The sequence below is a fragment of the Carcharodon carcharias genome, chromosome 10 (genome assembly GCF_017639515.1).
Source record: "Carcharodon carcharias isolate sCarCar2 chromosome 10, sCarCar2.pri, whole genome shotgun sequence".
Classification (NCBI taxonomy): domain Eukaryota; kingdom Metazoa; phylum Chordata; class Chondrichthyes; order Lamniformes; family Lamnidae; genus Carcharodon; species Carcharodon carcharias.
The window spans coordinates 157,880,446-157,942,111 of NC_054476.1; the positions used below are offsets into that span (position 1 = coordinate 157,880,446).

Consider the following 61,666-nt stretch of genomic DNA (forward strand, 5'->3'; position numbering starts at 1 on the left):
GAATGTGCTAATTAAGATTGGAGAGCAGGACGAGCAAGGTAGCTCTAGTTGGGATGGGGTGAAATAAACCATGGGTGGAATACATTTAAAAATAATTGAAATAGGTGGGAAAAGAAAAATCTGTATAAATTATTGGAAAAAACAAAAGGGAGGGGGAAGAAACGGAAAGGGGATGGGGATGGAGGAGGTAGTTCAAGATCTAAAGTTGTTGAACTCAATATTCAGTCCGGAAGGCTGTAAAGTGCCTAGTCGGAAGATGAGGTGCTGTTCCTCCAGTTTGCATTGAGCTTCACTGGAACAATGCAGCAAGCCAAGGACAGACATGTGGGCAAGAGAGCAGGGTGGAGTGTTAAAATGGCAAACGACAGGGAGGTTTGGGTCATTCTTGCAGACAGACTGAAGGTGTTCTGCAAAGCGATTGCCCAGTTTGCGTTTGGTCTCTCCAATGTAGAGGAAACCGCATTGGGAGCAATGAATGCAGTAGACTAAGTTGGGGGAAATGCAAGTGAAATGCTGCTTCACTTGATAGGAGTGTTTGGGCCCTTGGATGGTGAGGAAAGAGGAAGTGAAGGGGCAGGTGTTGCATCTTTTGCGTGGGCATGGGGAGGTGCCATAGGTGGGGCTTGAGGAGTAGGGGCTGATGGAGGAGTGGACCAGGGTGTCCCGGAGGGAGCAATCCCTACAGAATGCCGCCGGGGGGGGTGAAGGGAAGATGTGTTTGGTGGTGGCATCATGCTGGAGTTGGCGGAAATGGTGGAGGATATCCTTTGAATGCGGAGGCTGGTGGGGTGATAAGTGAGGACAAGGGGGACCCTATCATGTTTCTGGGAGGGAGGAGAAGGCGTGAGGGCGGATGCACGGGAAATGGGCCGGACACGGTTGAGGGCCCTGTCAACGACCGTGGGTGGAAAACCTCGGTTAAGGAAGAAGGAGGACATGTCAGAGGAACTGTTTTTGAAGGTAGCATCATCAGAACAGATGCAACGGAGGCGAAGGAACTGAGAGAATGGGATGGAGTCCTTACAGGAAGCGGGGTGTGAGGAGCTGTAGTCGAGGTAGCTGTGGGAGTCGGTGGGTTTGTAATGGATATTGGTGGACAGTCTATCACCAGAGATTGAGACAGAGAGGTCAAGGAAGGGAAACAATAACAGAGGCCTGGGGGCAGGGTTACCCTGTTAGAATGGATATAACACAATGCATGGAAGGGACCTCGAGAGGTTAAGAAAAAAATATAGTATGATATTTGAATGAACTGATAGACTTAACCCACTTTTCTAAATGTACGGAAAGAAACCAACTTTGTCTTATGGGAGTCAGCCTTGGCTGCGTTCTAGCCTCTGGATCAGGAGGTTGTGTGTTCAAAAGCCATTCCAGAGATTTGAGCACAAAATCCAAGCTGAAACTCCAGTACAAAACTAAGGGAGTGCTGCACTGTCATGTAGTTTGGATGAGACATTAAACTGAAGCCCTATTTACCCTCACAGTTGGGTATAAAAGGACCTATCACATTATTTGAAGAGCAGTGGAGTTCTCCCCGCTATCATGGCCAATACCTATCCCTCAAACCAACATCACTAACACAGATTGTGTGGTCATGATCTCATTACTATTTGTGGGGTCTTGCTGTGTCACGTTCCCTGTACGAGAACAATGACCTCACTTCAAAAGTATGTAATTGGCTGAAAAGTGCTTTGGAACTTACTGAGGTTGTAAAGGCACTATACAAATGCAATAATTCATAAATTTTAAACTTAAAGGTGCCTCCAATTTTCACCTCTCTTTTTCTGACATCTGGCGCTCTTGATGTATCTCAAGCCAACTGGCTGTCTTCAATGTTCGAACCTAAATTGTGAGTAGTGTCAGGTAATTCAACGCTGAATGCCATTACAAGTTGGGCTGGAAGCAACATACATACACTTAGCAGCAGGTGTAACCACAGAAAAATTGGGGTGGGAGACCCGACTGATTTCTCTCCCTCCCACTGCCTTTCACTAATCCAGGAATGCTAAGGTTTAGTGATAGCGCAAACCAGGATAAAACAAGCTAACCATACAGACTAGGGTTGGAATCCAAAATCTTCTAGTCTCCATGATTTGGTATGGCATTGGGTGGTATCTTCATTCAATAGGCCTTTGGAGGAACTATGTGTGATATATGTACAGCATTTAAACAATGAAAATGAAACTAAATTCTTATGCTAGTAATACTGAATGGTTAATATTAGTTTTTACATACAGGAACACAGTGGCAGTGATAGGATGGGTGTCAGAGAACCCGAGTCTGCTAAGGGCCCACAGAGCAGCCACAGAAAGGGCAATTAATGCAGTTAATACCAGGTCCATGATCCCAGATCCCTCCCTAACAGCACTGTGGGTGTGCCTACGCCACATGGACTGCAGCAAGAAGGCCGCTCACCACCAACTTCTCAAGAGCAATTAGCGATGGTCAATAAATGTTGGCCTAGCCAGCAATGCCCACATCCCATGGATTAATAATTTTTTTAAAAAGATCAATTTATCAACTGTTTCTATAATATCTATTGCAAACATGGCTCTCCATGATGCTACACATGCTGCTTTGACGCCGGAGGGAATATTTCATATGATTGTTTAGCAAAATGTAAGGACCCCCAAACTGTACCTTTGCATTGGGCATCCATAAGGCAAACATGCTCCTACAAAGCTCCATGGAAATAAATGTTTCAGAAAGGAATATTTCCTTTTGAAAAGATAAAGAAAATCCCAGACTAGACCCTTTCTACACCTTTGTGTTTATTTCTATTACATTCATCCTGTCTGGCTATTCCTATCAAGGGTTTGCCATATTTTGCCATGTTTACAGTCCAAGCTGCCCAGAGACATTAGAATAATTTGTAAAATTATGAATGGGTTGGGACGACTTAAATTCCTGAGAGGCTGCCATTGAATATTAAAATCTGTAAGAACTTGCGTGGCTGAAGTACACGACAGACATTTTACCTGAGAATTCTTGAAACGTGAATCATGCTGTGCAGAACAAGGAAGTGTGCATCCATATGTTTATAATGAACTTGCAGGTTATACTGCCCCCATATGTAGACACTCAGCATTCTGCAGTGCAAGTAAAAATGTAAGATTTCCATTTCTATGGTCTCAGATCGTGTCTCACAAATATCCCAAAGGTTGCATGGTCTTTAGTATAATGCCTTATCTCATCAGTGCTTAATGCACATGGTACTAAACTTATAACCTTGAGGTTGTGAATTCACTCCCGCCTTAGAAAGCTTTGATAATGGAATTCAATAAACTGGGTAATTTATGATCTGGCACAGGTAAATGACCTACTACATATTTTGCAAAAACTAAATAGTTTACTCATGTACTTCAGGCTAAGGGAAGCTGCCAGCGCTACCTGGGAACAAGAGGAAACTATTTTTAAAAACCAGTCTCAAACCCACAAGAAAACAATTTATACTTAAGATTGTGCGTTTTTACTTTGGCAGATCCCAAAGAGATAACTAAGTCAGGGCTAGTGTACTGGGATATATAGGGGATCTGTTACAGCCTGCGAGTATAGGACATAGGAGCAGATGATAGGCAATTTCATGTTTGATAGACAAGGTATGTTGGAGAAATTGTTGTTTCCATACAGGTCAAAATTTAGTCATTATTTCCATCTGCTCTTTGTGCTTCCTCGCGACTGCTACAATGACAGAGACAGAGATCTCTAAACAAGTGCTCTGTTCACTCTCAGTTGAGCACCGTGCACAGAACACTCCCCTCACATCCGCTTCCAAGACTCATAAATAATGAATGGCCATCCAGATGATGTGCTACACAACTCTGGTGCTCAAGGAACTGTACTTCAAAGAAAGAGCTTGCATGGTTTTAGCAGCTTTTGTGATCTCAAGATGTCCCAAAGCGCTTTGCAGTGAAGCACGTACTTATTTAAATCTGATGGCAGCCAATTTGCACACAGCAAAGTTCCACAAACAGCAATATGATAGCAATAACCTTTTTTCTAGGTGTTGGATGAGGGATAATTATTGGCCAGAACAACTCCCCTCCTCTTCAAAATAGTGCAATGGGATCTTTTACATCCACATCATCCCAAAGTTGGTACATCTGTCAGTGCAGTGCTCTCCCTCAATACTGCACTATAGCGTCAGCCTAGGTTTTGTGCTCAAGTCCCTGGGGTGGGAGTAATAACCCACACTCAGAGGCGTGAGTGTTCCCATTAAGCCCTAGGTGACACCTAAATGAAGAGAGAAGTATATTAACATCCCTGTTTAAAACATTGTGACGGGCTACACTGTACAGTAAAGTTATCAGTGATACATGTGCACCCAATTCAAGGAATGCACACACATACACAAAGCAGTTCCACCACTTGAAACAGTTTTGCTGACTCCACTTTATAGGAAAAGAACAAAAGGTACTTTCAATTGCAAAGTGATCTAACAACACCCTCGGGAGGAGCAGGAACATGAGGTCAAAAAGTTGCGACCAGGTTAGCAGTGCAGGGAACAGAAGCCAGGGACAAAAGAACAGAATGTGGAAACGCAGGAGTGAATAACTGGGCATGTTTCTTTGCTGAAAGATAATAGAGCTTACATCAGAACCACACTGTGATCTGAGAGCGACTGTCCTGTTAAATGGATTGGGTGTCACAGCGGGGAAGAGGTCACAAGTCCACTTAGTCAGGCTAATTGGCAATTATGTGCATATTAAGTATGATAGCCTAAGCAGGAATAATGCCATGAGAAGTGGTTGCTCTATTATTTTCCCTTTTGCATAGTTCAAAGAGGGGATGGTATATTAGAAAACTTGTGCCAATGGGTATCAACATGGCTCCTGAAAAGCAGTGAGATGCAGGGGTCAATGTGATTGATAGTTGAAGGGCTGGACTATCACTGCCTTGGGACCTGCAAATAGTACTGTAAAGTCCCCATTGTAAATCTTACAAACAGACAAGTGCTAACAAAAGCAATAAAAAGAGCTTTTAATTGTACGATTTGTTGGTTGCAAAATGGGCCAAATAAGATTCCTAATGATGGGTAATTAAAGTACAAAAGACAGGTTAATTAAATTAAATTAAATTATGATGACATATCTAAGACAAAATTTTCCTGGTAATTTACTACAGGCTGTTTTTTGATAAAATAGCCTTTATGACACAATCATTTATTCTTTTAGTGGCTGTCATCTCAAATCAAACCACCTAAGGTCAACACAGGGCTATGAAAAGGAGCACAGGATAGAAGAGAACCTCAGTAAAATGGGTTGGTACACAGTCCAGAGTTGAATCGTGGCTTTGAGCAGGTGACAGTGTTTGTTCTCAGAATCTGAGTGACATTTGTTCTCAGAATCTGAGTGACACTGCAATGTTGCTCTGAGAAGGTAGCCCTTCTTCTAACAACTGTTTGCGCGTGTGAAAGGCTTGCTAGGCAGGTTCGGAGTCAAGCACACAATTAGACACACCTTTACCAAAGCAAAATACTGCAAATTCCGGAAATCTAAAATAGAAACGGAAAATACTCAGCAATTGACCTGGAACATTAACTCTGTTTCTCTCTCCACAGATGCTGCCTGATCTGTTGAGTATTTCCAGCACTTTCTGTTTTTGCTTTAGAGTCATACAGAGGCCAGAACACAAGGGATAGCAGGTTCTCTTCCCTGGGGTCAAGTTGGATATTTGCAACACTGCCGCAGCCTTCGTGGCTTTTTTCTTGGATCATTTATTTGTCATAGCGGGATTCGAATTCACAATCTCCGGTTTGCTAGTCCAGTACCTTAATTGCATTACTACCATACGGGTGCTAAAACTGACTTTAGCACTTCTGGACTACAAAGTTGAGGGCGGTGGGGGTTGGGGGGGTGTGGCATGGTGGTGGTGAATCAGCCAGCAGTGCCACCCTTAGATGTTATCAAGTGATTACTTCTGGACATTGAATGCATTCATGACTGAACTTGGATGAGATGTGCCCCTGGGTGAACAGTCTGGTGGTCCTCACACGTGGTTCAATATGAAGAAATTTTTTTAATGTGTTCACGCGGTGTGGGCATCACTTTCTACGCCAGTGTTTGTTGCCCATCTCTAATTGCCTTTGAAAAGGTGTTGATGAGCCACCTTGTGAACCACCATAGTCCATGTGGTTTAGGTACACCCACTGTGCTGTTAGGAAGGGAGTTCCAGGATTTTGACCCAGCAACAGTGAATGATGGTAATATAATTCCAAGTCAGGATGCTGTGTGCCTTGGAGTGGAACTTACAGTTGGTGGTGTTCCCATGCATCTGCTGCCATAGTTCTCCCAGGTGATAAAGCTCGCGGTTTTGGAAGGTGCTGTCGAAAGAGCCTTGGATGTTGCTGCAGTGCATCTTGTGTATCTTACAAACAGCTGCCACAATGCATCGGTGGTGGAGGGAGTGAATGTTTAAGGTAGTAAATGGATTGCCATTCAAGAGGGCTGCTTTGTCCTGGATGGCATTGAGCTTCTTGAGAGTTGCTGGGGCTGGACTTATCCAGGCAAGTGGAGAGTAGTCCATCACAATCTTAACTTATGTCTTGTAGATTGTTACTAGGCTTTGGGAAGTCAGGAGGTGAGTTATCCTCCACAGAATTCCCAGTCTCTAATCTGCTATTGTAGCTATAGTATTTTTATAGCTAGTCCAGTTCAGTTTCTGGTCAAGGAGTTGATAGTGGGGGATTTAGCAGTGGTAATGCCATTGAATGTCAAGGGAAATTGGTTAGATTCTCTTTCGTTGGAGATGGTCATTGCCTAGCACTTATGTGGCATGATTGTTACTTGAAAACGGAATGCAGCTGACTAACTGAGTGAAGACTTGGAGTTTGAAGCCACATGCAAATTGGCATAGAACAAATAAGATTAGAGAAATGAATACAAGGCTCAAAGACTGGTGTGGGAGAAGTGGGTTCCGGTTTGTGGGGCACTGGCACCAGTACTGGGGAAAATGGGATCTGTACTGTTGAAACGGTGTACCTGAACCATGCTGGGGCTGGTGTCGTCACACGCCACCTAACTAAGGAAGTAGAGAGGGTTTTACACTGAATAGTGGGAGCAAGCGATCAAATTTGGGAAAATGATAAACCAAAGAGTAGAGAGAAGGGAGGGAGGAATTTGGGAAAATTACAGTCACCAGAGAAGTGGTATTGAGTAAATTTTTGGGGCTGTGGGCTGACAAATCCCCAGGTCTGGATGGACTTCACCCTAAGGTCTTGAAAGAAGTGGCTAGTGAGATGGTTGATGCACTGGTTTTAATTTTCCAAAATTACCTCGATTCAGGAAAGGTTCCAAATAGCAAATGTAACTCCTTTATTCAAAAAGGGGGACAGAAAGCAGGAAACTCGGTCAGTTACCCTAGACATGTCATAGGGAAAATGTTAGAAACTATTATTAAAGATGTTACAGCAGGGCACTTAGAAAAATTCAAGGCGATCAGGCAGAGTCAACATGATTTTGTAAAAGGGAAATCATGTTTAACCAATTTATTGGAGTTCTTTGAAGGACTCACATGTGCTGTGGATAAAGGGGAACCAGTGGATTTACTGTACTTAGATTTCCAGAAGGCATTTGATAAAGTGCCACATCAAAGGTTATTGCAGAAAATAAAAGCTCATGCTGTAGGGGGCATGGGTAGAAGATTGGTTAGCTAACAGGAAGCAGAGAGTTGGCATAAATGGATCTTTGTCTGGTTAGCAGGATCTGTCGAGTGGTGTGCCACAGGGATCAATGCTGTGGCCTCAACTTTTTACCAATTTACATAAATGACTTAGATGAAGGGACTGAAGGTACGGTTGCTAAATTTGCTAATGACACAAACACAGGTGGAAAGTAAATTGTGAAGAGGACAAAAGGAGGCTACAAATTGACGTAGATAGGTTAAGTGAATGGGCAAAGATCTGGAAAATGGATTTCAATGTGGGCAAATGTGAAATTGTTCGTTTTGGCAGGAAGATTAAAAAAGAGTAAAAACAAAAAACTGCGGATGCTGGAAATCCAAAACAAAAACAGATTATCTGGAAAAACTCAGCAGGTCTGGCAGCATCGGCGGAGAAGAAAAGAGTTGACATTTCGAGTCCTCATGACCCTTCAATAGAACTGAATATTAGGAGAGGGGTGAAATATAAGCTGGTTTAAGGTGGGACGGGGGGAGGGCGGGTGGGGGGAGAGAAGTTGGGGGGGTGTGGTTGTAGGGACAAGCAAGCAGTGATAGGAGCAGATAATCAAAAGATGTCACAGACAGAAGAACAAAGAGTTGTTGAAGGTGGTGATTATCTAAATGAATGTGCTAATTAAGAATGGATGGCAGGACACTCAAGGTACAGCTTTAGTGGGGGTGGGGTGGAAAGACTAAGAGGGCATAAAAGATATAGATTTAAAAATAATGGAAATAGGTGGGAAAAGAAAAATCTATATAAATTATTGGAAAAAACAAAAGGAAGGGGGAAGAAACGGAAAGGGGGTGGGGATGGAGGAGGGAGTTCAAGATCTAAAGTTGTTGAATTCAATATTCAGTCCGGAAGGCTGTAAAGTGCCTAGTCGGAAGATGAGGTTCTGTTCCTCCAGTTTACGTTGGGCTTCACTGGAACAATGCAGCAAGCCAAGGACAGACATGTGGGCAAGAGAGCAGGGTGGAATGTTAAAATAGCAAGCGACAGGGAAGTTTGGGTCTTTCTTGCGGACAGACCGCAGGTGTTCTGCAAAGTGGTCACCCAGTTTATGTTTGGTCTCTCCAATGTAGAGGATTAAAAAAGAAGCTTAATATCCAAGAGATCTGAGAAATTGGAGAGCTCTGAGATTCAGAGGGATCTGGGTGTCCTTGTGCATGAAGCACTAAAGGTTAGTATGCAGGTACAGCAGGTAAATAGGAAAGGTAATAGAATGTGAGTGGAATTTAATGTGAGGGGAATTGATACAAAAGTAGAGCATTGGTGAGTGTTGTGTACAGTATTGGTCTCCTTATTTAAAGAAAGATGTAAATGTGTTAGAAGCAGTTCAGAGAAGGCTTACTAGACTAATACCAGGGATGGGTGGGTTGCCTTATGAGGAAAGGCTGGACAGGTTAGGCTTGTATCAGCTGGAATTTCGAAGAGTAAGAGGTGACTTAATTGAAACCTTTAAGATCCTGAGGGGTCTTGACAGAGTGGATGTGGAGAAGGTGTTTCCTCTTATGGGAGAATCTGGAACTAGGGGGTCACTGTTTAAAAATAAGGGGTCATTCATTTAAGACAGAGATGAGGAGAATTTTTTTCTCTAAGGGTTGTGAGTCTTTGGAACACTCTTCCTCAAAAGGCAGTGGAAGCAGAGTCTTTAATTATTTTTAAGGCAGAGCTAGATAGATGCTTCATTAACAAGGGGGTGAAAGGTTATTGGGGGTAGGAAGGAATGTGGGTTTGAGGTTACACTCTGATCAGCCATGATCTTATTGAATGGCGGAGCAGGCTTGAGGAGCTCAGGGGCCTACTCCTGCTCCTAATTCGTACGTTCATATGTAACCCAAGCCAGAATGTTGTCCATATCTTCCTGCATTAGGGCATGGAGCTAAGTAGCTGAGGAGTCGTGAATGTTTTATTTTATTCATTGATTCGACATGGTCATCGCTGGCTAGGCTATCATTTATTGCCCAACCTTAATTGCCCTTGAGAAGGTGGTGGTGAGCTGCCTTCTTGAACCGCTGCAGTCCATATGGTGTAGGTACACCCACCGTGCTGTTAGGAAGGGAGTTCCAGAATTTTAACCCAATGAGACTGGAGGAACGGCGACATATTTCCAAGTCAGGATGGTAAGTGGCTTGGAGGGGAACTTCTAGGTGGTGGTGTTCCCATGTGTCCGCAGACCTTGTCCTTCTAGATGGTAGTGGTCATGGGTTTGGAAGGTGCTGTTTGAGGAGCCTTGGTGAGATCTTGCACATGGTACACACTGCTGCCACTGTGCGTTGGTGGTGGAGGAAGTGAATATTTGTGGATGGGATGCCAATCAAACGGGTTGCTTTGTACTGGATTGTGTCAAGCTTCTTGAGTGTTGTGGGAGCTACACTCATCCAGGTAAGTGGAGAATATTCCACTACAGTCCTGACTTGTGCCTTGTAGATGGGGGACAGGCTTTCAGGAGTCAGGAGGTCAGTTACTCACTGTAGGATTTCTAATCTCTGACCTGCTCTTATCGCCACAGTGTTTATATGGCTAGTTCAGTTCAGTTTCTGGTCAATGGTAACCCTCAGGATGTTGATAGTGGGGGATTCAGTAATAGTAATGCCATTGAACATTAAGGGGCAATGGTTAGATTCTCTCTTTTTGGAACTGGTCATTGCCTGGCACTTGTGTAGCACGAATGTTACTTGCCACTTGTCAGCCCAAGCCTGGATATTGTCCAGGTCTTGCTGTATTTGGACATGGACTGCTTCAGTATCTGAGGAGTCTCAAATGGTGCTGAACATTGTGCAATCATCAGTGAACATCGCCGCCTCTGACCTTATGATGGAAGGAAGGTCATTGATGAAGTAGTTGAAGATGGTTGGCCCGAGGTCATTACCCTGAGGAACTCCTGCAGTGATGTTCTGGAACTGAGATGACTGACCTCCAACAACCACAACCATCTTCCTTTGTGCTCGGTATGACTCCAACCAGTGTAGAGTTTTCCCCCTGATTCCCATTGACTACAGTTTTGCTAGGGTTCCTTGATGCCACATTCGGTCAAATGCAGGCTTGATGTCAAGGGCAGTCACTCTCACCTCACCTTTGGAGTTCAGCTCTTTTGTCCATGTTTGAACCAAGGCTGTAATGAGGTCAGAAGCTGAGTGGCATCAGTGAGCAGATTATAGCTAAGCAAGTGCCGCTCGATAGCACTGTTGATAGTCCCTGCCATCACTTTACTGATGATCAAGAATAAACTGATGGGGCGGTAATTGGCCGGGTTGGATTTGTCCTGCTTTTGTTACAGAACATACCTGGTACACAGCCACATTGCCAGCAATAACCCAGTTTACCTTCACCCACATCGAACACCCACACGTGATTTATACTTCTAAAACTAACTCATGCCCACATATGTGGAGACAGCCATAACATCTTCCCTCAGGCAGACATTTCAACTGACCCTTATTTCAAGAGTGGCATCCCACTTCGGCACAATAATGTGCACTCTTTAATGTACACTTTCTCCGCACTTATTTTGTTGGTAGATTTGATGTCAAAGTAAGTGAGTGGTGAGGTTGTGGCCACCCGACACTGTGGAGACTTAATTCAGCTTCTGAATCCTGAGCAAATCTGGCTACACTTCACTTCACTCCTTCACACACTTGGCTGAATCTTCACCTTCATATCAAACATAAATGTTCGATTGCAAGGTGTGCTTAAGAATTTTATGACAGGTACAGAGGCTAGTTTTCACCTCTTCTTTTCTATATTAAATTGGTAGCTAATCCACAGAATCAGCTGGGCCCCAGTATGGCCCCTGATCATCCGACATCCCCTCCCCCGCCCCCTGACCACCCGACACTCCCTCCCCCGACCACCTGACACCCCCTCCCGCTGACCACCCGACACCCCCTCCCCCTGACCACCTGACACCCTCTCCCGCTGACCACCCAACACCCCCTCCCCCTGACCACCTGACACCCTCTCCCGCTGACCACCCGACACCCCCTCCCCATGACCACCCGACACTCCCTCCTCATCCCCCGACCACCCGACACTCCCTCCCCCTGACCAACTGACACCCTCTCCTGCTGACCACCCGACACCCCCTCCCTATCCCCCTGACCACCCGACATCCCCTCCTGCTGACCACCCGACACCCCCTCCCCCTGACCACCTGACACCCCCTCCCGCTGACCACCTGACACCCCCTCCCCGACCACCCGACAACACCTCGCCATGACCACCCGACACCCCCACCCCCTGACCACCTGACACCCCCTCCCCCTAACCACCCGACAACCCCTCCCCATGACCACCCAACACCCCATCCCCATGATCACCCAACACCCCATCCCCATGACCATCCAACACCCCCTCCCCCTGGCCACCCGACACCCACTCCCCCTGACCACCTGACACCCCCTCCCCATGACCACCCGACACCCCCTCCCCCAACCACCTGACCACAATCACCTGACTCCGAGTGATTGTCTATCCACGGAAGCTCTGGCCCAACGATGATTGAGCGCAGCCTCAGCCCCGAGTACTGGTTCACTCCAAGTAACAAATATGGGACCACCTAATTGGGAGGGGACGGGATGTTGGGTGGTCGGAGGAAGGGGCTGTTGGGTGGTGAGGGGGAAAGGGATGTCGTGTGGGCAAGGGAGGGGGTGTCAGCTGCTCAGGGGAAGAGGATGTTGGGCGGTGAGGGGGAAAGGGGTGTCAGATGGTCAGAGGGGGAGGTGTTGTTGGGTGGTCAGGGGCTAGGGACTGTTGGGTGGTCAGGGGGTAGGGGCTGTTGGGTGGTCAGGGGAAGGGGTTGTCAGGTGGTCAGAGGGGGAGGTGTTGTTGGGTGGTCAGGGGGTAGGGGATGTCGGGTGGTCGGGGGGAAGGGGTCCGATGGCTGTGGGGGGGGTTGGTCGAATGGTTGGGGTGAGGGGTGTTGGGTAGTCAGGGTGGGTCGGGTGGGTAGTCAGGGTGGGGGCAGGAGTGTAGCTGGAGTTTGAGGGTGTAGTTGAGGGGGTAGAGAGGGTAGTTGGGGGGTTGTTGGATGGGGCTAGTCTGCATATTAACATCTGTATTGTTTGGAGTGAAACTGGGAGGGGAAGTGAGTGGGTGGACAGCCAATATCAAAAGCAGGGAACAAAGCAAGAAACAGGGAGATTGATTTTATGACTGATCTACAGGTTAAAACCTCAGCCTTGCAAACAGACTGTCGAGATATCACGGTAGATATTTACTGCCCTCTTGTGACTTAGAAGTACATGCAACAATGGATTGACAGGAGCCAGTTATTTGCCAGTGTTCTCTTGGTCTTTAATTTCGTTGGGTCAGTGTTCAGGACAAAATGAGTTTATGACATTTAGTTATCTTTTGCAAGGATTATAACGGGATAATAGCAAACTATCACCAGCTATTGCAGGACATGAACACGTTAGTTGTCGATGCTGAGTTAGCTGATCCCTGGTGAGGTGACCATACAGGTGTCACAACTGCTTCAATCAATGCCTTTGAGATCAGGTGGAGAAAACTGATCCGAGCCCCTTTTCCTGGTCGATATCCAATGAGTCTTATTAGATGCTGGGCAACAGGTGGGGGCAAAATTGGTTGAAAAGTCTATCGAATCTTAATCTAAAGCCTCAACCACAAAGAAATGGGCAATTTCATGGTAATAGAAAGCCAAACAGCCTCTGCACACTATATCCTTGCTAGAAGGCAAGTCCTTGAGATGAGTGTGTGGGGAGGGGACAGGAGGCTGGTGAGGGTGGGGTGGGTCATGGAAGGTGGGGAGAGAGTTGTGATGTAAAAGGGAATGTTTGTTTATGAAAAAAAAATTGGAGCAATATTCTGGGATGACAACTTGCAATGGTTTTCTCAATGAGTGCGCATGTAAAAAATATCTTCCTATAGTTAATGTTTTTAAAAATCTGAACATGTATTGGCTGTCCTCCCAATTAGGTGACCCTATAATTTGTTACTTGGAGGGAACTAGTACTGGGGGGCTGAGGCTGTGCTCAATCATCATTGGACCAGAGCTTCTGTGGAGTGACAATCACAGTCGGAGCAGGGTGATTGTGGTCGGGTGGTCAGGGGGAGGAGGTGTCAGGTGGTCATGGGGGAGTTGGGTGGTCAGGGCGAGGGGTGTTGGGTGGTCGGGTGGTCAGGGGAGGTCAGCTGGGTAGTCGGTGGGGAGGGTAGACGGGGGTTGAGGGTTTGGTTGGCGGGTAGGGAGGGTAATTAGGGTGTTGTTGGGTGGTTGGGAGGGTGGTCAGGGGATGGGGGCAGTCAGGGATATGGATGGAGGGTGGGGGTCTAGACGTCTAAGGGGGTGGCTGGTGTCAGTAGTATGTTAGCCAGGAGTTAGAAGTGGTTTTAGTCCTTCTAACTTTTCCTTGGTAAATATTCTGCTAAGAGAATCAGAACCATCTGAAGTCTCCAATTTAAATTGGAGTATCAAATTGTTCCCAGTGCAGGGTAATTGGTCACTGGAAGTTTAAACTTGCTGGGCAATTGCCGTGCAGTCCTTGAGTGGGGGCTTCTGTGATACCTCCTGGATATGACACACCGAGGTCAGAAGTTCTGAGCCAACATTGTTTCAATAACCAGCTTTGAAAACAGTGGGTACGCAACAACGATTTTCAATTAATTTCAAGAACATCAGCACCCCTGCTATCTTGCAAAAGTTTAATGGGTAGATGTGTGGGCCAAATTGTATTAAAGAAAGTCTTGCACTTATATAGCGGCTTTCATGACCATCAGACATCTCAAATCACTTTACAGCCAATGAAGCAATTTTGAAGTGTAGTCACTATTGTAATTTAGGAAAGTCAGTGGTCCATTTGCATTCAACAAATTCCAGTAAAGAGCAATATGATAATCTGTTTTTGTTTAAGGAATAAATATCGGCCAGGAACCCTGCATTAACTCCTGTGCTCTTTGAAATAATGCCATGGGCTCTTTTACAACCACCTGAGCAAGGGTAAAGGGTTTTAGATTAACATCTCATCTGAAAGGCAGTACCTCCAACACTGTACCTTAGTACAGCACTGCACTGGAGTATCAGTGTAGATTTTTGTTCTTAGGGCCTGAAGTGCAGGGACTTGAACATGAAACCTTGTGACTTAAGGGACAAGATGGCTAATGGGGCACAGTTAATACTGTGGGTGACCGCTTTGCAGAACACTTCCAGTCTACCTGCAGCATGACCCAGACCTTCCTGTCGCTTGCCATTTCAACACACCATCCTGCTCTCATGCCCACATTTCTGTCCCTGGCCTGCTGTGTTGTTCCAGTGAAGCCCAATGCAAACTGGAGGAACAGCACCTCATCTTCCGATTAGGCACCTTACAGCCTTTTGGACTTTACATTGTGTTCAACAACTTCAGACCATGAACTCTCTGCTCCATCCTCACCCCCTCTTTTAATCCCCTTTTTTCTACATTCATTTTTATTTTTCATCCACTTATTTTTATTCATTTATCCATGGTTTTATCCCCTTTTTTATGCCCCCTTTGATCCTATTTTCTATCCTGTTTTTAATTCCACACCCGGGTGGGTTGCACTGTTACTTTCAGACCCGGGTTGGGGAGGGAGGGGAATGCTATCACTTTAATTGCAGACCAGGGTAGGGTGCACTGTCACTTTAATTCCAGACCAGGGTGGGGTGCACTGTCACTTTAATTCCAGGCCAGGGTGGGGTGCACTGTCACTTTAATTCCAAACCCGGCAGGGTGCACTGTCACTTTAATTCCAGACCCAGGAGGGGTGCACTGTCACTTTAATTCCAGACCCTGGCGGGGTGCACTGTCACTTTAATTCCAGAGTCGGGTGGGGTGCACTGTCACTTTAATTCCAAACCCAGGTGGGGTGCACTGTCACTTTAATTCCAGACCCTGGCGGGGTGCACTGTCACTTTAATTCCAGAGTCGGGTGGGGTGCACTGTCACTTTAATTCCAAACCCAGGTGGGGTGCACTGTCACTTTAATTCCAAACCCAGGTGGGGTGCACTGTCACTTTAATTCCAAACCCAGGTGGGGTGCACTGTCACTTTAATTCCAAACCCAGGTGGGGTGCACTGTCACTTTAATTCCAGACCCTGGCGGGGTGCACTGTCACTTTAATTCCAGAGTCGGGTGGGGTGCACTGTCACTTTAATTCCAAACCCAGGTGGGGTGCACTGTCACTTTAATTCCAAACCCAGGTGGGGTGCACTGTCACTTTAATTCCAAACCCAGGTGGGGTGCACTGTCACTTTAATTCCAGACCCAGCAGGGGTGATAACGATCGCCGAGTAGTCGCTCGGCCGGCCTGTCTATCGATCTCTCGGTGCTCCGGCCTCCTCTCCATGGCGATGGAGCCGCTCGATTTGTTCCGTGCGCTGGGCGCTGGCGCCCGCTTCGACTGGAAGCGGTTCGGGCGGGACGCCGAGAGGCTGCGGGTGAGGAACGGGGGCCGAGGGCAACTTCCAGCCCGACCCCGGGTTACTGGTTTGGCGGCTTCACCGCTAGTTGGAGGCTGAGGCGCTAGGCCGCAGGCTGCAGACCAGCAACCCGAGCTTAAAGGGGAAGAGGATCAACTCCAAACGGGGAGGGGGGCAGGGGAGGGGGTAGGTAGAGGGGAGGGGGCCTGGGGAGGGGGTAGGTAGAGGGGAGGGGGCCTGGGGAGGGGGTAGGTAGAGGGGAGAGGGGCAGGGGAGGGGGTAGGTAGAGGGGAGGGGGGCTGGGGAGGGGGTAGGTAGAGGGGAGGGGGCCTGGGGAGGGGGGTAGGTAGAGGGGAGGGGGGCTGGGGAGGGGGTAGGTAGAGGGGAGGGGGGCTGGGGAGGGGGTAGGTAGAGGGGAGGGGGCCTGGGGAGGGGGTAGGTAGAGGGGAGGGGGGCTGGGGAGGGGGTAGGTAGAGGGGAGGGGGGCTGGGGAGGGGGTAGGTAGAGGGGAGGGGGCAGGGGAGGGGGTAGGTAGAGGGGAGGGGGGCTGGGGAGGGGGTAGGTAGAGGGGAGGGGGCAGGGGAGGGGGTAGGTAGAGGGGAGGGGGCAGGGGAGGGGGTAGGTAGAGGGGAGGGGGCAGGGGAGGGGGGTAGGTAGAGGGGAGGGGGGCTGGGGAGGGGGTAGGTAGAGGGGAGGGGGGCTGGGGAGGGGGTAGGTAGAGGGGAGGGGGGCTGGGGAGGGGGGTAGGTAGAGGGGAGGGGGCAGGGGAGGGGGTAGGTAGAGGGGAGGGGGGCTGGGGAGGGGGTAGGTAGAGGGGAGGGGGGGCTGGGGAGGGGGTAGGTAGAGGGGAGGGGGCAGGGGAGGGGGTAGGTAGAGGGGAGGGGGGCTGGGGAGGGGGTAGGTAGAGGGGAGGGGGGCTGGGGAGGGGGTAGGTAGAGGGGAGGGGGGCTGGGGAGGGGGTAGGTAGAGGGGAGGGGGCAGGGGAGGGGGGCTGGGGAGGGGGTAGGTAGAGGGGAGGGGGTAGGTAGAGGGGAGGGGGTAGGTAGAGGGGAGGGGGTAGGTAGAGGGGAGGGGGCAGGGGAGGGGGTAGGTAGAGGGGAGGGGGGCTGGGGAGGGGGTAGGTAGAGGGGAGGGGGGCTGGGGAGGGGGTAGGTAGAGGGGAGGGGGGCTGGGGAGGGGGTAGGTAGAGGGGAGGGGGGCTGGGGAGGGGGTAGGTAGAGGGGAGGGGGGCTGGGGAGGGGGTAGGTAGTGGGGAGGGGGTAGGTAGAGGGGAGGGGGGCTGGGGAGGGGGTAGGTAGAGGGGAGGGGGTAGGTAGAGGGGAGGGGGCAGGGGAGGGGGTAGGTAGAGGGGAGGGGGTAGGTAGAGGGGGTAGGCAGAGGAGAGGGGAGTGTGTAGGTGGAGTAGGGGTGGGGTAGGTGGAGGGGGGGAGGGTAGTGGGTAGGTGGAGGGGGGGAGGGTAGTGGGTAGGTGGAGGGGGGGAGGGTAGTGGGTAGGTGGAGGGGGGGAGGGTAGTGGGTAGGTGGAGGGGGGTAGGTGGAGGGGGGTAGGTGGAGGGGGGTAGGTGGAGGGGGGTAGGTGTAGGCGGTTGGGGCGGAGGGGATAGGTAGCGGGGGAGGGGGTAGGTGGGGGATAGGTAGGCGGGAGGGGGTAGTGGGAGGGAGGGGAGGGGTTAGGTGGACGGGGGAGGGGTAGGTAGACGGGGGAGGGGAGGGGGTAGGTAGACGGGGGGAGGGGAGGGGGTAGGTAGACGGGGGGAGGGGAGGGGGTAGGTAGACGGGGGGAGGGGAGGGGGTAGGTAGACGGGGGGAGGGGAGGGGGTAGGTAGACGGGGGGAGGGGAGGGGGTAGGTAGACGGTGGGAGGGGAGGGGGGAGGGGAGGGGGTAGGTAGAGAGGGGGAGGAGAGGGGGGAGGGGAGGGGGTAGGTAGAGAGGGGGAGGGGAGGGGGTAGGTGGAGGGGGTAGGTAGAGAGGGGGAGGGGAGGGGGTAGGTAGAGAGGGGGAGGGAGGGGGAGGGGAGGGGGTAGGTAGAGAGGGGGAGGGGAGGGGGTAGGTAGAGAGGGGGAGGGGGTGGTAGTTAGAGAGGGGGAGGGGGGGTAGTTAGAGAGGGGGAGGGGAGGGGGTAGTTAGAGAGGGGGAGGGGAGGGGGTAGGTAGAGAGGGGGAGGGGAGGGGGTAGGTAGAGAGGGGGAGGGGAGGGGGTAGGTAGAGAGGGGGAGGGGAGGGGGTAGTTGGAGAGGGGGAGGGGAGGGGGTAGGTAGAGGGGGGGAGGGGAGGGGGTAGGTAGAGGGGGGGGAGGGGGTAGGTAGAGGGGGGGAGGGGAGGGGGTAGGTAGAGGGGGGGAGGGGAGGGGGTAGGTAGAGGGGGGGAGGAGAGGGGGTAGGTAGAGGGGGGGAGGGGAGGGGGTAGGTAGAGGGGGGGAGGGGAGGGGGTAGGTAGAGGGGGGGAGGGGAGGGGGTAGGTAGAGGGGGGGAGGGGAGGGGGTAGGTAGAGGGGGGGAGGGGGTAGGCGGGGGGATAGGTGGAGGGAAGGGGGTAGGTAGAGGGGGTGTGGGGCGGGGGTAGGTAGAGGGGGTGTGGGGCGGGGGTAGGTAGAAGGGGGGTGGGGCGGGGGTAGGTAGAAGGGGGGTGGGGAGGGGGTAGGTAGAGGGGGGGAGGGGCTAGGTAGAGGGGGGGTGAGGAGGGGCTAGGTAGAGGGGAGGGTGAGGAGGGGCTAGGTAGGGGGGGAGGGGTTAGGTAGAGGGGGGGTGAGGAGGGGCTAGGTAGAGGGGGGTGAGGAGGGGCTAGGTAGAGGGGGGTGAGGAGGGGCTAGGTAGAGGGGGAGGGGCTAGGTAGAGGGGGGGTGAGGAGGGGCTAGGTAGAGGGGGAGGGGCTAGGTAGAGGGGGGGTGAGGAGGGGCTAGGTAGGGGGGGGGTGAGGAGGGGCTAGGTAGAGGGGGGGGTGAGGAGGGGCTTGGTAGAGGGGGGAGGGGAGGGGCTAGGTAGAGGGGGGAGGGGGTAGGCAGGGGGGTAGGTAGAGGGGGAGGAAGTAGGTAGAGGGGGAGGAAGTAGGTAGAGGGGGAGGAAGTAGGTAGAGGGGGAGGAAGTAGGTAGAGGGGGAGGAGGTAGGTAGAGGGGGAGAGGGTAGGTGGAGCGGGGTAGGTAGAGGGGGGAGGGGGTCGGTAGGGAGGGGGTGGGGGGTAGGTAGGGAGGGCTGTCTACCTGGGGCTTTGTCTGATCTGCTCAGCAGGATCCTCTTCTTCGGTTCAAACATTCAGTGGAAACTCTGGGCCTGTTTGCCCTGGGGCAGAGAAGAGAAACGCTGCCCCTTGGCACAAACTGGACCAGGACCACCCCTGGTGCCACTGGGAGCCTGACAGCAATTTCGTGCAAGCTGTTGGGAAGCATTGTGAAAGTATTGGACCTGGGTGAGGATCTGATCTAAAACCCAATTGCTTGTGTGTGCGTGCATGCTCTGTGCCCACCATGAGGCTGACCCCATGCCATCTGCTGTGGGCTCACAGTTGTGAAGCCCCAAGTCAACACTTAGGAGCAGAGAATCTTGCAGCATGGAGGGAGTAGGCATGCAGCCTCTGTCAGGCCAGCGCTGGCTTTTGAAAGATCTGGTTCAATTTAGTCCCAGACCCCCATCTTAACCCCGTTAGCCCTGTAAATGAGCCCTCAATTAAATTTCCAGTTGCCTTTTGAAAGTTCCTGTGGAATTTGATTCCACCAGTTTTTCAGATATCGTGTTCCAGATCTCACCAACATTGTATGGTGAGGGGTCGGGGGTGGAGAAAAGTCTTAATTTCTCCTCTAATGCTTTAAAGCTATGACCTCTAATCCACTTACCAGTAGAAACAGTTTCTCCCCACCTGATCTATCAGAACCCCTCGCAATTTTGAATATTTTATTAGGTTGCTCCTTAAATGTCTCTGCTCCAAGGAGAGCAATCTTAACTTCTCCAATCTCCCTCATCTCTGGTATCACCCTAGTAAATTTCTGTACCCTTTCCAAGGCCTTGACATCCTTCTCAAAGGCCAGCATCTTCTGGTCGGCGAGCGGGAGCCCGACATCACCCCTCGGATGCGTGCCCGCTGACCTGTCAATAGCCTATTAAGGCCATTAAAAAAAACCAGTTGAACTCATTAATGGACCTGCCCGTCCAACCTTAAGGCTGGCGGGCAGGCTGGGAGCCCAGGCGGGCTTGTGACAAAACATGAAACCTCATCCACTGGCGGGATGAGGTTTTATGAGTGATTTTAAAAATGCAGACTATTTTACAATTAAAGTTCTGGACATTTCCCAGCTGATGCGACAGCGTCACATGAGGGAGCGGGGCAGGGAAATTTTTTTTCTAATTTTTATTGAAAATTTTAAATCAGTGCCGATCTCCCTGAGGCAGCGCACAAAAGCACGCACTCCAGGCTGAGGGAATCTCCCCCCACCCCCCTCACCCGGCACGCACAGGGAGCACAAAGCACTCCCTGGTGCACGTCATGCTGGGCGGGCCCACGTAAAATGGCGGCACGCCCCCCCAATCAGGGGCGCCAATCGGAAGCGTGCCCACTCCCGCACTTCTCTTCTCTCTTTCCCCCCCCCCCCCACAATGGGGGGGAAATGTTGCCCAAAGTATTGTGCCAAATTTGCGCACTTCATCCAGCTGAGGCCTAATTTGTAATGGTTTTAGAAGGACTTCCTTTTTTTTAAATTCAATGTTCCTATTTACAAAACCAAGCATCCCAAAGCCTTTCATGGGTTTCTTCTTATCTTGTCCTGCCATCTTCAAATATTTGTGAATATCGACCCTCAGGTCTCTGCTTTTGCACCTGCCTCAAGCTAATACTGCTTAGATCATATTGACAGGCAAAGTGCTCTTAGTTTTAAAGAGGAACAATTAAAAGTTGTGGAATCACAGCCTACTCCAATATCTGTTGCTGAGAGGGCAAATCTGAATAAAATTACCCCTATAAACCCCTCCCCTGTATGGTTTGAGTGGATTAATGTCGGCTGGGCTCTGGTTCAAAGATATAGTGTTACTTTGTGGTTCTAGAAGGATCAATAAACTAATTTGGTTTAAGCCAATGATTTAGTTTGATGTTTGAATCTTTCGGTGATGTCTTACAATACACTTTGACCTACGCTGTAAAATTGTACACACCTTAAATCTTATATTCATGTAGGTAATGGTCATTTAATTCCAGATAACAAATTCAAGCAATGCCATCTTAAGTGGGAACGCCCCTGACCTCGACTTTTTTAACAGTCAGCACGCGAAAAGCTGCAAATCAGTGGTCAGCACCTTGAAAACCGATGGGGTGGAAGAGGATTCTGCCACAGAGTGTGAAGATGGCATATCTACATCCCTCAGAAAAAGAAGACTTGAGACAGGTGGATCAGAAAAGAGGAAAAGGAACAAAGGTACAGTAAACTGAGAAAAATAGAAATTACTCCGATCAGGCAGCATCCGAGGAGAGAGAAACTGTGTTAGTGTTTCAGCTCAATGACCTTTCCTCGGAATTGGAAAAAAAATTAGAGATCTTGCAGGTTAACTGAGGAAAACCCAGCTTGCTGAAGCAGCAGAGCAATTACGAAGTTGGTAATTCTGATTTCTAAATCTGAGGTGCAGTCATTTTTGTTTTTGGAGTGAATGATTTCTTCCCTTCTCTCCAGAAAGTGACATGGCCATTCTTGTGCAGTGATGATCATTTTTAACATGTCATTGATTTAATGGTTTACACACAGTAATAATAGAAGAATAATGAGATGAATCAAACACTTTCCCCTCCTCAGACCCAACCCCTCCATAATTGTTTTGGTCCCTTCTCACATAAAAGGACACAATCTGGTGTTTTGCTGAAGTGGCTGTTCTCTATGTTTGAGCCATGACCAGGTCAATAAGTTATTTGACTTTTGGGCAACACACCTCAACCTAGTCCTAATCCTTCTTTAATGTCTATGCATGCATGATTTTTAGTGGTGATCAGGAATCTTGACTGATGTTGCTTTCCCCTCCCTAGTAGGAAGCACTGAAGCCATTTGTAGACCCTTTGCCATAGTTGTGGTTATAATAAGTTAATTCAGCATCAAAGAGGAATTTTGTACTTCAGTGCCACAACAAGAGGTGCACTTCCCTGCTCTGCCACCTGCCACTACATTTATAAAGATTTTAATGCAAATTTTGTACACAGCAGCTTGTGACTGATAACATTTTCCCTTTTTAAAAATAACAAAACTTTGTACACATGCATTTATTTTTTTAAAAAGCATTTACAGTTTTTTTAAACCAATCGCTTGTTAGGTTGTCCACTTTTAATTTCCTTTAGTTTCTCTTCAGTAGACCCTTGCCAGGCTGGTGCACGAGAAGGCAGCTAGCCTTTTGAACCTCCTCCAAGGCTGTTGCTCATACAGTAGCTAGGATGGCCTTTTTTTTCTTCATTCTTTCATGGGATGTGGGTGGTGTTGACCAGGCCAACATTTGTTGCCCTCCCTAATTGCCTTTGAACTGAGTAGCTTGCCACGCTATTTCAGAGGGCACTTAGTCAACCATTTTGCTGTGGATCTAGAGTCACAGGTAGGCCTGAACAGGTAAGGATGGTAAATTTCCTTCCTGAAAGGACATTAGTGAACCAGATGTTTTTCATAAAGGCAATCAGTGGTGGTTCCATGGCCACCGTCACAGAGACTAGCTTTATACTCCGGATTAATTAATTGAATTCTGGTTCCACCAGCTGCCATGGTGGGATTTGAACTCCTGTCCCCAGAGCATATTAAATCCTAGAGCATTCGGTTCCACCTTGTCTCAAGTTTCCTGAGCTGCTGGCAATTGTGCTAACATTAGGAATCTAATGAAGCCAGAGATTAAACCCGCATCCCACAACTCAGAGGCACTTGTTGTTGTTTGAACATGGTGTACACCCTTGGGAAATATTTCAAAAATCAGTATGTCAATACTCCCACATAAGACTCAGTGGCAGACCACATGATTCCCAATTAGCTGCTTACTGAACTTGGTAGTACTGTTGACAAGGGCAGGCTTCATTACTTGACATGAGTACAAAGAATTAGATCAGCAGAGTCTGAATTATTTTTAGTGTTGACAGTGATTTTGGAGTATTTTGCCCAATGAACTGTTCACCCATGGAAACAGGAGAATATTGTAAATGTATAATAAAATAGAACTGAATCCACATGATTACTTTGGTGATAGAGGGAAAGGTTAAGAGTTTGCTTGTTACAACTTCCGAATGTGATTCATCTCTTTTCAACCCAGATTATATCCTATACTATGGGCCTTTACTGATATTTGGCAATAAATATGTTCCTAATTTCTCTTTCCCCATACCACCATCAGCAGAACTGGAAACAGTATGTGACATTTTTGCCAACACCAAAGATGAAGATGGCATAATGTTGATGTCCTCGCTGGAAAGGAAGATCAAGAGTAATACTGTCAGTAGGGGCACAGAACCCAGTGCTGAGAAACTGGAACATCAACAACGAGAAAAGGTTTGTATTTAGACCAAATCTTAAAAAATAAACCTACTTACTGCAAACTCTTCTGGGGGAAAATCAATTTAAAAGTTCCACTTTAGCATTTGCCTATGTGGAATTAAAATTCCTTTCTTCTTTCCAAGATAAATAAGTTCCGACGTAAGCATCGGATTTACGTGGATGGAACTGATATTCCTGAACCAGTTGCTACCTTTGAGCAGCTCCTACAAGAATATAAGGTGCACCCAAAAATTATCCAGCACATACAGGAAGCTGGGTTCCAAATACCCACCCCTATACAGATGCAAGCCATACCCATCATGCTACATGTAAGTATTTTTCAGTTGACTTGTTAAGATAGATGCTAAATTTGGGCCCTGTGGCACGTTAATACTGAACCGTGCAGACTAGGCAGTTGTCGGATTGTTAGCTGTGGCTCAGTCGGTAGCACTCTTGCCCCTGAGCCCAAATTTTTAATTCATCTCTAGTCACGGGAGAGGTGCCAGAGGACTGGAGAACAGCCAATGTGGTTCCGCTATTTGAGAAGGGTTGTAGAGATAAGCCAGGGAACTACAGGCCAGTGAGTCTCACGTCAGTGATAGGGGAAACTATTGGAGAAAATTCTGAAGGAGAGAATCTATCTCCACTTGGAGAGGCAAGGTTTGATCAGGGATAGTCAGCATGGCTTTGTCAGAAGGAGGTCATGCCTAACAAATCTGATTGAATTTTTTGAGGAGGTGACCAGGTCTGTAGATGAGGGTAGTACAATTGATGCAGTTTATATGGATTTCAGCAAAACCTTTGACAAGGTCCCACATGGGAGACTTATAAAGAAGGCAAATGCACATGGGATAAGGGTAATTTGATAAGGTGGATTCATAATTGGCTTAGTTGTAGGAGACAGAGGGTGATGACATCAGGATGTTTTGGTGACTGGAAGCCAGTGTCCAGTGGCATATCACAGGGAACTGTGCTGGGTCCCCTATTATTCGTCATTTATATAAACATAGATGACTATGTGGAGGATAGGACTAGTAAGTTTGCAGATGACACAAAGATTGGCTGGGTGGTTAACAGTGAGGATGAGTGTCTTGGGCTACAGGAAGATATAGATGGGATGGTCAAATAGGCAGATAAGTGGCAGATGGAATTTCACCCTGAAAAGTGTGAGGTGATACACTTTGGAAGGAGTAATTTGGCAAGGAAGCATTCAATGAATGGCATGACACTAGGAAGTTCTGAGGAAAAAAGGGACCTTGGCGTGTGTGCCCATAGATCTCTGAAAGTGGTGGGGCATGTTAGTGGGGTGGAGGAACTGAATAGGTACTTTGCGTCAGCCTTCACGGTGGAAGACATGATTACCATCCCCAAAGTTCAAGAGGGCAGAGGTGAGTATGGTGGCCATTACCAAGGAGAAGGTGCTAGGAAAACTGAAAGGTCTGAAGGTGGATAAATAACCTGGACCAGATGGATTACACCCCAGATAGCTGAAGAGATAGTGGAGGCGTTAGTGGTGATCTTTCAGGAATCACTCGAGTCAGGGAGGGTCCCAGAGGAATGGAAAATCGCTAATGTAACCCACCTGTTTAAGAAGGGAGTGAGGCAAAAGACGGGAAATTACAGGACGATTAGCCTGACCTCGGTCGTTGGTAAGATTTTAGAGTCCTTTATTAAGGATGAGATTTCAGAATACTTGGAAGTGCATGGTAAAATCGGGCAAAGTCAGCATGGTTTCATCAAGGGGAGGTCATGCCTGACAAATCTGTTAGAATTCTTTGAGGAGGTAACGAGTAGGTTAGACAAAGGAGAACCAATGGATGTTATCTACTTGGACTTCCAGAAGGCCTTTGACAAGGTGCCGCACAGGAGGCTGCTCAGTAAGATAAGAGCCCATGGTGTTAGAGGCAAGGTACTATCATGGATAGAAGATTGGCTTTCTGGCAGGAGGCAGAGAGTGGGGATAAGGGGGTCCTTCTCAGGATGGTGACCGGTGACTAGTGGAGTTCCGCAGGGGTCAGTGTTGGGACCACAACTTTTCACTTTATACCTTAATGATCTAGGTGAAGGAACTGAGGGCATCCTGGCTAAGTTTGCAGATGATACAAAGATAGGTGGAGGGACAGGTAGTATTGGGGAGGCTGCAGAAGGATTTGGACAAGTTAGGAGAATGGGCAAAGAAATGGCAGATGGAACATAACGTGGGCAAGTGTGAGGTCATGCACTTTGGTAGGAAGAATAGAGGCATAGACTATTTTCTAAATGGGGAGAGAATTCAGAAATCTGGAATTCAAAGGGACTTGGGAGTCCTAGTCCAGGATTCTCTTAAGGTTAACTTGCAGGTTGAGCCAGTAGTTAGGAAGGCAAATGCAATATTGGCATTTATTTCAAGAGGACTAGAATATAAAAGCGGGGATGTGCTGCAGAGGCTTTATAAGGCTCTGGTCAGACCACATTTAGAATATTGAGAGCAATTTTGGGCCCCGTATCTCAGGAAAGATGTTCTGGCCCTGGAGAGGGTCCAGAGGAGGTTCACGAGAACGATCCCAGGAATGAAAGGCATAACAAATGAGGAAAGTTTGAGGACTCTGGGTCTATACTCGATGGAGTTTAAAAGGGTGAGGGGGGATCTCATTGAAAGTTACAGAATACTGAAAGGCCTGTATAGAGTGGAAGTGGGGAAGATGTTTCCATTAGTAGGAGAGACTAGGACCTGAGGGCACAGCCTCAGAGTAAAGGGAAGACCTTTTAGAACAGAGATGAGGAGAAACTTCTTTAGCCAGAGAGTGGTAAATCTATGGAATTCTTTGCCAGAGAAGGCTGTGGAGGCCAGGTCATTGAGTGTATTTAAGACCGAGATAGATAGGTTCTTGATTGGTAAGGGGATCAAAGATTACGGGGAGAAGGCAGGAGAATGGGGTTGAGAAACTTATCAGCCATGATTGAATGGCGGAGCAGACTTGATGGGTCGAATAGCCTAATTTCTGCTTCTATGTCTTATGGTCTTATGAGTGGTGAAAAAGGCATATGGGACACTTGCCTTTATCAATCGAGGCATAGATTACAAAAGTGGGGGTATCATGTTGGAGTTGTATAGAACCTTGGTTGGAGTACTGTGTGCAGTTCTGGTCACCAAATTATAGGAAGGATGTGATTGCACTGGAGGAGATTCACCAGGATGTTGCCTGGGATGAAACATTTAATTTACGAAGAGAGGTTGGATAGTCTTGGGTTGTTTGCTTTGGAGCAGAGAAGACTGAGGGGCGACCTGATCGAGGTGCACAAGATTGAGGGGCATGGACAGGGCGGATAGGGAGCGGCTGTCCCCTTTAGTTGAAGGGTCAGTCACAAGGGGACATAAGTTCAATGTGAGGGGCAGGAGGTTTAGGGGGGATATGAGGAAATACTTCTTTACCCAGAGAGTGGTGATAGTCTGGTATGTGCTGCCTGGGAGGGTGGTGGAGGCAGGTTGCCTCACATCTTTTAATAAGTACCTGGACGAGCACTTGGCATGTCATAACATTCAAGGCTATGGGCCAAGTGTTGGTAAATGGGGTTAGGTAGATAGGTCAGGTGTTTCTCACGTGTCGGTGCAGACTCAATGGGCCGAAGGGCCTCTTCTGCACTGTGACTCTCAGAAGAGAGTCATGAGGTTCCAGGTTCAACTCCCATTCCAGGGCTTGAGTACAAAAATCAAGGCTGACATTCCAGTGCAGTACTGAGAAAATGCTGTTCTGTCTGAGATGCCATCTTTTGGATGAGCCGTTGATCCAAAGCCCCATCTGTCTGCTGGAGTTGATGTAGAAGACCTTATGGCACAATTTCAAAGAAAAGCAGGGGAGTTATCCCTGATGTCTTGGCCAATATTTATCCCTCACCTAGCATCATTAAATTGATTAACTGGTCATTATCATATTGATGCTTGTGGGAGTTTGCTGTGCGCAGATTGCACGCCATGTTTCCCATATTACAACAGTGACTCCACTTCAAAAAGTACTTCATTGGCTGTAGAGCACTTTGAAATGTCTGGTGGTCATGAAAAATGCTATAAAGATGCAAGTTTTTTTCCTCCTTTTTATCCCAAACCTATGCTAATAAAGTTATGTTGGCAAGAATAACAGACAATAGAAATCCCTTCCCAGTGTCCATGGACTAGACTTGAGTGGTGAATTCCTATTCCTGATTGCCATTCACCTGTGTTGGAAATGCCTGGAGCTTCATTGTTATGGTATTATCAGTTTGAATACTGGCTGCATGGTCAAGTTACTACAGGGCTGTTGCCATTGAATTTTATTAAACAGCAACTTCTCTAACTTTATACCGCAACAGTAAATTCTCAGAAGTTTGCTTTTTATTGACTGACCCCATGGTGAAGTACATTGGTTCACTAGCAGGTTTTGCTGTTTGGGTTTGCACCTTCAGTGTAAATTCTCAGCTGGGCTGAGTAAGAAAAGGGGTTTAGGAAATCGGAATATATTTCCTTAAGAAGGTTGGGACATCGTCAATGCGCCTCTTAAGTTGTACAGCTGCATAACAACCCAGAAGAACCTATGTGGCCCATGTAAAAGTCAGCCCCATAAGTTATCACCTAGGGAGCTGCACAGAAGAAATTTAAAGAGCTTGTGCACTTAAATGAATAGGCTTCATGCAGCAAAAAAAATAGAGGGAGTGTTAGATATCGCTGCCAATGACTTTCAGAATGACCACTCTGATGGTGTAGGCAGATGTCAAGTGGGTTATCACTTGCCTGTGTGACCAGAATAAACTGTGTTAACAGTGAAAGTTTTGGGAAAGGCACATCATTCACATTCTGGGCATTGAATTGAAAATTCATTCATGCTGTGGAAATAATTATGCATGCTGATTTTTGTATTATGAGGACTTATGGATGAGCATTGTGACCATTAAAGGAAGTGAACATGAGGCATTTCTCAAGAGCTATAATATCCTAATGACCTTTGCTTTAAATACATACCGTTATGTCAGAGTTAACTTCAAACTTTTTTTTATGTACCCTTCACAGAATCGTGAAATCCTGGCCTGTGCCCCAACTGGATCAGGAAAGACATTGGCTTTTTGCATTCCACTTTTGACTTGCCTAAAACAGCCAATGAACAAGGGTTTCAGGGCACTGATATTATCTCCTACTCGTGAGCTTGCCAGCCAGGTATGTTTTGTTACTATTAAACAGCAAGCCTGTTCGTTGCTGAAAGTTGCTGATGATTTTTTTTTTAAACTTAAGCAATACTTCATTTTGAACATATTAGCTTGTCTGAGACAGTTGACAAAAAGCTGGCTTTAACAGCATTGAGCCTGCGCCAGCATCAGAATACATTCAATGAATGAGTTGTGCTCTTGTTAGACATGCTTGTAATGTAGGAGAGTATAGCTTCTGAGGCATTGCATTGATTTTCTCAGTGTTACCACTTGTATTATTTTGTTGGTGCTGTACTGTCTTTGCAATTGCAGGAGCATCAGTTTAGAAATTGGCTGCATTAAGTCTATTTGTCTGCACTCTCAGCAACCAGAACAGCATAAGTGTTTTGAAAGTTAATTCTACTTTTTTGTAAAAGTTGAGAACAGCTCAAATTTAAAATTCCTATCTTTGTGTTTCACATTCCTCCATGGCCTTGTCCCCTTCCTTACCTCTGTAACCTCTAACAATCCTCTGCTTCCCTCAAATTCTGTGTGCTGCCAGATTTCACTACCACACCTTTGGTGGTTGTGCCTTCAGCTATCTGGGCCCTACGCTATTTAATTCCTCCATAAATGGCCCTGCCTGTCTTCTTTCCTCTCTTCCTTTAAGACACTCGTTAAAGCCTGTCTCTTTATCCAAGCTTTTGGTCTGGTAACGTTCCTATGAAGTGCCTTGGAAGATTTTACAATGTTTAAGATGCTATGTAAACACAAGTTATTCTATGTATATTTCCTTGTCTTCTGAAATCTGTATATGCATGGAGGGAGTTGTTTGGATTTTTTCTGCTTTCACAGGACATTTTTCAAACTGGGAGAAAAACATGATGATTGGTCAAAACTCTCAGATATTGATTGAACTTGAGTCAACCTGATTGTTCCTCTATTTCCAGACTCATCGGGAACTAGTAAAACTCTCTGAAGGTGTTGGGTTCAGAATTCACATGATCAACAAAGCAGCTGAGGCTGCCAAAAAGTTTGGCCCTAAGACATCAAATAAATTTGGTGAGTGATTTTGTATATTTCCACCTGAAAAGAAAATAATTTTAAATTGGCTGGGAAGGAATTGGCCTAACATCAGGACTGAGCTCTGGCCTTGAGTTCTCCTTGAGCCTCAGTCTTGAATGTTGATCAGATATTGTGTAGGGGTTTTTACTTGGTTGCTCGGACAGAGGATTGTGTGTATGCAGAGGATAAATTGGCTAAAAAAAACCCAGCTTTGACCATCTTGATCAGGTGGTGCTTGTAACTGTGAAGAGGTCTACATTTTACTCTCAATTGATGGATAAAGAATGGCAGTGGGCAGAAACACTAAAGAATGTAAAATATATGGATATATTGTATTAAATTGAGGTGTTTTATTTCTAAGTGCCAAAAAAGGAGACATGTTGAAGCTTTTCCTCTTGCGCTATTCAGGAAACTTTGCAAGAATACCAGTATAAAGGGAAAACAACAATTTATACTGTATGAGAAGGGAGTGTGGATTGGTTGGCAAATGGACTCTGATTGGTGACTGACAGTAAACTGCCAAGTATTGTTTGAAATTGAAGCCAGGCAGCTTGACCCTGATTGGTCAAGGCATTGCTCTGAGGACTGAGTCAATGAATGGCTGTCACTTATTTTGTTTAGCTGAAACAGGTGCAATGTGTGTGCAAGTTCTTTCTGTCTGCAAAGAAGAGGGCCCTGTGGATTAACATATGTCGCTTCCAAGACACACATGTGCCACACAGCGAGCCTGACTGACCATCTTAAATTGGTTGCCAGCGTAATTCTTAGCATACTGAGGATTATTCAGCAAATGCTGTCTAACCACAGAATCACATCTAATGTTGGACAGTGTGTTTTGAGTTTTGCAAGCATGGGCTGGTTGAGTACAGTCTGTATCCTGCCCATTGTGAACAGCGGCTAGGACATGCTGTTTGATGCAATCCACCAGTCTTTGAGAGGTACCGCCTACATACCTAGCATCACACTGGCACTGAAATTCATGCACCATATTACTCATTTGTGTGACAGGTAGAATGTCTTTTTGGCTTGACAGCAGTATCCTGTTAGTGGCAAATACCACTCTTGTTGCTACTGCATAATAGTCACCATCTGTCAGTCATCATCAGTTGGTGCATTCTCCATGGCAGCACCTCCACCAATCAGAGTCCACTTGCCAACCAATCAGCGCACGCTTTTCAAGCAGTATTAATTGTTGTTTTCCCCTTATATTGGTATTTTTGCAAAGTGTCCTGATGAGTGCAAGATAAAAAGCTTTGACATGTCTCCTTTTTTTCAGTGATGCTCAAGTTCTGTACTACCAAACAACTATATTGGCCCAGTTTTCTCAAGTACCTGATTTTAACAACAATAGTAGTTGAAACATTTTTCCTTTGTCTTCAGATATTTTGGTGACTACTCCAAACAGACTGATTTATTTGTTAAAACAGGACCCCCCTGCTCTGGACCTCAGCAGGTATCAATACTTTCTCTTTTGCAGAAATATGTGTTACATGAAAACTGTAGTTGATAAAGTGCTTTGATGTCTGTTTATGCCTTTTGGGGTCAAAGTGTGATCATCTGGTGGAAAGTGATTCTATTACATGTTGCTGCGTATGAATACTGTGAAATTGATTTATGTATCTTGCTGTTGAGTGAAATAATTTAAACAAGAATCTCTGATATTCCTCATTTGGTAAAGACAGAATGTAGTTGAATCATACAGATTAGAAGAGTCCAAGTTTAATTGCTTGTGTAATGAGATGCTGACATGACTTACAACGACAATAGAAGTGCTACAGTTGTCATCAGCGACTCTTGAAGCGAGGAAGGAAACTTGTACTGTTTAACAGCAAGCAGTGTTTAACTGCAAGTATTGCTTAAATTTTAAGCCTCGTCCAGAGATCTAGGGAGATGGAAGTAATCAACTGGCAACAGCTGAAATAGTTAATTAAGGAAACTAGCTTGAACTCGTCTTGCTGTACCTGGGCTCAGCTAGTCCCTGTATTTAGAGCATCTAAATTCAGACATTCTGGGTGCGACCTCAAAGGAGTGAGAGAGTTTGGTGAGCTGAGGTTGTTCGGTGAGGAGTGGAAGGAGCTCCTTTGCTTTTTCTAACACTTTCATCCTGTAGGAACTGGTTCTTGCTCTACTACAGGGGATGAAACTAGCTGGTGAGTATCTGGTAAGTGGTCAAGGTCTATTCCATTCCTAAGGTTTAAAATAATACAGAAATTTGTGATAAGATGTATAAATATAAAATAAATAATTGAATAAAGTAATTCATTAAAGCACATGTATGACAGGACAAGTGACGTGTCATGGCTGCAGCATATGGGAACTCCTGGATTCCAGTGTTTTCCAGGGTAAGCATGTCTGTGGCTTGAGAAACTTCAGCTCAGTGTCATTGAGCTGGAGGCTGTGCTGCTGACACTGCAACACATCAGGGAGAGCAAGAGTAACCTGGATGCTGTACCAGGAGGTGGTCACACCCTTAGGGCCTTCTGATTTGGTAGGTGGTCAGGGACAGGAGGCTGTGACCCCCGCTGAAGCAATTAAGGGGACCCAGAGGGCAGGAGCGTCAGCCTCTGTAGTTGTTCAACAGGTTTGAGGTTCTTTCTGCATGTTTGGATGAGAGTGGTGGCTGCAGGGTAGGCGAGCTGACTGACCATGGCACTGTGGTGCACGAAGCCATTAAAGTGGGAAAGCACAAAGGAATGTAGTGGTAGTAGGGAATAGTATAGGAAGGGGGATTGACACTGTTCTCTGCAGCAAGGAGCAAGATGGTTATGTTATCTGCCCGGTGCCAGGGCCCAGGACGTTTGCTCAAGGCTGGAGAGGAACTTGTGGTGGGAGGGTGAGGATCCAGTGGCTGTGTCCATGTAGGTACCAATGACATAGGACGAGGTAGGTTCTGCATAGTCAGTATGAGGTACCAAATTAAGAAGCAGAACCTCAAAGGTAGTAATTTCTGGATTATTATCTGAGCCACATGCAAATTGGCATAGGACAGATAAGATTAGAAAAATGAATGCGTGGCTCAAAGACTGGTGAGGGAGAAATGGGTTCCACTTCGTGAGGCACTGGTGCCAGTACTGGGGAAAGTGGGATCTGTACCGTTGGGACGGTCTACACCTGAATTGTACTGGGGCTGGTGTCCTCGCGAGCCACATAATTAGGGAAGAGAGGGTTTTAAATTAAATAGTGGGGGCAAGGAATCAAACTTGGGAAGATGTGGTAAACCAAAGAGTAGAGAAGAAGCAAGAGAGAAAGGTACTAATATGGGAAATGATAAACAAGACAGTGACAGGATGGGACGGAGAGTACAAATCTAAGAGTAAATCAGCAGATTTTGCCCAGTGCTAGTTTTGCCTTGTTATAATTTTTGTAAAGGATCTGTATCTAAACACATGTAACATTCAAAACAAAACAGGTATACTGTTAGCACAAATAGAAATAAATAAGTACGATCTGATAGCCATTACAGAGACATGGCTACAGGGTGACATGGATTGGGACCTGAATATTGAAGGGTACGTGACATTTAGGAAGGGCAAGAAGTTGGAAAAGGTTGGAGGGTGGCTCTGCTAATTAATGATGGTTTTAGGACATTAGCGAGGGATGATCTAAGTTCAGGAAACCAGAACGTAAAAGTGGTTTGGGTTGAGATGAGAAATACAAAGGTAAGAAGTCACTAGTGGGACTGGTGTACAGGCCCCTTAATTGTAGCTACACAGTAGGACAGAGTATAAAGGAAGTCATAATGGGCGCTTGTCAGAAATCTGTGGCAATAATCACGGGGGATTTCATTCTACATATAGACTGGAAAAATCAGATAGGCAAAGGTAGTGTAGATGAGGACTTCATAGAATGTTTTTGGGATAGTTTCTTAGAGCAACATGTTCTGGAGCAAGCTAGAGAGCAGGCCATACTAGACTTTGTGTTGTGCAATGAGATAGAATTAATTGATAACCTCATAGTGAAAGCAGCCCTAGATAACAGCGATCGTAACATGATTGAATTTTATATTCATTTTGAGGGAGGGACAAGTGCGCCTAAGACTAGTAGTTTAAACTTAAAGGCAATTGTGAGGATGTGAAAGCGGAGCTAGCTAAAATGAACTGGTAAATGAGGTTAAGGGATAGATCAGTAGTTTGTGTGGCAGATATTTAAAGGGATACTTCAGAATACACAATAGATACATTCCAATGAGAGAGAAAAATTCCAAGGGAAGGGCCCATCGTCCGTGTTAACTAAAAAAGTTAAAGACAGTATCAAACTTGAAGAGAAAGCCCTAATTGCACAAAGTTGGGTGGCAGGCCAGAAGATTGGAAAGAATATGAAGAACAATGAAGAATGTCAAAAGGATTAATAAGGAGGGGAAAATTAGAGTATGAAAGAAAGCTAGCTAGTAATATAAGGACAGATAGTAAGAGTTTCCAAAAATAACAAAGTGAGCGTTGATTCTGTAGAAAGTGCATCTGGGGAATTGATAATGGAAAGTATGGAGATGGCAGATGAATTAAACAAGTATTTTGCACCGGTCTCACTCTAGGGGACACAAGTAACATCCCAGAAGTAGCTGTAAATCAGGGAATGGAAGGGATGGAGGAACTCAGGATAATTACAATCACCAGGGAAGTGGTAATCCAGGTGGACCTCACCTTGAATCTCATCTTGAAAAAAGTGGCTAGTGAGGTAGTTGATGCACTGGTTTTAATTTTCCAAAATTCCCTAGATTTGAGGAAGGTTCTGTTGGATTGGAAATTAGCAAATGTAACATCTTTATTCAGAAAGGGAGGGAGACAGAAAGCAGGAAACTACAGGCCAGTGAGCCTAACATTTGTCAGTTGGGCTGATCAGTGGCAAATGGAATTTAATCCAGATAAGTGTGAGGTGATGCACTTGGGCAGGACAAACAAGGCCTGGAAATACACGATGAATGGTAGGCCCCTGGGAAGTACTGAGGATCAGAGGGACCTTGGTGTGCATGTCCACTGGTCCCTTAAGGTAGCAGGACAGGTTAAGAAGGCATATGGAATACTTGCCTTTATTAGCCGAGGCATAGAATGTAAGAGCAGGGAGGTTATACTGGAACTGTATAAAACACTGGTTAGGCTGTAGCTAGAGGAATCCACATTATAGGAAAGATGTGATTGCACTAGAGAGAGAGTGCAGAGGAGATTTACCAGGATGTTGCCTGGGCTGGAGAGTTTTAGTTATGAAGAGAGATTGGATAGGCTGGGGTTATTTTCCCTGGACCAGAGGAGATTGAGGGGGGACATGATTGATGACAATCTGGGTGTCATAGTGCATGAATCTCAAAAGGCTAGTATGCAGGTACAGCAAATAATTAGGAAAGCTAATAAAATATTATCGTTCATTGTGAGGAGAATTGATTACAAAAGTAGGGAGGTTATGCTTCGGTTATACAGGGCACTGGTGAGACAATATCTGGAGTATTGTGTACAGTACTGGTCTCCTTATTTCAAGAAAGATGCAGATGTGTTAGAAGTATGTTAGAGAAGTTTACTAGACTAATACCAGGAATGCGTGCATTGTCTTATGAGGAAAGGTTGGTCAGTTTAGGCTTGTATCCGCTGGAGTTTAGAAGAGCAAGAGGCGACTTGATCAAAATCTTTTAAGATCTTGAGGGGCCTTGACAGGGTGGGTGTGGAGAGGGTGTTTCCTCTTGTGGGTGAATCTAGAACTAAGGGTCACTGTTTAAAAATAATGACATGTCAGAGGTGAGGAGAAATTTTTTCTGAAGGTTGCGATTCTTTGGAACTCTTCCTCAAAAGGTGACGGAAGCAGAGTCTTTGAATATTTTTACGTCACAGCTAGGTAGATTCTTGATTAACAAGGGGGTGAAAGGTTACTGGGGGTAGGCAGGAATGTGAGGTTGAAGTTGCAATCAGATCATCCATGATCTTATTGAATGGCGGAGCAGGCTTGAGGGGCCGAGTGGCCTATCCTCTTCATTTGTATGAATACTCTGCTGATACTTGCAGTCCAGACTCTCGTGAGTGGCACAGATGGGTGTCTGTAGTACCATATCTCAGTCATCAAACTTTTTTTAAGAGAATAGGAAGGGAGAACATTTGCTGAACAAGGGTGAAATCCCTGAATAAAAGCACAAAATATTGTAGGTGCTAAAATAAAAAAAAACCAAAATGCTGGAAATATTCAGCAAGTCTGGCAGCATCTGTGGAGAGAGAAATGGAGTTAACATTTCAGGTCATCAGAGCTGATGGGGTTGGATATTGAATGTAAAATGCACTGGTAAAATTTAAGCTTGCGTTTGTATATGAAGCAGTTATTACAGGGCGGGAAACTAATAGAAGGGTTCCACTGACGATGAAAATCGCACAAGTGAAGCTTGGTTAAAAAAAAACACTCCCGTGGGGTATTGTTTTTATCTCGAGCTATGAAGGCGATAGGACTTTTTTTTAACTTCATATTAATCCTCCCTTCCATTTGACCCGCTAATGCAGCAGACATAAATGGAGATATTTCATGTAGCTGTATTGCGCGGTTTGCACTGGAGGATTAGCAACTCTAACATGACCACACACCCACCCGCCCCCCCCCCCAATTTTATGAAATGGTGGTCTGCAATCCATTACCAGAAAATAACACTCCATAAACAAATACAAATTGAAGGTTGCACTTCAGCTTTTCAGAAGCAATAAATTTTAGCTCTACCATTTTCTCAATTGTGTCTCATCAGTTTTCTTCCAGTGAGTCATCACGACAGTTTAATGAGGAAGTTAGTTATTTGAATTGATACTGTTAAGGTAGTGGAAACGCTGAGCATGTTCCCTAATCAACATTGCAACGCTGATGCTTCAAAGGAATAGTGTATTCATTGAAATGTAAATGGATATATAGGGTGCAGCCTTATGCACCATGATGAATATTATAGAGAGTGCATACAAAGAATCTAAAGCACCCCCACACCCTGTATTCCTCCAGATCAATCACAATAACAGATATGACAAGCCTTTCATGTCCTGTCAGTGTCTTGAGAAAAGGAACCTGTTTGTAGATTGATCTTTGCAGGGTGACAAGATCCAGCTCGCAGCTTGAAAGGATTGAAGCAATATTTAGGATATGCTGGTATCGGGTTAGTATTGTAGGCTTTAATATGACAAAGTAAAGTTTTTCTGAAATGCTCCTTTTTATTTAAATGAATTTCAGGGTGGAGTGGCTGGTTGTTGATGAATCGGATAAGTTGTTTGAAGATGGCAAATCTGGATTCCGAGATCAGTTGGCCACTATTTTCCTGGCGTGTACATCTCACAATGTGCGGCGAGCTATGTTCAGCGCAACATTTGCATTTGATGTGGAGCAGTGGTGCAAACTGAACTTGGACAATGTGGTATCTGTGTCGATTGGAACAAGGTGAGACAAAGGGACAACATCTACACCAACCTTGCTGATTACTAACCTAATTTTACTTAAATATGTTAAAATGTTTATTGTGCCATTTTGAGAATTATTTTATGCAATGAACATAGTCCACTTTTCTTCAAATGTTAAATGGTGACTAAAGTTGTAATTTTGATACAAATTTGCAAGGCCCAAATGCACTGAAATGTTTAAACATTGACTTGGAATATGGATAAAGAGGATAAACATCAAAATAGATAAATGATCACGGCTGATTTTCTTTTACACATGTTCAGTACGTTGAATCTGTATTATTCCAGCTTATAATGCGCTCTAATTTGAGTAAAATTTAAAATTGTTGCACAAAAATTTTAACTCCATTTTGGGAAATGGGTGAGGATCAGGGATTTTCCAAATGATTTGTCCATTTGACTCCTTTATCTTATAATAGAATTTCCTGTCTACTGATGGCTGATCTCACATCACATGTACACCCTTAACCTAATACTAACTATGTTCTCATCATAATTTGCAAATAAATTATAAGTGGAAATCTGATACAAGCCTTACATTTACTAGACTTTTGTTGCCAAAACATTTAAGGTTTTTGTGGGGCTGCCTGTATTGGCTTACTAAATGTCTTCCATTTATGAGCAATAGTTAGACTATTCTGGTTAAACATGTGCAGTAGCTTTTAATTTTTCTTATAGGAATTCTGCTGTGGAGACCGTGGAGCAGGAGTTACTTTTTGTGGGTACTGAAACTGGGAAACTGCTGGCAATGAGAGACCTGGTTAAAAAGGTAGAAAATCAATTAAATAATTAGATGCATATGACCAGAATTACTACTATTTCATTTGACTGTTCAAAAATTGTTTAAATTTCTTATATTTAAGTGGAAATATTCCTGTTCTAGTAGTCAAAAAGCAGCCTTCTGGAGTACTGGTTAAAATTGGCCAATGGCATATGCTATGACATAAGTCACTATTGGGTTGAGCAGAGTGGTATCCTTCTCGGTCCTGATAATGCAAAACCATTGAAAAGTTTAACTCTTGCTGATGGTGAACTTTTAAGATGGTGGACACTAAGATCAGGATCGAGGACTAAGATGGTGCCTGCCTCGACAAAAAGTTCTGATTGAAATTGCACATTCCTCCTAATTAGAGGTTGACTATTGACTATCGCAACAAGTGTGTATGCGGTGTACTTGTGTAATTTCCTCTCCATTCCACTATGTGGCACCAATCTATAATGTTGATGGCTGACACCTTTCAGTACTACCCTCTTTTAAAGATCTGTAAAATGACTTAAGTTTTAGGGCCAATAGTAATTTCCCTTTTATCTCTTATTGCATCCCAAGTTTCTATCTATAACCTCAAATCTTATGCTCATTTTCTTTCTTGCCAGTCTCCTGTATTTGTTGGCAGAATATTCTGTTGAAAATGGCAGGCGAGAAAAATGCTCCCAGAGTTTTGTTAATGCGTCTTCTCCTATTCCTTTCTCTCCTCCTCCCCTCCCTCAATGGAATTTTGGGCTAAGATTTAGAGCACGTAGAATTGGGGGTAATATACTGGTCTGGATTGAGAGTTGGTTAACAGACAGAAAACGGAGAGTAGGAATAAACGGGCCATTCTCAGGATGGCAGGCTGTTACTAGTGGGGTACTGCAAGGATCAGTACTGGGGCCATAGCTGTTCACAATCTATATAAATGATTTGGATGTGGAGATTAGCTGTCATATTTCCAAATTTGCAGATCACAAAGCTAGGTGGGAATGTAAGTTGTGAGGAGGATGCAAGGAGGCTTCAAGGAGACTTGGACAGGCTGAGTGAATGGGCAAGGACATGGCAGATGGAATATAATGCGAATAAGTGTGAAGTTATCCACTTTGGCAGAAAACACAGAATATTTCTTAAATGGTGAGAGGTTGGGAAGTGTTGATGTCCAAAGGGACCTGTGTGTCTTTGTCCATGAATCACTAAAAGCTAGCATGCAGGTGCAGTAAGCAATCAGGAAGGCAAATAGTATGTTGTTGTTCTTCACAAGGGGATTTGAGTACGGGAGCAAAGATGTCTTGTTGCAATCGTATAGAGCCTTGGTGAGATCGCATCTGGAGTATTGTGTACAGTTTTGGTCTCCTTATCTAAGAAAGGATATACTTGCCACAGAGGGAGTGCAACAGAGGTTAATCACACTAATCCCTGGGATGGCGGGATTGTCTTATGAGAAGAGATTGAGGAAACTGGGTCCGCATTCTGTAGAGTTTCGCAGAATGAGAGGTGATCTCAATGCAACTCGGGTGACAGGGGTAGGTGTAGATAGGATGTTTACCTTGGCTAGTGAGTCTAGAACCAGGGCACACAGTCTCATAATAAGGGACAGGCCTTTCAAGACTGAGCTGAGGAGGAATTTCTTCACTCAGAGGGTGAGGAATCTTTGGAATTCTCTACCCCAGAGGGCTGTGGAAGCTCAATCATTGAGCATGTTCAAGACAGAAATCGATAGATTTCTGGATACTGATGATATCAAGGGATATGGAGATAGTGCAGGAAAGTAGAATTGAGATAGATGATCAGCCATGATCTAATTCAATGGTGGAGCAGGCTCGACAGGTCGAATGGCCTACTTCTGTTCCTATGTTCCTAGATCAAGGCATTACTTAGCAATTCCCAGTTCCAGATGCAGCATGTTGGAGAACCATTGTGTGTCTGCATCGTGCAGCCAACATCACTTTGGTTTACTGTTAACCTGGGGAAATACGCTTCACATTGAGCACTTACTGTAAAGTTGTTGTGCAAGTTGGGTGGAATATCATACTTCAGTGTCAAGAAAAACTTTCACTAGCTGATCTCAGGCAATGATGTATTGCCTTATGCTGAGCATTTGACTAAAAATGACTTGGTGCCTGCGAGGGTTTGTAACAGGAAAGCCAACTGATCCAATGTTGTTTAGTCCTAAGAGCACCTATACTCTTAATCCAATGTTGTAAAATGTTTTACAAAACTCATGATTTGTATGAACCTTAACAAATATCATTATCGGCATTGTATGAGCATTCTCTTGGTTATAGGAACAATTTTAAATTGTAGTAGCATGACTTGTTTCATTTGTGTGTGTGTGTGTGTATAATATGCTTAACTTTTTTCCTTCAAGGGCTTTTCGCCTCCAGTGCTAGTTTTTGTTCAGTCTATTGAAAGAGCAAAGGAACTCTTTCACGAGTTAATCTACGAGGGCATTAATGTTGAGGTTATCCACGCAGAAAGAACACAGCAACAGGTACAGTGATTTTCGTTTTGCCACATTTTATTTGAAGAGACCAAACACGACAAACTAATAGGTTAACAGTTGAAACAGGAAAACTGACCTATTAATGATCCATTAATTAACTTTTCTCTCTCTTCTTGAAGATTTTGGAAATGGCTGAGGCAGTGAGCCCAAACTCCAGAGCAGTCTCCTTCTGTTTGAAGGAGGGGATCGTTTAGCTTCAAAATGATGGGGACTTTTTTGAGCTAAAGGGATGGTGGTCCTTTTAATTTTGATTGAATTCTCCATAACAACACTGTAATAGCACAGAAACTACAGAGTACAATAGCGTGTTCATGTAACAAATCTTTAAACTTCTGTTAAGATTTTGTTTTGGTCTTCATTTCATGCTGTGTGGGTACAGATCAAGCACGCATGTCAACCATTCAAATATTATTTGTATAAGAATCGAGCCTTGAATGTTTGCCTAAAAAGTTGGTCTCAAAAATTCAACTTTTATATGGGTATATATGGTAGCCAACCTCGGCTGGAACAGTGGCAGAAGCATTGGATTCAGCAGCAGTGCCCTCAGGCTAGGCCAGGGAAAAGAAAATCAGGTGGACTTTCCATCAGCTCTATTGGTTGGAAACTGTGCATCACAAAAGGATTGACCTTGTTTGTGAAACCCAGTGTGGTGGAATAGCCATTCAGCACTCTCTGTCAAGGCCCCAACATACTGCCACTTGTTGAGATATTGGACGACTCACAGTGCCTGTCGTTCAATTTGACGCCTTATATTTTCTGGCTTGAAATTTTTGTATAATGCACCTCCACAAATATTTTTGCAAAAATATTTGTTGGAGTGAGCAATTGTTACTTTCTCTTTGTTTTTAAATGTATTTGAATCTCCAATGCACCCAGAAACTGGAGCTTTGAATTAAAGTCTGTTTTACTTTGCGAATGTCTGAAGGCTCGCCAATAATTGAATATTTCTTCTGTTTCTTCCCCGCCAGAGAGATAATGTAGTGTGCAGCTTCAGAGCAGGAAAAATTTGGGTGCTTATTTGCACTGCACTCATGGCTCGTGGTATTGATTTTAAAGGAGTGAATCTCGTCATCAACTACGACTTTCCAACTAGTGCTGTTGAGTACATTCATAGAATAGGTATGTATGCAGTTATATCTCTGTATTCAGTGAAATTTCAATTGTTTATAGAAAAGAAAATATACTGGATAGCACTTAGATATGTTGGACTTTGCAAAGTTTTAGGTCTTACAGCAACTTGAACAAAGTTCTAGCCACATGAGTAAGGTGCATTTTAAATGGAACAATTTTAAATGGAACAATATTACGAATGTTTATACTGCAGCAGATCTAGTATCTATCATCAATGCACCCCTCCTCCATCCAATGAGCATAGTCTCAAGGAAAAAGGTGTATTTCTGAGTCCTAAATTCACTTGTTAAATCACCAATGTATGACTATGTATCTCTTCATTTTGAGTGATAATTGTTAATGGATTAAATTGATGGATAGGCTGGCAAAGCCTCCTCAAATTTGCTATACTTTGTTCACAACAACAGCTGGCTTTTCAGAAAGTTGAGCCAGGTCTTGTGTGTTGGATTATATTGGTCCAGTGGTTAATCCAGTAATTGTGGCAAATATTGTGTTTAAGTTTGAAAATTGGCCTTGCTTACCCATACCTGAGGGAATAGGTGAGTAATCGGGTCTCAGGTGTACAGGAGCCATCAAGGGGAACTCAGCAATAATAAAAACAAAGTGCTGGAAAAGCTCAGCAGGTCTGGCTGCATCTCTGGAGAGAGAAACAGAGTTAAAGTTCCAAGTCCAATATGACACTTCTTTGGAACTCTGTTTTTCCGACACTTGCTGTTTTTATTTCAGGTCTCCAGCGTCCCCACAGTATTTTGCTTTTATTTAAGGAGAACTCATTGCCTGATTACCTAAGGAAATGTTCCTAGAGTCTGGTTGATGTGTTTTTCCTTTGTTCCAACCTCTGCCTGTTAGCATCATCAGCCAAGATTTCCATTCCTGATTGTTGTCCAGCGACCCGTGCTGGAATTGCACATGTGGACAGCATTAGACCCAGCTGTTATGTCAGCTCTCATAGCCTAGGCACCAGAAAACTGGTCACGTGAGCAAAATAGCCTAGAGCAACTATGGAACTATATCCCTGATGGTCTCGGAGGGAGAGAATAACAACAAGAAAATGTATTTTCTTACATAAGCCAGAATTTTTGTACATCTTCTGTTGTCTGTCATCTTGAACTACAGGTGTCACCTCTTTCATAGCAAGAGCATACTAGTATGCCAAAAGTGTTAGTTATAGCAGCAGATTTTAATAAATCAGCAACAATCGCTGTTTGGCTCCAATCTGCCAACCCTTGCAGAGATTTTTTTTAAATGATGAACAAAAGTTGATTTTTGTAAAAAAAAAAAATTATAATTTCTGGTGAGGTAAGCCCTTGCAACACTGAAATGTGACTTTTTTTTACAATACTTGTATTTACTGTATCATATTTAAACATCTCAAAACTGCTTCACTCAATTACTTTTGAAGTGCAGTTATATTTAGGCAAATGCAACAGCTATTCTGCGCCAACAATATCCTAACAACCCTTGGGTGAATGGCTTTTGGTGGTATCAGCTGTGGGAGAAATGTTGACTAGAACATCGGAAGAACGTCTTGGTTGGGTTTGAATAATGGTGTGAGATCTTTATCAGAACAGGCAGATGTGACCTCTCAGCCAAAGGCAAAAGCATCTAATGACCCAACGCTTAACTAGAGAATGTAGTAGAATGTCAGCTAAAATTATGACCTCTGACCCAAAGGTGAGAATACTACCAACTGATGGGAGAGAATGGAGAGCTTACCTATGAGAGAGAAGAGCAGAAGATTAATAATTCATGCTGCCTTTATTGCCTCATAGTGGCTAGTTAGAAAATATCATTGACACAGTCCTTGGAATAGGTCTTCTGATTAGAATTGCATGGGTAGCTGGGAGAGTTTAATTTAAATATTTTTACTCTCCCTTCACTGCATCAATATGAATAGGATAATTCATGAAATCATGAATATAAAGTTCCTTGAAACACAAGCGTAAATCCAGTTCAATTGGGTGATCACTCCACTGTGTCCTGTGAGATTTAGTTACAAAATACAGGTAAGGAAAGTCAATTGAAGCAATTCCATTGAGAATAAACTTGTGGTATTTCTGTAATGGCATCCAACTGGTAAATGATTCCAAGGATTTTGCCACCACACACTCCAGGTTCCCACATGTTGTTCATTCTTGCTGACCAGTTTGCATGCCCTTTAAGAAGGTGGTAGTGAGGCGCCACCTTGAATCGCTTCAGTCCATGTGTTGCAGGAACACTCATAGTGCTGTTGGGAGGGGAATTCCAGGATTTTGACCCAGAGACAATGAAGGAACGGCAATATAGTTCCAAGTCAAGATGGTGTGTGACTTGTCTCTGCTGCCCTTGCCCTTTTAGGTGGTAGAGGTCGTAAGTTTGGATGGTGCTGTTGAGGGAGCCTTGGTGAGTTGCCGTAGTGCATCTTGTATATCGTACACACTGTTGCCACTGTCTGTCAGCGATGGAGGGAGTGAATGTTTAAGGTGGTGGATGAGGTGCCAAACAAGCGGGCTGCTTTGTCCTGGATGGTATTGAGCTTCTTGAGTGCTGTTAAAGCTGCATGCATCTAGGCAAGTTAAGAGTATTCCATCACAGTCCTGACTTGTGCCTTATAGATGGCAGACAGGCTTTGGGGAGGCTGGAAATTAGTTATTCTCTGCAGAATTCCCAGCCTCTGACTTACACTAGTAGCCACAGTATTTATATGGCTAGTCTCATTCAGTTTCCGCAAGATTCTGCAATGTTAATGCCATTGCACGTCAAGGGGAGATGGTTGATTCTCTCTTGTTGGAGAGGGTCATTGCCTGGTGGTGCAAATGTTACTTGCCACTTATCAGCCCAATCCTGAATATTGTCCAGATCTTGTCATATATGGACATGAACTGCTTTAGTATCTGAGGAGTCACAAATAGTGCTGAACATTGTGCAATCATCTGTGAACATCCTCACTTCTGAACTTGTGATGGAGGGAAGGTCATTGATGAAACAGCTGAAGATGGTTGGACCCTGAGGAACTCCTGCAGTAATGTCCAGGGGCTGAGATGATTGACCTCCAACAACCAAACAATCATCCTTTGTGCTAGGTATGACTCCATCCAGGGGAAAGTTTACCCCCTGATTCCCATTGACTTCAGTTTTGCTAGGGCTCCTTGATGCCACACTCGGTCAACTGCTCCTTGATGTCAAGGGCAGTCACTCTCACCTCGCCTCAGGAGTTCAGCTCTTTTGTCCATGCTTGGACCTAGGCTGTAGAGAGGTCAGGAGCTGAGTGGCCCTGGCAGAACCCAAACTGAGCATCAGTGAGCATGTTATTGTTCAATATTGCTAAAGGCCTTTACGCTTTTCCTGCTATAAACGTTTAATTTGTAGCAGTATTGCGGATTTACCTCTTTACTACTTGTCTTCTATATATCCATGGTCCCTTCTTCATTGCCTATCAAGTTTGAAGAGCTTCTCCAGTGATTACTCATAACTCAGCCCTCTGCATTGCATATCTGCCTTGTCGCCCTTCACTGCGTTGAGTTCAGGACTTGACTCTCTCCCATGCATCAGTGACCCATTACTCAAAGATGTAGTTACTCAAGGACACGGTCTGACTGGAGCACTATGAAGTTCCAGCATGAAAATCTTTAACTTGCATTCAAATGCTATACAGTTCAGCATTGATTTATTTTTAAACTCTGCTGTGATTACATATGTGAAGCTTTGTCTCATGCTAATACTTGACACTTTCCACTTCTCCCTTTAGTTATTTCTCTCACTTTGCATGATGCCCTGGATACTTTCCAGGGGATGAGAAGCCAATACAAAATATCTATCTCCTATGTGAAATGACTATCATTGAGCTTTGCTGACAAGTTTATTTTTATAACTAGGACGTACTGGAAGAGCTGGTCATCAAGGAAAGGCTATTACATTTTTCACTGAAGATGATAAACCACTTTTACGGAGGTCAGTTTAAATGTGAGTGTGCAAAAAGTTAGAGGTTAGAGGTTCCCCATTATCTCAGTAAACTTAATCACTGTTGAATATTTCTTGATTCGTGGGATATGGACATCACTGGCGTGGCCTGCATTTATTGCCCATCCCTCATTACCCTTGAGAAGGTGCTGGTGAGCTGCCTGCAGGACTTGTTATGTAGATACTCCCACAATGCTGTTAGCAAGGAAATATATTGCGAGATTGCATACATGTTTCTCTTAATGAAAGCATTTTTTGTGGGAGAGGAAAGAAAATAATACTTCATATATATTCATATATATGGATTCCACTTTTTAAGGCAGAGCAAGCTTATTGTGAAAAGCATAATTGAGCTGTCCCTGACTGTGATTAAAATGTACTTTTTGTATGTTGTTGGTACTCACTGACTGGCTATTGAAATATTGCTCACATTGTCTGGTAAGTGCTACATGTTCTAACAATCTACTGCATATAATGAGAATTGAAGGCTTCTTGCTTTTTCTAATTTGACATCTAAAAAGTGAGAACAATTATTAGAGGCAATGTCAGTCTTGCTCCACTGAACTGTTTTCCCTTGGAGAGACGATAAAGATCAGGCATTTTGCAATAAATTTCTGCAAAAGCTTGGGTTCTTATCCCAAAAGTGCAGTGTTTTGTTTGAGCAGTTTCAGAAGATCCTTGTGAAACTAAAAGTTTATCTAAAATAATGGAGATGAAAGACTGTCACTAATTTTGTAAAATAAAAAAAAGGCTTAAAAAGATTGACTTGTTAGCTTTTGACATGTGCTGCAGTCAGAAGTGCTGATTCATCCTTTGACCCTACTGACTCTGAGTACCAAAATGACTTCCAAATAGTTGTGGCAATTATGTGCTATCAAGTTGTTCTAAAATTCAACTCTCCTTGGCAAGTGGTCTAGTTGGAGGTCTTTTTTTTACATTTCAGTTTAGGAAGAAAATACTGTCCTAACATGCTGTATATATTAATACAAGTTTTATTTTCTTATGACTCAATACCTTATAAATTTCTCAGTCAAGGAGATGAAGAGATAGTCAGTTACTGTCTCAATATAATGTGGGGTTTTTTTTGATACCTTGATTTTAAAGTGTTGCTACATACTACCTCCTTTTGGATTTCATTCTACATCAAGGATGCATCATTATATTTCTGTTTAAATTGTATCCACGTGGGGCTTACTTTCCTCATTCCGGTTGACTTTGTAGTATTTTATTGGTTAGAAGCCAATTATAATACATAACTGACCATTCTAGGAATCAGTTGACTTACCTGTCATGTCATAATTATACGTGGACAAGGGTGTCACACATGCATGTAACTAATAGTTAACATTAGGATGCTGTCATCTGTTCTTCCTTGTGTGAATGTAAACAGTTTATTGGCCACTACTCCAGAATTGAAATAAAAACAGCAAATGCTAGAAAAACTCAACAGGTCTGGCAACGTCTGTGAAGAGAGAAACAGGGTTGGCGTTTCAAGTCCATGTGACTCTTTTTCAGTGCTGCTCAGCCCACATTTCACACAGAGAAGTCAGAAAAGAACTATTAACTGATGTGAGAAATAGAAGTTCCTGGCTTGCTTGTCAGATGCTTAGTTCATCAGTCTTGTACTGTGATGGAATCAAGAGGCTCAATTGGATCAATAATTCTTCCTATTGATCAGTGCTGACACTTTGTGCCAAATGACACTTGTACCAAAAATATCATGGCTGTTTATAGCTGATATGAGACTGACTGAAAGTATTCCGAAGCATTCAGTTTTTTGTTAATATTTTTTTCTCTGTTTAATTAGTATAGCGAATGTTATCAGAAAGGCTGGCTGTCCTGTACCAGACTACATGATGCAAATAAACAAACTGCAAAGGTACGTGCCAATAATTGAAAACATGTTACACTAACTGATATCAAAGGTGCTGTATACGGCTGTTTCAGGCAAAGGAATGGTTTGATCTTAGTGAGTGAAGAGGATTGCAATATTGATGACTGGCATATCTGGCAACCGGAATTGTTAATTGGTTCCTAAAGCTCGATTATATCCTACGTCTTTCAAATAAATGTGTACTTCCCTGGGAATGCATAGCCTTGAACTTATGCTTTAATCCTCTCTCCTTGTGTCTTTTAGTGTAGTGTGCTTGAATATTAATTATTTTGCATACACACATCCCCCTTATTGGAGACACCAAAACAAGTCTACATTGTGATGAGTCAGCTATTGCTCATAATGACTTATTTGAGAATTAACATTTTAATTGGCTAGATTGGCAGAATTGCACCCTTTAATGGAAATCCTTTTAATGGGAGCATTAATTTAAAGAAAGAGTCTTGTCAGCCGCATTTTAATTTATATGAAAAAAAGATTTGAGTTAGTTTTACCAACCTCATTGCTTTCCCTGCTTTGGAACAAAAGTTTTTTTTCTCCCTCACCTTTCCATGTCAACTAGGGGGCGCTGCACAGGGCTTCACCAATGTTGCTTTGAGCTGGCTATTTGGATTTATGGCAGGGAAGCCTGGGGTGGATGCTCTTTTCTTCCCCGCGTGAAAACAGCTTGCTTCCATTTAGTGCAGCTGAGATTGAGGATTGAAGATTTATCTTGCTCTTTCCAGTTCCACTGACTGTTCAACTACAGTTTTTAGGTATAACACTGCTCTGATTCTGTTTGATTGACATTTACCTTTTTGAACAGTGAAATAACTGCTCTAAATCCAGTTATACATAGCCACAAGTTGTAAAATTGTGACATTGACAAATGAATTTAAAATGTACACCAGTTTTATTGATCCTTCATTTGTTCATCATTCATGTACAATAGAATATCCACTATTCAGGATGTGAAAATGCCACAAATCACAGCCTATTTCTGAATTAGCCATCCTCATGAGATCCATGTGGTTTCTTGAGCACCGTGTCAATGATTGGCATTTTCTATTGTTCTTTTTCTTCTTTAGGGGTATGGTTATATTTCTCATCTAGTAAGCAAGAAGCCTTGGCTAATCCAGAGACAGCAGTTCAAATTCCCCCATTGCAGCTGGGAATTTAAATTTAGTTAATTGAATAAGTCTGGAATAAACAGTTTGCATCAGTAATGGTGATGATGAAACTACTGGATTGTGGTGAAAACCTATTTGGTTCACTTTAGGGAATGAAATCTGCTGTCCTTGCCTTGGCGGGCCTATATGTGACTCCAGGCCCACAGCAATATGGTTGACTTTTAACTGCCCCCTGAAATGGCCTGGCTTTCCACTCAGTTATATTCATAAAGGCAGCACGCCAGTAATTTTTCAAGGGCCATTAGGGATGGGTAATAACTGCTGGCTTTCCCAGTGACAGTCCCATGGCGTGAATTAATTAACAAAAGAAAATGTCATTTTTTTTCCCCATCTCTGTTTAGATAAGTGGTATTGTCATTTTTTCTTCTAGAAATACCATTCTTAGCCTTTCCTTAAAGTTCTGAATAATAACAATTAGATCAAATGTGGTGGATGAACTTCCATTGAATAGTGTAGATAATTGCATCTAAAAGATGTCTGCTTTACATTATCAAATATAAATGTTTTAGGAATGTTTTATCTCCCCTCAGCATAATCTGGGTAAAATACTAAGCCCGAGTCTCTATTCAATGAGTGTAAAGGGAAGGAAGGTAAAAACTTGGTGTTTCTAAAACTATCTGTTTGCAAAACAGCATTGTAGCACCAACCTCCAGGATGGATTTGAACCCAAGTTCTTCTGATGCCACAATGTCAGAGTGGTTTGAATCTTTCAGCACCGCAGCTTGTGTCAGATATCTAGCCTATTCTTTGTACTTGTGTATGCTGTTTTATCAAAACGTTTTTTTTCCAATTTCTGCATTGATTTTGAAACTTAATCCGGTAATACTAAACGTAATAGTGGCTCACCCTCATCTCACCCTCCATTGCAGTAAACAAAAGAAAAGGTTGATCAAAAATCCAATCAAACGAGCAGGCATCAAGACCACACCAAAATACTTCCTCGAAAAGGCAGCCAGGAAGAAGTAAGATTTTGTTTTAAATTTCATGTCTAATTTCACACACTTCTATTCAAAAGTAAATACAACAGTATTTCTTAGTGGTGACCCCTCCAGATTTTCTTTGTGCATGGCCTGTTCATTCCAAGCACACGCACTCTTAAAGGGGACATTTTGTGAAGCGATGCCTTTCAGGTTGCTGCCTGTATCTGAATGTGTGCATGCGCAGTTTACAGGGAACATTGTTTCTGAGATATCTGAAATGGAACCACATTAGTCAATACATCAATACATCAACTCATTTTGAAGCAAGAATTTGCAGTATGTTTTTATGTGAGCCTTGTGCCAGATTGTACTTTTAGAAGACTTCACAATTTCAAATGTCTAACTGTTCTTATGTTTTGCGATGTACTGTGTACATTTCCTCCTCTGAAAAATAATTTGCAAAATTGAGGGGAAAAGTATGTATTGAAAGTGGAGTGTGAGTGTTTTGATTGTTTTTTTAAAAAAAAAACTAGCAGTCACTAAAATGTTGGCTAAGGCTATGTTTAACTTATATCTGAATTATTGCCTCAAGTATGAAAATAAACTTATTATAATAAAAGATACTCTTACTATTTTTTATAAATATCAGGAGGACGCGTGCCATGTGGGTGGAAGAGTTATATGACGGAGTGATAGCATATGAACATGATCCATAGTAGCAGAGATAAATGGGTAGCACTCTTCTGATTTAAAAGTGAGATCACCCAAGTTCAATTTCTAAAAGTCTGCTTTAACATTGGAGAATAAAATGATGCAGTAATAATTGTTTGAAATCAAATGGCAGAATTTTGAGTTATGTGACATTAAAGTTCGCCTGAATGGGGCAGGTTAGATTCTCTGTTGTCCAATCGTTATGCCAGCTGTTTGTTGGACAGTTGAATGTGTAATGAAACAAAAACAGAAAACGCTGGAAAAATTCAGTAGGTGTAACAGCATCTGTGGAAAGAAAAACAGAGTTAACGTTTCAAGTCCGCATGACTCTTCAGAGCTAAAGAGAGTAAAAATGTGATGAAATTTATACTGTTTAAGGGGGGTGGAGCAGGTGAAGCTGGATAGAAGGCCAGCAATAGGTGGAGGCAAAGGAGGGTTTGTCATGAACAAAAGGACAAAGGGGTGTTCATGGTAGTGGTACTGGCTATAGGAGGTGCTGATGATGGCAAATTTGTTTCAGATTTCCAGTATTTTGCTTTTATATGAATGTGTAATGAGATGCAGCGCTGACATTATGTTGCGAGTCTCATGATTACTGATATATAAATGTTATATTGCAATAGGGAAAATTTGACATATGAAGATGGTTATCGGAAAAATAATTTGAACGTTTTAAGACTAAATGAGGATGTTGGAAAAAAATGCTGCTGTTACAAGTGCAGTTTGTGCTGCAGCTCTGATTCCCAGCTAGCTTCACTGAAATTTAATCTTTATATTTTCCTGTTTCTCAGAAAAATGATTCAGAAGAACAAGAAAAAAGAAAAACCTAATACAAGTCTGCCAGCCACCACGGCTTAACAAGGCTCCACTTTACAGCTCATGCAGCAGTGCCAAGAATGGTCAGGATTGCCTAGTCTCATGCCTTGAAAAGCAGAGCATCTGAAAGCCATGTCCAGATCACCACAAAATTATGCTGAACAGTGCTATTGTTTACATTTTTGTATTTTAAAAAAATTTGATGTTTATCTAAAATTAGTATTTTTTTTATAAATATTCACGAGCATAGTGATGTTGGTGTGATACTCCAACTGTGGTTTCTTGTATTTTTTGTTTGAACTTTTAAAAATAATCAGTATTTATATATCATGCAACTATTGTGGGAGTGAGGATGTGGTCTTCATACACACTGAAATTGGTAATTTTTGATACAGGAAGCTGCAGTTTAAATACTTTAAATTATTTCTCAAGATTTTATTGTATGTAAGTTACTCTAACGGATACAGTTACATATATAACAGTGTAGGCAATAAATATCAGGCATAATTTAAGGTAAAGTTTAAATAAATGCTTGTGGAGTAATTAATCTTCAACATAAAAATCATGATTTGTTTTATAATTAAGTCTAGTGTTAATGGAAAGAGCAAAAGTTCTTGTCAATACTTATCTTTATCTCATTGTTTGAGATGCAGTATTCTATAAAATTAAAAATGTGTATTTCATAATTGACATTTCTAGATTGTGCAATGGATTATGTATTTTATGAGAAGAGTCTTGAATTAGTTGATGCAGGAGCATGAGACTGAAGGTAAAGTCAAAGCGCTATCTCACTCTTGCAAGCTATTGTGCTCCCAATTGTTATTTACAGCCTATGTTTTTATTATTCATTCTCTGAATATGGGCGAAGTTGACGTTTATTGCCCCTAGTTTTTCTCCAAGATAGTGAGCCACAATTGAACAACAATTAAGACTCAGCCATGCTAGTGTGGAACCAGAGTCACATAAAACCCATACTCAGGAAGGACAGCAGGTTTAATTCACCACTTTGCTCTCACATTTGCATTTCTATCCTCGATCTGCTGCAATATTCCAGTGAAACTCAGTGCAAGCTCGAGGAACTGCGCTTCATCTTCCAATGAGACACCTTATAGTCTTCTGGACTCAACATTGAATTCAACAATTTCAGACCATGAACTGTCCCCCATTTTGATAGTTGTTTTTTTTTTTGCCTTATACTGGTCTGTATCTTGTTTTTCATGTTTTTGCTTTTGGACAGAGTTGTTCATTCTCCTGCCATTCACACTCAATCTGGACAAATGCTTTGTTTCTTTGCTACAACCATTACCCACTCCCTTCAATTTTTTTTATAATGACATCCCTTCTGTTCTTCCTCGCCCTCAGTCCTTTCAACAGCATAAGACTCACCGCATTTCTACCTTCGATTCTGAAGAAGAGTCATATTTGACTCGACGCGTTAACTGTGTTTCTCTCTCCACAGATGTTGCCAGACCTGCTGAGTATTTCCAGCACTTTCTGTTATTATTTCAGATTTCTGGCAGCTGGAGTATTTTGCTTTTATTTAAGGACAGCAGATTTTCTTCCCTAAACTAATTAAGCCCTTACAACAATCCAGCTTCATGGTTACTTTTACTGAGATGGTCCCCACCACATACGTCGGCCATGTTTATCCCAGGCAATGCCTAGATGGAGCAAATGAGGTTAACCGTTTTCCATTAAGTGTACTGGCTATTCCAGGCAATTCAATAAGCTTTTTGCACCTCATTAAAGTACTGTTAATTATTGACCTGAGGAGCTGAATGTCTCAGAATAGCAGTGTCACTGTAATGCAAAATGCTTCAGAAGAAAGGAATGAACTTGATACGATGCCTGTCTATTGCAAGAGCTTTCCACTCCATTTATCTTTTTTTAATCCCCAGGGAAGCTGATTGAAGCTGTGCAAAGTCTCCATTTCCTGTTAGCCTCCCATAGATGTTGGCAGTGTGAACAGTTGCTATAGACTTTAGGATGCTTCAGTCTGCTGTTTGCTAAAGCTATGGGATATCTGGGTTTCCAGTTAACTAAATCATTATCTGTTATGGAGAGGCCTGAGAATAAATTTTTATAGTAAGCATACCCAATCCGTAAACAGTACTATACTATGTATGACTTGTGTTGGTCCAAGTCAAGTGGAATGCCTGAAGTGGCTGCGGCTAAGGGCAGTGAGTCCCACAAGGTGTTGAAACAGTCGCTGACTAAAGAAGCCACCCAACAAGTGGGAGAAATCTCGCAAGCAGAGCTATTCCACTTACGTGTACCGGGTGCTTGACCCAGGTCCACCCTTCTACCAGGATCTCGTCCAAGGCCATGAGTGTTATGAATACCTTATTCACTACAACAAGCGCACACCATTTTGGCCTGAGATCCAGAGCGCCATCTGCCTCATGGTGCCATAAGACATAGGAGCAGAAATTAGGCCATTCGGCCCATCGAGTCTGCTCCGCCATTCAATCATGGCTGATAAGTTTCTCAACCCCATTCTCCTGCCTTCTCCCCATAACCTATCTATCTCGGTCTTAAATACACTCAATGACCTGGCCTCCACAGCCTTCTGTGGCAATGAATTCCATAGATTCACCACTCTCTGGCTAAAGAAGTTTCTCTTCATCTCTGTTCTAAAACGTCTTCCCTTTACTCTGAGGCTGTGCCCTCGGGTCCTAGTCTCTCCTACTAATGGAAACATCTTCCCCACGTCCAGTCTATCCAGGCATTTCAGCATTCTGTAAGTTTCAATCAGATCTCCCTTCATCCTTCTAAACTCCATCGAGTATAGACTGAGTCCTCAAATGTTCCTCATATGTTAAGCCTTCCATTCCTGGGATCGTTCTTGTGAACCTCCTCTGGACCCTCTCCAGGGCCAGCACATCCTTCCTGAGATATGGGGCCCAAAATTGCTCACAATATTCTAAATATGGTCTGACCAGAGCTTTATAAAGCCTCAGCAGCACATCCTTGCTTTTATATTCTAGTCCTCTCGATTAAATGCCAACATTGCATTTGCCTTCCTTAGTAGCGACTCAACCTGCAAGTTAACCTTAAGAGAATCCTGGACTAGGACTCCCAAGCCCCTTTGCACTCCAGATTTCTGAATTCTCTCCCCATTTAGAAAATAGTCTATGCCTCTATTCTTCCCACCAAAGTGCATGACCTCATACTTCCCCACGTTGTATTCCATCTGCCACTTCTTTGCCCATTCTCCTAACTTGTCCAAATCCTTCAGCAGCCTCCCCACCTCCTCAATAGTACCTGTCCCTCCACCTATCTTTGTATCATCTGCAAACTTAGCCAGGATGCCCTCAGTTCCTTCATCTAGATCATTAATGTATAAAGTGAAAAGTTGTGGTCCCAACACTGACCCCTGCGGAACTCCACTAGTCACCGGCCGCCATCCTGAGAAGGACCCCCTTATCCCCACTCTCTGCCTCCTGCTAGACAGCCAATCTTCTATCCATGCTAGTACCTTGCCTCTAACGCCATGGGCTCTTACCTTACTGAGCAGCCTCCTGTGCAGCACCTTGTCAAAGGCCTTCTGGAAGTCCAAGTAGATAACATCCATTGGTTCTCCTTTGTCTAACCTACTTGTTACCTCCTCAAAGAATTCTAACAGATTTCTCAGGCATGACCTCCCCTTGATGAAACCATGCTGACTTTGCCCTATTTTACCATGCACTTCCAAGTGTTCTGAAATCTCATCCTTAATAATAGACTCTAAAATCTTACCAACGACTGAGCTCAGGCTAATCGGCCTGTAATTTCCCATCTTTTGCCTCACTCCCTTCTTAAACAGGGGGGTTACATTAGCGATTTTCCAGTCCTCTGCGACCCTCCCTGATTCGAGTGATTCCTGAAAGATCTCCACTAATGCCTCCACTATCTCTTCAGCTATCTCCAGAACTCGGGTGTAATCCACCTGGTGCCAAGGGACCTGGCCAAACACGCCGTCTCCAAAGGCACGAAAGCAGTCATCAACTCCATTTAGGTCAACCATTCTAAAGATTATAACCAGAAGGATTTTGTTTTCACAAACCCACATAATTTTATTGCTATTTCGGCTGGTCAAAGCTATAGGATTATTACAATCAGATTTTTTTAAACTAAAGAAGTGAATCCCTGGCCTTGTTCTGCTACAGATTGAGCAGTCATCATTTGAAGTCCACTAGTTCAATAGCTTTGATCAAAAGGCAGAAACTGAGACATTGTAAGTATAAAAGTTTGTGTGCAAAATTAAACATCAAAATAAGATGTAAACTGTTAACACAGGTAGATTATGGATGTATTAAATGAGTTCCCACCCAAAGCACCAATCAGCTTCTCTTTCCCTCCTCCCACATCCCACCCTGGAAAGTTACCCATCACTTTGACAGCATTTCTCTTTGGAGGAAAATGGGAGCTAATATCTACGTCTGAAGTTGTTGGTCAATATTAAAACCAGAGAACTGTGAAATGCCTAATAGACTCATTGTAGCAGTTTAGAAGATGGAACACACATCAGATCTGGACAGGGAATTGAAGTTGCTGGCAAAAATAGCTTGGGATCCCATTCATGGCCAGAACAGAGATATTCAGAAAAGTGGTCACCCAATATGTATTTCTAATCCTCCTATTTGTTTTTGGCATGCAAGTATTGTAGGCAAGGCCAGCATTTGTTATCCATCTCTAATTGGATCTATTGGGCCAAATGGTTGGTTTTATTTGCGGTAAAGCATATGATCTAAATGGTGAGAGATTTCAGAGCTCTGAGATTCCGAGGGATCTGGGTGTCCTGGTGCATGACTCTCAAAAGGCTAGTATGCAGGTACAGCAAGTAAGTGGGAAAGCTAATAGAATGTTATTGTTGCAAAGGGAATTGAATACAAAAGTAGGGAAGTTATGCTTCAGTTATACAGGGCCCCAATAAGACCACATCTGGAGTACTGTGTACAGTAGTGGGCTTATCCAAGGAAAGATGTAAATGCATTAGAAGCAGTTCAGAGAACTTTTACTAAGCTAATACGAGGAATGGGCAGGTTGTCTTACGAGGAAATGTTGGACAGGTTCGGCTTGTATTCACTGGAGTTTAGAAGAGTAAGGTAACTTGATTGAAACCTTTAAGATCCTGAGGGGTCTTGACAGAGTGGATGTGGAGAGGATGTTTCCTCTTGTGGGAGAATCTAGAATTGAGAGTCACTGTTTAAAAATAAGGGGTGACTCATTTAGGACAGAGATGAGGGGAAAAAAATTTTCTGAAATGGTGGGTCTTTGTAACTCTCTTCCTCAAAAGGAAGTGGAAGTAGAGTCTTTGAATATTTTTAAGGCAGAGCTAGATAGATTCTTGATCAACAAGGGGAGGCGTGAAGGGTTATTGGGGGTAGCTGGGAGGTTACAATCAGATCAGCCATGACCTTATTGAATGGAAGAGCGGGCTTGAAAGGCCGAGTGGCCTACTCCTGCTCCTAGTTCATATGTAAATACTATGTAAATTTTACCCTTATGACTTCTGACTTATCATAAGCAATGCCTTTGGAGATGTTCTAGATCTATTAAATGAGAACAACTTAAAGTGAAAAGCATGGTCGAAAAAAAACCCCTGAACATATAAAGCATGAAGCACCTGCTGACCACTTTAGCAATTGTTCTTTGTCACCTTTGTTCTCATACTGCTGTTCTCTATCCAAAAATGACTTAATTACTTACACAGCTTCACATTTTGTCAGACCACCAGCATTAGCAAAAGCCATGCAATCAGAGACGATCAATATAGGAGGTATTTCCTAATCATCTTTCCTCTGTTTGGTAAAGCCCTAATTTGACGCATTCAAATGGTGAGAATACGATACATCTGACTTGCGATGAGCATTGTGATGGGAGAACCACTTTAGTTTACTGAACAGTGTTGACTTTAAAGCAAAATGCTTTGTAGAAAACCTTGAACAACATTGACAGCCTCCAGACCATTTTAACTTATTGATCAGCAAAGCAGATCCTTATTTCGACAAAAGACTTGCATTTATATCGGGCCTCTTGTGTCCATAGGGCACACTTGTACCATTATCCAAAATGATAAAGAACTCTTATCTAGTCTCTACTGTTTTTCCCAAGTATATTTTTCAAAGTCAGTTAGACTACAGCATCCATAAGCAGGGAGAATCACTTGTGAACCAAAAACTGGCCCTTCCTCTCATGGAGTGGTGTAGCCCAGGTTTAATAAAACCCTGAATTGGGACAAATTGTTTACTGAACACTATTTGGGATACACGCCGCATTCACTTACGACCTCATGATGTGGAAGATATAAATTGATAGATAACTATATATCGGCTAAACTACTCTACAGCTTTCTTTAGATGAAATTAAATAGAAAGAAGGAAGGTCAGTAAGATATTACTCAGTTCAATAATAAGAGCTAAACAAACAAAAATGTACCTTGGTAAATAAAAGATAGTGCCTTGAGCTGTTGGCTGCCGAGTGGTATAATGGTCTACTTATTTTGTCACAAGCAATAAGCGGAAATTACATTTTGGTCTCTATTCATTTGGTATCAAAGCACCCTTTAACTCTATTGATTTTTTTTAACAGCCATTTGTTCCTTCCTGCAGACAGAATTTCTCCTATCTTTCATTTTGAAACAGTGAAGTGGAGCAACCTTCAGCATAACTTAGAGATTCAGAAAACAAAATATAAAGACAATGTCCTAATTGTCACAACAACAGTCACTTCCGCTGCACTGTCAGTTACTCTGCTGAACCGCTTTTATGGTACTAATAATTCTAGTTTATTCTGTCTGGCTCTTGCACTGTATTCAAAATTGCATATCTGGCAATTTAGAGCAAGTTTGATACCTAATTAATAGTAACTTCCACAGTAAATAGGCTTCCTGAATTTTTTCAAATTGTTTACCAAAATTATGCATCAAATCTTAAACTGGATTTCCAAATCTAACATCTGCATTTTAGGTTAAATATGACTCAGTTAGTGGCACACTTAGCTCTGAGTCAGAAGGCTGTGTGGGTTCACATCCCACTCAAGAGACAGGAGCACACAATCTAGGCTGTCACTTCAGTGGATTACTGAGGGAGTGCTGCACAGTTGGAGCTGCCGTCTTTTTGCTGAGATATTAACCAAGACCCCAACTGTTCTCTCAGGTGAAAGTAGAAGATCCCACAACACTATTTCAAAGGAGTGGTAGGGGAGTTCTCCTTGATGTCCTGGCCAATTTTCAATACTCAACTCCTAAACCTGATGATCTTCTTGTCATCACACTGCTGTTTGTGGGACTTTGCCATGTGCAAATTGGCTGCTGTGCTTCCAGTGACTGCACTCCAAAAAGTACTTTGGGATATCCAGAGATATAGATGCATTATATAGATGCAACTCTTTCTTTCTGCACTTTATTATCTAGTGTGATCGGTCATCTTCATTTTCCCCACATTAGGTGAGCATAAAAGATCCCATGGCACTATTTCGAAGAAGAGCAGGGCAGTTATCCCTGGTGTTCTGGCCAATATTTGTCCCTCAATCAACATCTCACACACACATTATCTGGTCATATTGCTGTTCGTGGGAGCTTGCTGTGTGCAAAGTGGCCTCTGCATTTCCTACATTACTTAAGTGACTACATTTGAAAAGATGACAATGTGTTGGAGGAAGGTTCAATTAAGGCATTCAGAAGGGAGTTAGACTGTTATTTGAAAAGGAAAAATGTGCAGGGTTACAGGGGAGTGGCATTAGGTGAATTGCTCTTTTGAGAGCTGGTGCAGATACAATGGACCAAATAGCCTCCTTCTGTGTTGTAACAATTCTATGATACGTCATTGGCTGTAAAGCACTTTGAGATGTACAGTGGTTGTGAAAGGCACTGTATAAATACAAGCCTTTCTCTTAATTTTTCCTGCATTTTCATTGCTAGTTTTCCAATATTTTCCTGTCCATCCTAGGCAGCATCAATGCACTTAGAGGGCACAGTTATTTTTGCATTATATCATGGTGATCTAGACCTGCCATCTACTGTGTGAGTCGGTATTCATTGAGCTTATGAACTCATCAACTTGCGCAGCTGAGTTCAACTTTAGTGACACCACATATGCCCAAATAGATGGTGTTGCCATGGAATCCACTCTAGACCCAGCTCTTGTAAACATTTTTGTTGGGTTCCATGGGAAACATATCTTTGATGGAGTGACACCTAACCTCCTACCCCTTGCATATTTCCAATTTTTGGATGATACTTTTGCTATACTTAAATTTGCAGCTGTGTGTCTTACATGTCTTAATGGGCTCCATCCTGCACTCAAATTCACTTTTGAAATAGAGCAGTCAAATGAAATCCCTTTCCTTATCGTACTAGTTGAGAAATCTACCAAGGGTTTCTCTACCATGGCCTATCACAAGCCTACCTTCACTGGTCAGTACACACATTGGGATTCTTAAAGTTCCACACGCTAAAAGATTGGCCTTATCGGCAACCTCGTAAATAGGGCCTGAGCCATTTGCTCACCATGCAAGCTTGATGCTGAAATAGGGTGCATCAAAACCATCCTGTGGGATGACTACCCTGATCAAATCATTTTATGATGTATATCGCACAAACTTATGAATCAGCCCAAGGCTTTCACTTTTGGCCCTGGAAAGTGTCCAGTCTACCTCAGATTACCCTGTAAGGGCAGGGTATCTCAAAAATTTGAGCAACAGGTGATGCTAGCTGTTTCATGCTGCTACTATGCAGCAACAACACGAGTGGTATTTCTGGAGAGGCTGTGGCATAGTGGTATTGTCTCTGGACTAGTATTCTAGGGACCCATGTTTGAATCCTACCACTGCAGATGGTGAAAGTTGAATTCATTAAAAATCTGGAATTAAAAGTGTGGTGATCACCATGAAACCATTGCTGATTGTCGTAAAAGCCCATCTGGTTCACTAATGTCCTTTAGGGAAGGAAACCTGCTGTCCTTACATGGTCTGGCCTACATGTGGCTCCAGATCCACAGCAATGAGGTTGACTTTTAAGTGCCCTCTTTCAAGGGCAATTCAGGATGGGCAATAAATGCTGGCCTAGCCAGCGATGCCCACATCCCTTGAGTGAGTAAAAAAAATTAACATGAAGCTACCATCGAGCCAAAAATATGTTCTGCCTATCACACAAATGCGTAATGTGGTGTATACATTTCAGTGCCATTGTGATGCTAGGTATGTAGGCTGTGTGTCCCAATGACTGGCAGATTGTTCAGCATGTCCCTTCTGCTGTTTGCAATGGGCAAGGTACAGACTGTACCCAACCAGCCTATGCTTGCAAAACTCAAAACACAGTGTCCAACATTAGATGTGATTCTGCGAATGGACAACATTTGCTAACTAATCCTCAGTGTGCCAAGAATTACACTGACGACTGATTTAAGATCGCCAGTCAGGCTCACAATGTGGCACATTTGTGTGTACAGGAAGCTACTTATATTAATACACAGGGTCCTGTTCTTTGTAGACATAAAGAACATGTGCACACATTGCACCTGTTTCAGCTAAACAAAATAAGTGACAGCCATTCGCTGTTTCATTCCCCAGGGCAATGTCTTGACTAATCAGAGTCAAGCTGCCTGGTTTAAATTGCAAAAAAAAAAGCTTGGCAGTTAACTGTCAGTCCCCATCAACTGGTGCCTTCCCCATGGCAACACCTCTACCAATCAGAGTCCACTTGCCAACCAATCAGCACTCCCTTTACATGCAACATACATTGTTGTTTCCCCTGACGATGGCATACCCTTGTGAATTGTCCAGATGAGTGCAAGACCGAAATAAAAAGCCTCTTTTTTTTTTAGCAGCGCTCAAATTATATTTTGCCTGAATGACAAAAGTAGCAGGGGTCCCTTTAGTTCAGGCTGGCCTGTTCTGAAAAGGCTACACAATTTAGACTTTGAAAGAAAACATGCCGGGGGGCAGGCAGGGGCAGAAATGATGTAGAAGAGGAAAGACGACAGAAAAAACATTTACACTGAAACCACTCTCTAACCCCCCCCCCCGCCCAAACCACTCTCTAACCCCCCGCCAAACCATTCTCTAACCGCCCCCCCCACAAACCACTCTCTAACCCCCCCCAAACCACTCTCTAACCGCCCCCCCCAAACCACTTTCTAACCCCCCCTCAAACCACTCCCTAACCGCCCCCCCAAACCACTTTCTAACCCCCCCTCCCAAACCACTCTCTAACCCCCCCTCCCAAACCACTCTCTAACCCCCCCCAAACCACTCTCTAACCGCCCCCCCCAAACCACTCTCTAACCCCCCCCAAACCACTCTCTAACCGCCCCCCCCAAACCACTCTCTAACCGCCCCCCCCAAACCACTCTCTAACCCCCCCCCTCCCAAACCACTCTCTAACCCCCCCCAAACCACTTTCTAACCCCCCCCTCCCAAACCACTCTCTAACCCCCCCCAAACCACTTTCTAACCCCCCCTCCCAAACCACTCTCTAACCCCCCCCAAACCACTCTCTAACCGCCCCCCCCAAACCACTCTCTAACCGCCCCCCCAAACCACTCTCTAACCGCCCCCCCCAAACCACTCTCTAAACCCCCCCAAACCACTCTCTAACCCCCCCCAAACCACTCTCTAACCCCCCCCAAACCACTCTCTAAACCCCCCCAAACCACTCTCTAACCCCCCCCAAACCACTTTCTAACCCCCCCTCCCAAACCACTCTCTAACCCCCCCCAAACCACT

At 44.1% G+C, this 61,666-nt stretch overlaps 1 protein-coding gene across 4 annotated transcripts; it reads left to right on the forward strand.

Annotated features, from left to right (window-relative positions):
• Nucleotides 1–15,928: 15,928 nt before the first annotated feature.
• On the forward strand, nt 15,929–51,649 carry ddx52 (DEAD (Asp-Glu-Ala-Asp) box polypeptide 52). Of its 4 annotated transcripts, none has more exons than XM_041196530.1 (15): nt 15,929–16,077; nt 21,238–21,454; nt 23,388–23,542; nt 23,671–23,856; nt 28,548–28,691; nt 29,611–29,722; nt 31,106–31,178; nt 36,902–37,105; nt 37,804–37,894; nt 40,245–40,367; nt 41,348–41,498; nt 45,365–45,440; nt 47,257–47,328; nt 49,382–49,474; nt 50,935–51,649. In XM_041196530.1, exons 1-15 carry the CDS (start codon nt 15,985–15,987, stop codon nt 50,999–51,001), a joined length of 1,857 nt encoding a protein of 618 aa, XP_041052464.1. In that variant the 5' UTR covers nt 15,929–15,984; the 3' UTR covers nt 51,002–51,649. The 4 variants fall into 4 exon arrangements, with proteins under 4 accessions (XP_041052464.1, XP_041052465.1, XP_041052466.1 ...); XM_041196531.1 differs by having other exon boundaries at nt 23,391–23,542; XM_041196533.1 differs by lacking the exon at nt 15,929–16,077 and adding an exon at nt 19,293–19,461 and having other exon boundaries at nt 23,391–23,542.
• The last annotated feature ends 10,017 nt before the right edge of the window (nt 51,650–61,666 follow it).

Excerpts from the sequence above, each read along its gene's own strand:
- ddx52 (XM_041196530.1), top strand. The coding sequence starts at position 15,985 with ATGGCGATGGAGCCGCTCGATTTGTTCCGTGCGCTGGGCGCTGGCGCC. Across the intron at positions 31,179-36,901 it reads CCTGCTCTGGACCTCAGCAG|GGTGGAGTGGCTGGTTGTTG; the intron begins GTATCAATACTT and ends AATGAATTTCAG. Across the intron at positions 40,368-41,347 it reads CAGAAAGAACACAGCAACAG|AGAGATAATGTAGTGTGCAG; the intron begins GTACAGTGATTT and ends CTTCCCCGCCAG.